The 61317-nt window shown below is 46.5% G+C and overlaps 1 protein-coding gene across 3 annotated transcripts; it reads left to right on the top strand.

Moving 5' to 3' along the window:
• Positions 1-14669: 14669 nt before the first annotated feature.
• On the top strand, positions 14670-50916 carry MBD3 (methyl-CpG binding domain protein 3). 3 transcript variants are annotated; one of them, XM_074939303.1, is made up of 7 exons: positions 14670-14800; positions 30107-30266; positions 30562-30699; positions 34867-34957; positions 35541-35718; positions 48669-48860; positions 50297-50916. In XM_074939303.1, exons 1-6 carry the CDS (start codon positions 14745-14747, stop codon positions 48853-48855), a joined length of 810 nt encoding a protein of 269 aa, XP_074795404.1. In that variant the 5' UTR covers positions 14670-14744; the 3' UTR covers positions 48856-48860; positions 50297-50916. The 3 variants fall into 3 exon arrangements, with proteins under 3 accessions (XP_074795404.1, XP_074795403.1, XP_074795405.1); XM_074939302.1 differs by lacking the exon at positions 14670-14800 and adding an exon at positions 15559-15933; XM_074939304.1 differs by lacking the exon at positions 14670-14800 and adding an exon at positions 15561-15837.
• Positions 50917-61317: the final 10401 nt, after the last annotated feature.

The following is a 61317-nucleotide window of genomic DNA, read 5'->3' as shown; positions in this document are numbered from 1 at the left end:
GGACCCTTACTGAATGGGGGAGGCAACCTAGTGACAGATGATGTGGAAAAAGCTGAAGTACTCAATGCTTTTTTTGGCGTGGTCTTCACAGACAAGATCAGCTCCCAGACTGCTGCACTGGGCAACACAGTATGGTGAGGAGGTGAGCAGCCCTCAGTGGTGAAAGAACAGGTTAAGGACTTTTTAGAAAAGCTGGACATGCACAAGTCCATGGGTCCAGATCTAATGCATCCGAGGGTGCTGAGGGAGTTGGCTGATGTGATTGCAGAGCCATTGGCCATTATCTTTGCCCTGGTCTACACTAGGACTTTAGGTCGAATTTAGCAGCGTTAAATCCATGTAAACCTGCACCCGTCCACACGATGAAGCCCTTTATTTCAACTTAAAGGGCTCTTAAAATCGATTTCCTTACTCCACCCCTGACAAGTGGATTAGCGCTTAAATCGGCCTTGCCAGGTTGAATTTGGGGTACTGTGGACACAATTTGACAGTATTGGCCTCCGGGAGCTATCCCAGAGTGCTCCATTGTGACCGCTCTGGACAGCACTCTCAACTCAGATGCACTGGCCAGGTAGACAGGAAAAGAACCGCGAACTTTTGAACCTCATTTCCTGTTTGGCCAGCGTGGCAAGCTGCAGGTGACCATGCAGAGCTCATCAGCAGAGGTGACCATGATGGAGTCCCAGAATCGCAAAAGAGCTCCAGCATGGACTGAACGGGAGGTACGGGATCTGATGGCTGTATGGGGAGAGGAATCCGTGCTATCAGAACTCCTTTCCAGTTTTTGAAATGCCAAAACCTTTGTCAAAATCTCCCAGGGTATGAAGGACAGAGGCCATAACAGGGACCCGAAGCAGTGCCACGTGAAACTTAAGGAGCTGAGGCAAGCCTACCAGAAAACCAGAGAGGCGAACGGCCGCTCTGGGTCAGAGCCCCAAACATGCCGCTTCTATGATGAGCTGCAAGCCATTTTAGGGGGTTCAGCCACCACTACCCCAGCCGTGTTGTTTGACTCCTTCAACGGAGATGGAGGCAACACGGAAGCAGGTTTTGGGGACGAAGAAGAAGATGATGATGATGATGATGAGGTTGTAGATAGCTCACAGCAAGCAAGCGGAGAAACCGGTTTTCCCGACAGCCAGGAACTGTTTCTCACCCTGGACCTGGAGCCAGTACCCCCCGAACCCACCCAAGGCTGCCTCCTGGACCCAGCAGGCGGAGAAGGGACCTCCTGTGAGTGTACCTTTTAAAATACTATACATGGTTTAAAAGCAAGCATGTGAAAGGATTACTTTGCCCTGGCATTCGCAGCTCTCCTGGACCTACTCCCAAAGCCTTTGCAAAAGGTTTCTGGGGAGGGCAGACTTATTGCGTCCTTCATGGTAGGACACTTTACCACTCCAGGCCAGTAACACGTACTCTGAAATCATTGAACAAGAAAGCTTTGCAGTGTATGTTTGCTGGCGTTCAAACAACATCCGTTCTTTATCTCTCTGTGTTATCCTCAGGAGAGTGAGAGATCATTCATGGTCACCTGGTTGAAATAGGGTGCTTTTCTTCAGGGGACACTCAGAGGAGCCCTTTCCTGCTGGGCTGTTTGCCTGCGGCTGAACAGAAATGTTCCCCGCTGTTAGCCACGGGGAGGGGGGAGGGTTGAGGGGGTAGCCACGCGGTGGGGGGAGGCAAATGCGACCTTGTAACGAAAGCACATGTGCTATGTATGTAATGTTAACAGCAAGGTTTACCCTGAAAGAGTGTAGCCAGTGTTTTATAAAATGTGTCTTTTTAAATACCGCTGTCCCTTTTTTTTCTCCACCAGCTGCATGCGTTTCAATGATCACAGGATCTTCTCCTTCCCAGAGGCTAGTGAAGATTAGAAAGAAAAAAAAAACGCACTCGTGATTAAATGTTCTCTGAGCTCATGCTGTCCTCCCACACTGACAGAGCACAGACGAATGCGTGGAGGCAAATAATGTCAGACTGCAGGAAAGCACAAAATGACCAGGAGGAGAGGTGGCGGGCTGAAGAGAGTAAGTGGCGGGCTGAAGAGAGTAAGTGGCGGGCTGAAGAGAGGGCTGAAGCTCAAATGTGGCGGCAGCGTGATGAGAGGAGGCAGGATTCAATGCTGAGGCTGCTGCAGGATCAAACCAGTAAGCTCCAGTGTATGGTTGAGCTGCAGCAAAGGTAGCTGGAGCGCAGACTGCCACTACAGCCCCTGTGTAACCAACCGCTCTCCTCCCCAAGTTCCATAGCCTCCACACCCAGATGCCCAAGAACGCGGTGGGGGGGACACCGGCCAACCAGCCACTCCGCCACAGAGGATTGCCCAAAAAAAAGAAGGCTGGCATTCAATAAATTTTAAAGTTGTAAACTTTTAAAGTGCTGTGTGGCATTTTCCTTCCCTCCTCCACCACCCCTCCTGGGCTACCTTGGTAGTCATCCCCCTATTTGTGTGATGAATGAATAAAGAATGCATGAATGTGAAGCAACAATGACTTTATTGCCTCTGCAAGCGGTGATCGAAGGGAGGAGGGGAGGGTGGTTAGCTTGCAGGGAAGTAGAGTGAACCAAGGGGCGGGGGGTTTCATCAAGGAGAAACAAAGAGAACTTTCACACCGTAGCCTGGCCAGTCATGAAACTGGTTTTCAAAGCTTCTCTGATGCGTACCGCGCCCTCCTCTGCTCTTCTAACCGCCCTGGTGTCTGGCTGCGCGTAACCAGCAGCCAGGCGATTTGCCTCAACCTCCCACCCCGCCATAAACGTCTCCCCCTTACTCTCACAGATATTGTGGAGCACACAGCAAGCAGTAAGAACAGTGGGAATACTGGTTTTGCTGAAGTCTAAGCGAGTCAGTAAACTGCGCCAGCGCGCCTTTAAACGTCCAAATGCACATTCTACCACCATTCTGCACTTGCTCAGCCTGTAGTTGAACAGCTCCTGACTACTGTCCAGGCTGCCTGTGTACAGCTTCATGAGCCATGGCATTAAGGGGTAGGCTGGGTCCCTAAGGATAACTATAGGCATTTCAACATCCCCAACAGTTATTTTCTGGTCTGGGAATAAAGTCCCTTCCTGCAGCTTTTGAAACAGACCAGAGTTCCTGAAGATGCGAGCGTCATGTACCTTTCCCGGCCATCCCACGTTGATGTTGGTGACATGTCCCTTGTGATCCACCAGAGCTTGCAGCACTATTGAAAAGTACCCCTTGATGTTTATGTACTCGCAGGCTTGGTGCTTCGGTGCCAAGATAGGGATATGGGTTCCGTCTATGGCCCCACCACAGTTAGGGAATCCCATTGCAGCAAAGCCATCCACTATGACCTGCACATTTCCCAGGGTCACTACCCTTGATATCAGCAGATCTTTGATTGCGTGGGCTACTTGCATCACAGCAGCCCCCACAGTAGATTTGCCCACTCCAAATTGATTCCCAACTGACCGGTAGCTGTCGGGCGTTGCAAGCTTCCACAGGGCTATCGCCACTCGCTTCTCAACTGTGAGGGCTGCTCTCATCTTGGTATTCATGCGCTTCAGGGCAGGGGAAAGCAAGTCACAAAGTTTCATGAAAGCGCCCTTATGCATGCGAAAGTTTCGCAGCCACTGGGAATCGTCCCAGACCTGCAACACTATGCGGTCCCACCAGTCTGTGCTTGTTTCCCGAGCCCAGAATCGGTGTTCCACAGCATGAGCCTGCCCCATTAGCACCATTATGCATGCATTGGCAGGGCCCATGCTTTCAGAGAAATCTGTGTCCATGTCCTGATCACTCACGCGACCACGCTGACGTCGCCTACTCGCCCGGTATCGCTCTGCCAGGTTCTGGTGCTGCATATACTGCTGGATAATGCGTGTGGTGTTTAATGTGCTCCTAATTGCCAAAGTGAGCTGAGCGGCCTCCATGCTTGCCTTGGTATGGCGTCCGCACAGAAAAAAGGCGCGGAACGATTGTCTGCCATTGCTCTGACGGAGGGAGGGGCGACTGACGACATGGCTTACAGGGAATTAAAATCAACAAAGGGGGTGGCTTTACATCAAGGAGTATTTCAGGCAGGACTTCACGGAGGGTTCCAATAAAGAAATGGTGCACCTAAGTTATTGTTCTTATTGGAACAAGGAGGTTAGCCTGGCTTCTGATTGATACATGGCTAGATTTACCTCGCTGCACCTTCTCTGTGAGTGACTGCAGTGTGACCTGGAGGAATGAGTCCCCTAGACGGGGGAGGGGGGGAAGCAAATGAGTACAAAACAAATCTGGTCTATTTCTTGTTTTGATCCACTCCATCTATCTTTTACATCTTTGGCTGGCAGCAGACTGTGCAGAAGGACTGCATGCCATCCACATCTCATGGCTGCCCCGCAGAAGATGATGCAATAGGACTGCTAGCAATCCGTATCGCCTGCCTGCTCACCATAAGACGGTTCAATAGGACTGACTGCAGGACTAAAGAGAATGACCTGGTCAAGTCACTCCAAATTTAGTCCTTGCGCCCATGTCTGCCCACGCGCTCCCAGCCGACGTGGCCAGGAGCACTTCGGACATGACGATGACGGCTACCAGTCCTATTGCACCGTCTGCTGCCAGAAGGCAATGGGTTGCTGCTACTGTGTAGCAATGCAGTACCGCGTCTGCCAGCACCCAGGAGACATACGGTGACAGTGAGCTGAGCGGGCTCCATGCTTGCCGTTGTATGGCGTCTGCACAGGTAACTCTGGAAAAAAGGCACGAAACGATTGTCTGCCCTTGCTTTCACGGAGGGAGGGAAGGAGGGAACGGGGGCCTGACGATATGTACCCAGAACCACCCGCGACAATGTTTTAGCCCCATCAGGCATTGGGATCTCAACCCAGAATTCCAATGGGCAGCGGAGACTGCGGGAACTGTGGGATAGCTACTCTCAGTGCAGCGCTCCGGAAGTCGACTCTAGCCTCGGTACTGCGGAAGCACTCCGCCGAGTTAATGCACTTAATGCACTTAGAGCATTTTCTTTGGGGACACACACACTTGAATATATAAAACCGATTTCTAAAAAACCGACTTCTATAAATTCGACCTAATTTTGTAGTGTAGACATACCCTTTGAAAATTTGTGGCGATCAGGGGAGGTCCTGGACAATTGGAAAAAGGCAAATATAGTGCCCATCTTTAAAAAAGGGAAGAAGGAGCATCTGGGGAACTGCAGACTTCATCTCAGTCCCTGGCAAAATCATGGAGCAGGTCCTCAAGGAATCCATTTTGAAGCACTTGGAGGAGAGGAAGGTGATCAGGAACAGTCCGCATGGATTCACCAAGGGCAAGTCACGCCTGAACAACCTGATTGCCTTCTATGACGAGATAACTGGCTCTGTGGATGAGGGGAAAGCGGTGGACGTGTTGTTCCTTGACTTTAGCAAAGCTTTTGACACGGTCTCCCACAGTATTCTTGCCAGCAAGTTAAAGAAGTATGGGCTGGATGAATGGACTATAAGGTGGATAGAAAGCTGGCTAGATTGTCGGGCTCAACGGGTAGCGATCAACGACTCAATGTCTAGTTGGCAGCCGGTATCAAGAGGAGTGCCCCAGGTGTCGGTCATGGGGCTAGTTGTGTTCAACATCTTTATTAATGATCTGGATGATGGGTTGAATTGCACCCTCAGCAAGTTCGCAGATGACACTAAGATGGGAGGAGGGGTAGATACGCTGGAGGGTAGGGATGGGGTCCAGAGTGACCTAGACAAATGGAGGATTGGGCGAAAAGAAATCTGATGGGGTTCAACAAGGACACTGCACTTTGGAAGTAAGAAACTTATGCACTGCTACAGGCTGGGGACCGACTGGCTAAGAAGCAGTTCTGAAGAAAAGGACCTGGGGATTACAGGGGACGAGAAGCTGGATATGAGTCAGCAGTGTGCCCTTGTTGCCAAGAAGACCAATGGCAAATTGGGCTGTATTAGGAGCATTGCCAGCAGATCGAGGGAAGTGATTATTCCCCTCTATTTGGCACTGGTGGGGCCACACCTGGAGTATTGTGTCCAGTTTTGGTCAACCCACTACAGAAGGGATGTGGACAAATTGGAGAGAGTCCAGTGGAGGGCAACAAAAATGATTAGGGGGCTGGGGCACATGACAGATGAGGAGAGGCGGCGGGAACTGGGATTATTTAGTCTACAGAAGAGAAGAGTGAGGGGGGATTTAATAGCAGGCCTCCCCTGAAGGAGGGCTCTAAAGAGGATGGAGCTCGGCTGTTCTCAATGGTGGCAGATGACAGAACAAGAAGCAATGGTCTCGAGTTGCAGTGGGGGAGGTCTATGTTAGATATTAGGAAACACTATTTTACTAGGAGGGTGGTGAAGCACTGCAATGGGTTACCTAGAGAGGTGGTGGAATCTTCATAATCTCCCTAGAATCATAGAATATCAGGGTTGGAAGGGACCTGAGGAGGTCATCTAGTCCAACCCCCTGCTCAAAGCAGGACCAATCCCCAACTAAATCATCCCAGCCAGAGCGTTGTCAAGCCTGACCTTAAAAATCTCTAAGGAAGGCGATTCCACCATCTCCCTAGGTAACCCATTTCAGTGCTTCACCACCCTCCTGGTGAAAAAGTTTTTCCTAATATCCAACCTAAACCTCCCCCTTTGCAACTTGAAACCATTACTCCTTGTTCTGTCATCTGGTACCGCTGAGAACAGTCTAGATCCATCCTCTTTGAAACCCCCTTTCAGGTTGTTGAAAACAACTATCAAATCCCCCCTCGTTCTTCTCTTTTGCAGACTAAATAATCCCAGTTCCCTCAGCCTCTCCTCATAAGTCATGTGCTCCAGCCCCCTAATCATTTTTGTTGCCCTCCACTGGACTCTTTCCAATTTTTCCACAGCCTTCTTGTAGTGTGGGGCCCAAAACTGGACACATGGCTCCAGATGAGGCCTCAACAATGCCGAATAGAGGAGAATGATCACGTCCCTCTATCTACTGGCAATGCTCCTACTTATACAGCCCAAAATGCTGTTAGCCTTCTTGGCAACAAGGGCACACTGTTGACTCATATCCAGCTTCTCGTCCACTGTAACCCCTAGGTCCTTTTCTGCGGAACTGATGCCCAGCCATTCAGTCCCCAGTCTGTGGCAGTGCATGGGATTCTTCCATCCTAACTGCAGGACTCTGCACTTGTCCTTATTGAACCTCATCAGATTTCTTTTGCCCCAATACTCTAATTTGTCTAGGTCCCTCTGTAGCCTATCCCTATCCTCCAGCGTATCTACCTCTCCTCCCAGTTTAGTGTCATCTGCAAACTTGCTGAGAGTGCAATCCACGCTGTCCTCCGGATCATTAATGAAGATATTGAACAAAACCAACCCTTGGGGCACTTCGCTTGATACCGGCTGCCAAGTAGACATGGAGCCATTGATCACTACACGTAGAGCCTGATGATCTAGCCAGCTTTCTATCCACCTTATAGTCCATTCATCCAGCCCATACTACTTTAACTTGCTGGCAAGAATACTGTGGGAGACCATATCAAAACTTTGCTAAAGTCAACGAATAAATAACATATCCATTGCTTTCCCCTTGTCCACAGAGCCAGTTATCTCGTCATAGAAGGCAATTAGGTTAGTCAGGCATGACTTGCCCTTGGTGAATCCATGCTGACTGTTCCTGATCACTTTCCTCTCCTCAAAGTGCTTCAAAATGGATTCCTTGAGGACCTGCTCCATTATTTTTCCAGGGACTGAGGTGAGGCTGACCAGCCTGTAGTTCCCCAGATGCTCCTCCTTCCCTTTTTTAAAGATGGGTGCACTACATTAGCCTGTTTCCAGTCGTCCTGGACCTCCCCTGATCTCCATGAGTTTTCAAAGGTAATGGCCAATGGCTCTGCAATCACATCAGCACCTTTTTTAGCACCCTCGGATGCAGTGCATCCAGCCCCATGGACTTGTGCTCGTCCAGCTTTTCTAAATAATCCTGAACCACTTCTTTCTCCACAGAGGGCTGGTCACCTTCTCCCCATGCTGTGCTGCCCAGTGCAGTAGTCTGGGAGCTGACCTTGTTCGTGAAGACAGAGGCAAAAAAAGCATTGAGTACATTAGCTTTTTCCACATCCTCTGTCACTAGGTTGCCTCCCCCATTCAGTAAGGGGCCCACACTTTCCTTGACCACCTTCTTGTTGCCAACATACCTGTAGAAATCCTTCTTGTTACTCTTAACATCTCTTGCCCTAGCTGCAACTCCAGTTGTGTTTTGGCCTTCCTGATTTCACTCCTGCATGCTCAAGCAATATGTTATACTCCTCCCTGGTCACTTGTCCAAGCTTCCCCTTCTTGTAAGCTTCTTTTTTGTGTTTTAAGATCAGCAAGGATTTCACTGTTAAGCAAAGGTTTTGCTGCCATATTTACTATTCTTTTTACACATTGGGATGGTTTGTTCCTGTAACCTCAATAAGGATTCTTTAAAATACACCATCCTTAGAGGTTTTTAAGACCTGGCTTGACAAAGCCCTGGCTGGGATGATTTAATTGGGGTTTCAGTCTACAGGTGCTCCCTGTGCAGTACCTGTTCTTTTGACAAAGGACTGACAATTCCTGAAGCCCAGTCTACAGAAAAGCCACCTCTTGAAAGATGCCAGTTTCTGAAGAGAAGCTGGGATAGTATGATGTGGATGGGATGAGGTCAGTGAGGACTATAGAAAGAAAAGTATCTTCCAGTATCAAATGCCATAGAATTTAGGCACTTTGAATGGCAGGTAGACGTTGGATTTGTTTATCTTTGGCTGTACAGAAACACAAGTGGCTGAGCATAACATTTCCAATGATGGCTGCATATCTCAAATTAGCATTTATGAGTTGGCAAAAACTAATTATTTACATTTTTGCTACTCTTCAGGCACCAGGTGCAAACCTTTTTTAAAGTTCTTCCAGTAATTACTGGCTACATGGCATAGCCAGTCTTTCCAAATTGACTTTCTTAGTGCCCTTTCTTTAAAATATCTAATCCATATGTCAAGTATAATCGTATACAACCAAAGTGCTGAGAGACCATGGTCTGATAGGAAAATAAAAATCCTAACCCTTGCAAACTTGAAATACTCCACCAGGGGGCATATTCAGTGTTCGACTGATGCTAGCTGGACTATAACCAAAAGGCTAAAAAGATGTAAAACTCTACTAAAAACTATGAAGGTGGGAGGGGGAAGATATGCAGCTCCGTTTTTTAAAAATTGTATATCTTTAAAATAGCTTTTTTAAAAAGGTCTTGGAATGTACCCAATGAAATCCTCGCTCTTCTTTGCATGAGTGTTCCTGCACATTCCACTCTTGGAGCACATGCACCCAAGACTGGATTCTCTTTGGCTGGCAGCGTCCATTGAGGCTGTGCCTGTGCCCTTGATCCCCTTCTTTCCCTCTCCCCCACAACTCATGGCATAAAGGGTAAAATGAGCCCAAATGCCTCTTTGTTCCTTTTTACTGCCCATAGCTGTGAGATGGAGCCTCTAGCACTGTGCACTGTCCAATTAATCTTAGATGTAGAATTTATTAGTTTAGTTACGTTTCTTTTTGCCCATTGCTGGCAGTTAGCAGAGGGCACAAGACTCAGTCAGGGCTCTGTCAATGAAGGGCCATAAGTCAGAGATGAGCCTTGCCTCTATCTCAGTACAGATACCTAAGGCAGCACCTGCTAAGTATCCGCCTCTTGGCACCAATCTCAGCACCAAGTTCCTCAATTCCCAGTACCTATCCATCAGCCACATCTTTGGCAGTGACAGTATCCATCACACAGTACCAACTGCTTCTTTACCTGAGACATCAGTCCAACCTCTCTGGCACCAAAGTACTGCTCAGGGCTGAATGATACGTTGGTGGGGCTGATACCGGCGTTGCCATTACTAGAGAGGCTCAAGTAAGTCTTTACAAAACTCCCTACTGAAGTGCCTCTGGCTGGCTAAGGAAGTGACCCCTATACCAATCTTTCTGGTGCACAGGTGGAGTGTTCCTGACACATCTGCCCCTCCTTGGAGGAGGTATATTCCTTCTCATCCCCTGAACATAGCAGGGAATTATTCCCTACCTGTCCTTCATCACCCCCTAGGTAGCTCAGCAGGAGTCAGGGAGGAATTGATGAGAGCTAGGAAGAGATCAGGTCCTTATAAGGGTCACCCCCACCTGGCATCTCCTGATGTGCCCTCCATTGCATTACCCATAGACGGGCCATACTGGTCCCGCTGGGGATGTTCAGAAAGCCAGCATCCTCCACTGTATCTAGAGTCATGTCTTTCTCACCAAAGAGGCGAATTCAGCCTCCACAGATAACTTGTCTCCATCTGTAGCTGCTGCAGAGGCAAGAAGAGGAGAGTGAAAAAGGGGCATTCTCCTGAGCAGGAGCATCAGATCTAGGCTCCAATATCCTCTTCTTCCCCTGATGAGGCGGTCAACGCACTTTCAGCAGCATTGGCAGATGAATTCAAACTCCTCCAAGACTTGATAAACCAGATGGCTGAACCCTGGACGTTTCTGTGGAGATTATAGCAGAGAAGCAACATTAACTCTTGGATATACCCCACTCTGTAACTCCAAGAAAAGAAGGTTGGCCATGTTGACCATTTATGGTCTGTTGGAACTCACCAATAAATCTGGCACATGCCTTCTCAATCTGCTATCCAAGAAAGCGGACAGAAAACATCAGGTCCTCGTGATCGTGTGACTCGCATTTCAAAGTGCTGCCGCGGGAGCACTCCTGCAACAGCGCTTTGAAATTTCTAGTGTAGCCATGCCCTAAGCTAAGAGTAACCCTGTGGACCTCATCCCAATTTCCTGCCCAAAGTGGTTTCAAAATTCCACATAAAGCAGTCCATTCACCTCCTGGTTTTCTTTCCTAAGGCTCTCTACCCCTGCTGAAGTGAAACTTCATACACTAATTGCTGTGAGAATGTTGACTTTTTATTTGGATAGAACAAACCCATTCAGGGACACACCTAGACTATGTGATGTATTTTTCAGACAGAGTCAAAGAGCAACTTATATCCACTCAGATCTTATCTGAGTGGGAATCAGACTGCATAAGAATTTGCTACAAGTTAGCCAGGAAAAGCCCCTGGCCATAGCAGAATTCATTCCAAACTAGGGCAGTGGTTTTCAACCTTTTTTCATTTGCGGACCCCTAAAAAGTTTCGAATGGAGGTGCAGACCCCTTTGGATGACAGGTTGAAAACCACTGCACTAAATTGATTGCATCCATCAAATTTCAGTAGGGCTATCCTGAAATCACTCTTCACGTAGAACTCTTCATTCCCACCTCCAAGCAAACAGACACCAAGAGTGAAATCTGTGTGGACAGTCACATGGAGAAGAAAGAAGAGTTAACTTACCCTACAGTAACTATGGTTCTCCATGTGTTACCAACACAGATTCCATGACCCACTCTCCTTCCCCACTAATGTGGAGTCCTATTCCTAAGGGATTCTATATTGGCAAAAGAACTGAGAGGCAGTTGGGCCCGCTCTACGCTTTATGCCCTTGAGAGAGGGGAACAAGAGCATCTATGATGCAGACATGGCCTCAGTGCCCCAGTGGACTAACCAAAAAGAATCTGCTTTTGAGCACATAGGGCGTATTCACACCAATAGTGGAATCTGTATGAACAACACATCTCAAAGAACCACAGTTACTGTAGGGTAAGTAACCATTCTTTATTCATCACGATGGGAAAGTTACTGCTAGAGCTGGTAACAGTATTTTTGTGGAAACGTGTTTGGACAAAATGACTTTTCACCCAAAACAAACATTTTTGCAGAAAATACTTATTTTGGTCAAAATGTTCTGGTTTTTTTTTTGTGTGTGTGTCAACAAATGTTTTTCAGTAAAAGTTTCAAGTTTTTGTTTGTTTGTTTGGTTTTATTTTTTTAACCAAAGACCTGAAGATATTTTTATTGTAAATTTCCTGTAAAAAGAACTGGCATTTTTTGATCAGCTCTAGTTACTACACATATCTTCCAATCCACTCATGCAAGCTTTCTGGAAATAATTGTAGAGCAAGACATTTCATAAGTACCTACAAAAAGAAACCAGTGCTACATACAAAACTTTTTTTTTTTAAAAGCTCCTCTAGAGAGTGAATGCCTTTAGAAAAAACAGAGAGCTCTATGCTGCATTAATTAGAAGCAGAGTAGTCATAGATCTTAAAAGATAATAATCTCTCCCACCAAGAAGAAACAAATACATATATTAATCAACTATCCCCCAGAACATAAGTTGTTAGCCTCTACAGTAGTTTTGAACTCCTGCACATAGGCTGGACAACCTGAGCTCAACATGCTTGGGATACTGGATTTTTCCTGCCCTTTGGACTTGCACATAATATATGCTACTCATATCCTTCCTTGATCTCCTGCTGCTTGCCATATAAGGTAAGTGGAAACCAGTAAGAGAGCCATATCTTTTTTTTTTTTTTAAAGTAATATGAGTAAAACTACCAAAAGCCTCCAGACCAGCTGTTCTACAGAGATAGGTAGAGGAAGTAATGAATGTTTAAATAGGACTGTGGTCAGAAGGATCTGAGTGACAGTTGGGGATATATTTCAGAGTAGCAGCTGTGTTAGTCTGTATTCGCAAAAAGAAAAGGAGTACCAGTGGCACCTTAGAGACTAACCAATTTATTTGAGCATAAGCTTTCGTGAGCTACAGCATCCGATGAAGTGAGCTGTAGCTCACGAAAGCTTATGCTCAAATAAATTGATTAGTCTCTAAGGTGCCACTAGTACTCCTTTTCTAGTTGGGGATATACCCACCATGGGGCTGGGAAGGCCTGAGGACACAGGCAAAGTATCTGAACAGCCCAATAGATGTGCCTATTCAAAAAGTTCTGAGCTGGTGCACCCAATGTGTGCACATGCCAACAGTGAGGATCCATGCAGGCAAGTACTGAAACTATTTTTGGAGCTGACCACTGATTTATCAGGTGAAAGGGGGATTCACTGTCACACATGCAGCCTACAACCATCAACAAAGAGATAAGAACATAAGAACGGCCATACTGGGTCAGACCAAAGATCCATCAAGCCCAGTATCCTGTCCTCTGACAGTAGCCAATGGCAGGTGCCCCAAAGGGAATGAACAGACAGGTTATCATAGAGTGATCCATGCCTTGTCATCCAATCCCAGCTTCTGGCAAACAGAGGCTAGGGACACCATTCCTGCCCATCCTGGCTAATAGCCATTGATGGACCTATCTTCCATGAATCTATCTAGCTCCCTTTTGAACCCTGTTATATTGGCCTTCACAACACCCTCTGGCAAGGAGTTCCAGAGGTTGACAGTGCGTTGCGTGAAAAGATACTTTCTTGTGTTTGTTTTAAACCTGCTACCTACTAATTTCATTTGGTGGCCCCTTGTTCTTGTATTATGAGGAGTAAATAACACTTCATTTACTTTCTCTATACCACTCATGATTTTATTGACCTCTATCATATCCCCCCTTAGTTGCCTCTTTCCCAAGCTGAAAAGTCCCAGTCTTATTAATTTCTCCCCATACGAAAGCCGTACGATACCCCTAATAATTTTTGTTGCCCTTTTCTGAACCTTTTCCAATTCCAATATATCTTTTTTGAGATGGGATGACCACACCTGCACGCAGTATTCAAGGTGTGGGTGGACCATGGATTTATTATCTACCCTTTCTTGATGATTCCCAACATTCTATTCGTTTTTTGGACTGCCGCTGCACATTGAGTGGATGATTTCAGAGAACTATCCACAATGACTCCAAGATCTCTTTCTTGAGTGGTAACAGCTAATTTAGACCCCATCATTGTATATGTATAGTTGGGATTATGTTTTCCAATGTGCACTACTTTGCATTTATCAACATTAAATTTAATCTGCCATTTTGTTGCCCAGTCACCCAGTTTTGTGAGATCCTTTTGTAGCTCTTTGCAGTCTGCCTGGGACTTATCTATCTTGAGTAGTTTTGTATCATCTGCAAATTTTGCCACCTGTTTACCCCTTTTTCCAGATTGTTTATGAATATGTTAAATAGGACTGGGCCCAGTACAGATCCCTGGGACAAAAACGACCAGAAAAACCCTGTTCCTAGAAAATAGCCTCTAACGACCAGCCCTGTGCAAACCAAACCAGGCCTGTTCCTCCTCTGCTTCTGTACTTCAGGGGTGGCCAAAGTAGGGGCTAAATGGCCTACAATACTCCCCTTTGCTCCAAGCAAAGGCAACAAGTTCCTCAACGAGACACGCCACCGTCTCCAGGCAGAAGCGACAGGTGCCTGGGCGAGATGCTCTCCCGGCAGAGGAGAGAGGTCCCTGGGCAAGGTATGCCCCCCCCCCGTCTCCAGGCAGTGGTGACAGGACCCCGTCTCTGGGCAGAGGCAAGGGGTCCCCAGGGGAGATGCCGATCTGCCTCTGGGCAGAGGCGATGGGTCCTCGGGAGAGACACCCACACACCTACAGGCGGAGGCGACGGGTCCCCTGCCGAGATGCCCACCCGTCCCCGGGCAGCGGCGACGGGCCCCCGGGTGCGACACCCACCCATCACCGGCTCCCCGCGGGCCTCAGCCCAGTCCCCCTGGGGCCGCCTGTTCGGGGCCCCCGCGTGGGGCGGGCGCGCCCAGGGCCGGGCCCGCAGGGGGCAGCGAGCCGGGCGCGGCGCGGCGCGGCGCGGGGCCGAGCCTGCAGGGGGCGCCAGCGGGCGGGGAGGAAGGGGCCCCTGCCCCCTGGCCGCGCGGGGAGCTGGGCTCGCCCTCACTCCGGCCAGGGGCGGGCGGAGGGAAGATGCCCAGGGCGGATCTGCCGGGACACAGAGGCGGCCAGGGGCGGCCGGCTCTGGGGTAAGGGGGCGCGGGGCCGTGCTGCACCGGGGGGTCAGGGGTCAGTGGGGGGCGGATGTGGGGACCGTATGGGGCGGAGGTCCCGGGGGAGACTGGCGCTGGGGGATGACGGGGTGGGGGTCACTGAGGGAGGTGGGGGCCCTGCGGGGGGCACCGGGGGAGATGGGGTCGCTGCCGAGGCAGGGGGCCCTGTGGAGGGCTTTGGGTGGGGGCTATGTGAGGGGTAGGGGCTGACGTGTGGGTCACTGGTCTGTGGGGCTGGGGGAGGTCTGGGCCTCTCCCCCCCCCGCAGGTCACCCGCCCCCTCCTCTCAGGAGGGGACTATATAGCTGAACAGCGCGCGCTGCACGCGGTCTCTCTGGGCGGAGGGATACAGGGTGGTCTGTCTCCCCCTCCCCAGCTTGGCGCCGAGGGGGCGGAGCAACGGCCACCGCGCGCCGAGCTGTCGGGAGGGGGAGTAACGGCCGCCGCGCGCGCCGCTCAGGCAGGGGGTAGTAGCCCCAGCGACTCTCGGGGGGAGGGAAGGAGAGTGGAACAGCCGAGGCGAGACAGGAGCAGTGAGAGGTTGCGGCTCCGGTGGAGGGGGGAGCGAAAAGAGAGAGGAACAGCGACAGCCGCGTTCAGGAGGTGGCAGGGGGGCGGGGGGAGTAAGGGCCGCGGCGCCGCTTGGGGGTGGTGGTGAACAGAGAGCGGAACAGCTGCGTCTCGGTTGGTAGGGGGAGGAGGTAAGCACAGAAGAACAGCCTGTGGCGGAGGGGGCGACGCTGTGGTGAGCGGGAGACTGGAACAGCCACCAGAACCGTCACCTCTCGCGGGCGGGGGGCGGACCCAGCAGCCGGCGCCGTCGCGGCGGGGGAAGGAGTGAGTAGCCGAAGCAGGGAAGAGCCGGCGCTGCCCGCGGCGGGAGGAGTGCACGGCGGCCGGGAACAGCCGGTGGAACTAGCCTGGGAGCCGGCGGCGGCGGCTGCTCAGTGATCGCGGCGGAGCGAGGAGGGAGCGAGCGCAGGCCGAGCCCCGGCGGAGATGGAGCGGAAGAGGTGGGAGTGCTCAGCCCTCCCGCAGGGATGGAAAAGGGAAGAAGTGACCAGAAAGTCGGGGCTCTCAGCCGGCAAGAGTGATGTCTATTACTATAGGTGAATGTGCCATGGGGGGGCCATGGGGTGCCGGGGGCCGCCCGCCCTGCCGCAGCCATGCGTTACGCTAGGTGACTGTGCTATGGGGGCCGGGAGCTGCCTCCGATCTCTGTTGCAATAAGTGAAGGTACAGTAGGTGGTCTGGGGGGAACCCCTGCCCTGTCAGATGTCTCTTATATAGGTGCTGTTGGGCCTGAGGGGTACAGGGAGCCTGTCCTCTCTGGTCCACCAATATTTATTACTATAGGTGAATGTACTATTGGGGGGCTGGGGGGACCATGGGGTGGGAAGCATCTGCCCTACCCAGCGATGTCTGTCACTATAAGTCAGCGTGCGGTGGGGTTGGGCACCCACCCTACCACATTGTTATAGGTAGCAGATGGCACATTCTTCTGTAGTAGTAGACACCAGTGTGGCTGGGTGAGCAGCCCCCCAATAGCCTCCTTCTGCACTGGTGTCTGTTACCTTAGGTGAATGTGCCTCAGGGGGCCATGGGGTCCAGAGTAATAGCTTGCTATAAATGCATGTGCTGTTAGAGCCCACTGAGTTGGGAGAGTAGGGGGAAGAAAGGCTGACCTACTAATGTCTGTCTCTGTAGGTAACTCTGCCGTGGAGGTGGATGTTGCAGGAAGAATATGGGACCTTAAGGCAATGCTGATAGTGTTATCAGTTGCTATATGTGAATATGCTGTAGAGTGGTTGCAGGGTGAGCCATTGTGTCCGGGGAGGGGCTACCTGCCCTGTCACAGTGATACCTATTTCTGTAGGCAAGCCTGTTATGAGATCGGGGGCAGCGGGTGGTCAGGAATCATTTGCCCTGCTTCTGTGATGTCTGTTACTAAAGATGAATGTGCTGTAGAGTCCTGGGGGGAGGCCTCAACCTGCTATGTTAGCATGAAATCTGTTACCATCAGTGACTGTGCTGTTGGGGGAAGCATGTGGTATGGATGAGCTGCCCACTTTGCCAGAATCATGTATATTAATGTAGTTGTATGTGTTACATTTCTGTAGGTGGGACATAGTGCCCACAGGGAATTCACAAGGGGCAGTACCACTGCACCCAGGACCTGCCAAACCTGCCATGATGATGATATCTTATAGTTGAAGTAGAATAGCTGTGGGGGACAGGGAGGGTGTTGAGCAGAGGAGTGCAGCATGAGTTCACCTATTGCACTGAGCTGGCAGATAGGGATTTTGACCCTGAAGAGTAAAGAGATGTACACCGTCAACTTCTGCAAAATCATAGGTTTCAGTTCTAAAATCTAACAGTTATGGCTATGAAGAGACCTTTCAGACTTGGACTGAGTATAAATCAATGCAATGTCATCTTCCTGAGTATATAGATTGGATGCATAGAAGGGCTGACATTTTCAATGAAGTGAGCTGTAGCTCACGAAAGCTTATGCTCAAATAAATTTGTTAGTCTCTAAGGTGCCACAAGTACTCTTTTTTTTTTTTTTTTTTTTTTTTTTTTTTGTGAATACAGACGAACATGGCTGCTTCTCTGAAGCCCTTCTATTGTTGCTCATAGTTTCTGCAGGAGAAAGAAAAGACCTCTTTTTAGCAGTTTGAGTCCGCTGCTCAAAATGTGTGAGATATACCTACTAGTTCAGGAGCCTGAGGGCTGGGCCTACAAAATTAAGGGCACCTTCCATTTGTCTACAGTGAATTTTCCAGATATGTCAATTTGCAAAAGATAGAAGGTATAATACAGCTTTTATGCAATAACTAAACTTTTAGTTACTGTTGCATTCTGCATTACTAAGACCAGGTCTATACTTCAAATTTAGGTCAACCCAGCTGTGTTTCTTAGGGTTGTGGAAAAAATCACACTGCTGACCTAACTCCCGGTGTAGACTTAGCTACTGCCTCTCAGAGAGTTGGATTAATTACAGCGATGGAAAAACCCCTTCCACCATTGTAGGAAGTATCTATATTATGGTGCTACAGCTGCAGCACTGTAGTGCCTATAGTGAGAGAGAGCCCTGGGGCTTGTCTGAAGAATTCTTCCTTTGACCTAGTGCTGCATACATGGGGGCTTAGGTCCGCTTAACTCTGTTGCTCAGGGGTGTGGATTTTTCACAGCTGTTGGCTTGAGCAACATAAGAATGGCCATACTAGGTTAGACCAATGGTCCATCCAGCCCAGTATCCTGTTTTCCAACAGTGGGCAATGCCTGGTACTTCAGAGGGAATGAACAGAACAGACAGTCATCAAATGACCCATCCCCTGTCATCCACTCACAGCTTCTGGCAAACAGAGGCTAGGGACATTCAGAGCATGACGTTGCATCACTGCCTATCCTGGCTAATAGTCATTGGTCCTGGCTAATAGTCAGTTCCTGCAGGAACTTACCTAGTTCTTTTTTGAACTCTGTTCTAGTTTTAGCCTTCACGACATCCCCTCACAAAGAGTTCCACAGGTTGACCCTGCAGTGTGTGAAGAAGTACTTTCTTTTGTTAATTTCATTGGTTGACTCCTAGTTCTTGTGTGTTGTGAAGGAGTAAATAACATTTCCATATTCACTTTCTCCACAAGATTTTATAGACCTCTATCATATTCCCCCTTAGTCGTCCCTTTTCCAGCCTGAAAAGTCCCAGGCTTTTTAATTTCTTTTCATGTAGAAGCTGATCCATAATCTTAATCAATTTTGTTGCCTTCTCTGTACCTTTTCCAATTCCAGTATGTCTTTTTTGAGATGGGGTGACCAGATCTGCATGCAGTGTACAAGATGTGGGCATATCATGGATTTATATAGAGGCATTATGATATTTTCTGTCTTAATATCTACCCCTTTCCTGATGGTTTCTAACATTCCGTTAGCTTTTTTGACTGCCACTGTAAATTGAGTAGCTGGGTCAATATTCATTTTCTAATGTAGACCAGCCCACAGTGTGGAAAAAATACTCATGTCACTTTTAACACCTCTGCATTTTTTGACATTTGTTTAGCTGACCATTTGTGTGTTCAGTTACATATTGTATATGTATAATTCCAGTAATTTGTTCATGGAAGTTAGATATTGTGCACCAAAATGATTGGAATACAAGCCCTTTGTGCCATCATTAGACTTAAGAATTAACACTCATCTGAGTTGAATGGTGGTGGCAGTTAGTACTTCTCTGAAGTGCTCTTCAGGATAAGAGGATTGTACAGTAGTTCTGTGTTTGGAAGGTTTTCTCTGTAATTACAAGTTAGAAATTAACTCTTTATGTAAAAGTTTCCCTTTTGCGGAGAGTGAATGTGTTTGTATAGGGAGAGAGGGGGGCATTCCACTGTCCAGGGTCTGCCTGCGATTGGGTGTCTGACATTACTAGTCAGAGTCTGGTTGGAGATTAGGCTCTCCCCTAAGCATGGTTCATGGATGGAATTCTAGCAGCAACCTCCCACTTCCCAGCAGCTGGTTGTGTGGGGGCTGGGTTTCTCACCAGGGTGTGGCTTGTGACAGAGTAGTGACTTCAGAACTAAAAACTGAGAGAGCAGCTGTGTCCGCTTTTGTAAGAGCTGTTTTTGGGCCTAAATGGAGCAGAATAATATTGAGGGCAGGGAATGGTTCACCTGCAAATGGTTTCAGGCACTGCCTGAAATTATAAAAGTCTCACTTTGGAGAGAGAGTGATCAGTTCTCTCATGAGAGAGATTCCTCAGAAGCATTTTCTTTTAGGAGTTTTGTCTAGAAAGGCATTCCCCAAACAACTCTGTATCAGTCAACCCCATAACATTCATTTATTTGTGAGTTTCTTGCCCCCACAGTGCATCAACCAACATACATAAAAAATCAACCCAATCTGGGAGGGAATATAGTTTTGGTAAAATTCTTCTGAGAAATACCTCTCTAGGTAAAACTGCTGGTAGCCCTTCGCTCCCAAAGTGAGGCTCTTATAATGCCTCACGTGAACCATGCTTTCCAGTTATTCCGCTGTAAATGGGTCTCACAGGAGCTCTTATAAAAGTGGACTTGGCTTCTTTAGTTCACTACCCTGCTACAGGTCTGTCCCTCATCTTTTTTTATTTATCTGTAGGCTAATGGGTGTATGGTAACTTGTTAAAGTCTGGGTGAATGTGCCCTATGGGTTATTTGAGTGCAGGGGGTTCAAGCTACATGAAGTCATTGGTCAGAATGAGGCCTATTACTAAGGAGCAGGGAGCACCACTGCCTGGATCTGCTGGCAAGAGTGTGTTAACAGTTTTACGATATGCGACTGTAGGAGCTTGGCCATATAGGGGGCGCCAGTGCACTGAGCAGAAGAGAAATGCCATAGTATGGGAGTTGAGCTAGGAGTAGAGTGCTGAGTAGGAATACTGAACTGAGCTAGGAGCAGTGTGCAGTTAAAGAGGGGAAACCCGAGGGAGCATTAGGCACGTGAGGAATTGTAGAAGAGGCAGGTGGGGGACACGTAACCGTTGTACCCAGTTGTCTTTGTAGCCGGTGGTGATATTTATTACTGTAGTCGAATGTGGTGTTAGGGACAGGGGAAGCTGGAGAATTGGGGTCACCCAGTACCCACTGCAATTTATGGGTCATGTTGTCCAAATGAAATATGCCTTCAGAGGTGGGGTGTGCTGGAAGGCAGAGATATAGAGGAGTACTTAGCAGCCACTTCAGCTAGCAAGAGTGATGCCTACTACAAGGGATGACAGGTTTCAGAGTAACAGCCGTGTTAGTCTGTATTCGCAAAAAGAAAAGGAGTACTTGTGGCACCTTAGAGACTAACCAATTTATTTGAGCATGAGCTTTCGTGAACTACAGCTCACTTCATCGGATGCATCTGATGAAGTGAGCTGTAGCTCACGAAAGCTCATGCTCAGATAAATTGGTTAGTCTCTAAGGTGCCACAAGTACTCCTTTTCTTTTTACTAGGGATGAATGTGCTAGGGAGGTGGCATGGGGGCATACAACACCTGTTCTGGTGAGCTGAGTGCTCAGAACGTTGTGTTCACAGACATACAACTGCTGCAAGAGAAAACAACTTTGATTGTATTACTAAAGAACTTGAATGCACAGTCTGAGGATGACAAGTTGTAATGCAGCAAGTGCAAGAGGAGGAAAGAAGCATTTTATGTACTGTAACAAGTGCGGTGTGTAAAAAAATTTTTTATGGCTTTCTGTTTCTCAGATGGGGTGGGGGAGGTTGAGGCTTTAGACAGCTGCATGTGGTCACAGTTTGCACCCAGGTTCCTGTCTCCCATTTCCTTAAAAGTAGGCAAGATCTGGTTGTTGTTTTTTTTTTCTCCTCCCCCCTCTGTCCTTTGCATTTCAATCAAGTTCTGTGAATCTCTGTTTGGTACTGTATATGCTTAAAGGGGAAAGGAGGAGGGGAGGAAACTTGCTTAACAGGAGAGGTGGAAGGGAATGGGAATGAGTTTGAGCTTGCAGTCAGTTCTCTTCTTAAGAATGTAATGAGAATGAAACAAAGGATGAGCTGCACATATAGAGCAGGCACCTGGCAGTTGCTGACCCTTGAATAGGCTGTGATGCATTCATTGTAATCTGCACCCAGAAAGTCTGTGAATAGCTAATGAGACTTTCTGTTTCTGGGAAAATGCTTCCCTTTTTCTGTTTTTGTTAGTGCTGAGGCAAGCCATGAAAGCAGATAATGTGATATACCTTTTGATGGTCAAGCATAAAAAATCATTTGTCCCTTTGCAATTCCTTTCTTTTTAGTAGTTAGTAAAGTGCCAAGAAGCCCATCTACAAATTAATTATCACGGTGATATAGCAAGTTGCTTGCTGATAGTGTAACTTTTTCAGGAAGAGATATTTCCAAATTTCTAAAACTTCATATCAAAACGTGTATAATTGTTGCCCCTTTGTTTGGGATGCTTCCAATTCGTTTAGTTTCAAAAACATTAATGCTTGGCGAATCTTGAAATTTTTGGTGAGCTGCAAAGCGGGGAGGGGAAAACTATGGAATTTATAAAGAAAAAAATTTGTGTGTCTTCAAAGCAGCCAAAAAAAGGCATAAACACAGAATTACCACTCCTGAGTCTCATGCCTCCAGAGCAAGTCAAGTGGAAAACTCCACTAGTGCTTAGGTTTTTTTGACCCTCTGAGGTACCTGTAGGCTGTCTCAAGGGCTGTGTCCTACTGAGCATGCTCCAGCTACAACAATCTCTGAGGCCCCAGAACCCTCCACCAGTTACTTTCTGATTGTGGTTAGTGAATGAGCTTCTCACTGGCTTCTAACTGTTACAGCGTTGGCTCTGATCTTTCAGTGCTCTTCAAGCAAGACACTAGGTACAGTATCCCTTTTTTGTTTTCAAGGCATATACTTAGAATAAAATAGTTTTTTTTCAGCACTTAGATGCCTTTTTAGCACTTTGGACCAAGCCCAATATCTTCACCTCTGGGGATTTGGTGAGAGGCATCTTCAGAACTGTAGTAGGATGCTTTTGTAGGCTACTTTCAGTTGTGAGTAGAAATTGCTTCACTGTTCAGGTTTCTACTTAGAATGAGTTAGAGCAGGTGTTAGGGATTGTGTCCTTGGCACAGGATATTGTTCAATACATCTGATGCATACTTGATTCTTTGGAGTCTCAGCCAGCCCCATAATACATGCAGTCAGCTCTCTGGCTAACTTTGGTATTTTTGTTCCTCTCATGTCTCGCATCTCTCTAGCAGTAGCTTCTGATGGATAACACCAAATGAAGTGGCAGGTTCCAGCGCAGGTGGTGCCAATTAGTGCCCCAGCTAAAAGTTCAGATGAGAGACTGTCAAGGTCTATTCTGGCTGGTGCAGGCACAAAGTCTAATTTCAAACAGTACAAGGCCTTCAGTGCTAAAATCTGTTATGGAACACCCCTTTGTAAGACGGGAAGATTACTTTTTCAGACATTCTCAGCCTTTACTCTTCAAGCATGTTGGGATCAAGAAAACAAGCTGAAACTCCTTCCAGAGAAGTCAGTGTGCCTGCAAGCAAGACCACTGGATCTGAGTCTTTTGGTTCAAACTGGGCCTTCTGTAAGATTTGTGATATCTTTGGCTTGTGAACACTTGCCCCTATTGCTGAGAGCTCTGATAAAAGCAGGGGGTTATGCTGCTGACTCTTCCATCTTTATTTTGGAGACTGGCAGGCAGGAGAAAAAAAGACTGGCTTATTTTCAATCTCATCAGTCAGATCCTTAAGATGGTAAGAGACACAGAGAGAGGAATTCAGGGTGGCTGACATTAGATTTCATGAGGATATTTCACTTAAATTGCCTTGATTCTACCTGTGCTCGACACCAGAAGGGATGTTCACTATTCTGACATGGTCTTTCTTCAGTGTTTTCTTGCTTTGCATCTCACAATTGAGAGCATTTGGATTCATGGGGCGAATGACTCTGCTTCCCCTGCCAGAGATTCTCCACAGGTTGAGTATTATCTGTTTTGACTTCACTGATGACAGCAAAGACTCTGTTCCAAGAGTTTTTGGGGTCAGCCTTGTTCCATCTGGACTGGGACAAAGGACACCCCTTTTATTCTTGTTTTCATAAGTCTTTTGTGAGACTTCTAGACTGGTCATATTGGCTTTCTCACTCATGCTGGCCCTAGCTTTCCAGGATTTTCAGGGGATAGATCTGTTTATTCCATCTTGTTCTCTGTGGGATCTCTTTTTACTCATTGCCTTTTCTAGAGTCTGTGGGCTTTGACTAGTTCAGGGGTGGACAAATGTTTTGGCCTGAGGGCCACATCAGGGCTCTGAAACTATATGGAGGGCCGGGTAGGGAAGGCTGTGCCTCCCCAAACAGCCTGGCCTCCGCCCTCTCCCACTTCTCACCCCCTGACTGCCCCCTTCAGAACTCCTGACCCATCCAACTCCCCCCCTCCCCCCAGCTCCTTGTCCCCTGACCGCTCACTCCCAGGACCCCACGCCTATCCAACCGCCTCCTGCTCTCTGTCCCCTGACTGCCCCCCCAGGACTTTCTGCCCCTTATCCAACGCCTCCGCTCCCTGCCCCCTTACCATGCCACTCAGAGCACCAGGACTGGCAGCCGCACCGCCCCGCTGGAGCCAGCTGCACCGCTGCGCATTCTAGAGCACTGGGGCAGTCCGGTGGCTCTTGCAGCCGCACTGCCCGGCAGGAGTTTGCAGTCCCGCCACCCAGAGTGCTGGCAGCATGGAGAGCTGAGGCTGCGGGGGAGGGGGAACAGCAGGGGAGGGGCCGGGGGCTAGCCTCCCCGGCCAGGAGCTCAAGGGCTGAGCAGGAGGGTCCCACGGGCCAGATGTTTGCGCACCTCTGGACTAGTTGATCTGTTGTTGCTCATGACTGAGGTTTATTTCTTCAGCTCCTTCTTCCTTGCACCATTTAAGGGAGTTAATTTCTCCACTGAGAAGGGGTTTTTTCCATTTTGGTTGCCCTGAAAGAAGACCCTTGAGAGGATGATTTTGATAAATAGAAGGTGTCTTTCCAATATGAAGATGACTCCGCTTAGAGATCATTTTACTCCTGCATTGCTGGATTCCTACATCATTTGATCCTGACAAATATAGATTTTCAAGAGATGCTTAGCCATTTAGTAGAAACCTTGGAGATCCCAAATTCTGTTAGTTAAAATCTCAAATTAGCAAAAAAGTTTGAGCCTTTTTGACAGTTTATAGTTGAGACAAAAAAAGTAATAATGTTAGTGATTAAAAAAAAAAAACTTAAGGTTTGTGATTTAGACCATCTTCTGTTCCTCCTAGAATTAGAAAAACAGATAACTTGCTGTATGTCTCAAGTGGATTTATGAGTCTTTGCCGCCTCCATTACTGGACTCTTAGTTTCTGTAGCATCCACCAGCTATAAGTCAGCATAGTATCTAAGGTAGGTAGCTTTGGGATTAAGAATTACCATGCTCTCCTAACAGACTTTTTTTTTAATATGGGTCAAACTGTCATCAATTGCCAACTAGTCCAATTGATTTCTTCTCGGGACTATGACTCTTTGCGTGCTGTATTACAGATAATAGCTTCAGTTACCATTTGTTGGCATGCCTGGCTTAAAATATTTTGCTAGTTGCATTGGAAAAAAGATTGGAGATTTTGCATCATATTGGGTAATGGATGATCTCTGGGTATAGTGGCATTATGCAATTAGAAGTGGACTTCCAAACTTCTTGCCTATATGATAGCTGCGTTCATGGTTGCTATCTTGAGAAGGGAAGTCTATGGAAAGGAACTCCACACTTACAAAGCTTGATGTCTCCATGAAGAGTAGATGCAAATGAGTGTTCTGAAGATGAGAATGGTCATGTACACGTGCAGGACTTTCAGAGATATGGGATTCCAAAAGATGGTCTTGGTAACTTGAGTCAGCTTGTTCCACAAAAATAAGGAGGCACTGGGTCATGACAGATATGGAAGTGTGAGGTTCTGTTCCTGTTCCACAAGATATTCATATTCTACTTGGTAGGGAAAGAGAACATGATCATAGATTGAATAAGTCTGTTACAGATCCTCCTGAATAGATGAGAGAGCAGCAGACCTGAACTTCATACATTCAGGGGCACCAGAGGTAGGTAGCTGTCTTCACACACTGCTGAACAAGAAGCTACCTGTTTTCATACCACTAGGAAAAGGGGTGTTAACCAGAATGGTTTCTCAATCAATGGATTGTGCCTTTTCACCAGTCTGTCTCGTGGAAATGGTCCTGACAAAGTTCAAGGGACTAAAGTTTGATGCTCCTAATAGTCCCAGACAGGATGGCTTTCAACCCCGGATTCTGCAGAAATTGGTGCTAGTCATGTTCATCAACTGTCAACTGAGTGTTTCATCTGGACAGACTGTCAGTGCGTAGTCTATGGGACATGAGAAAGTCAAGTATGCTCATCAGTGCCTTGGAGTCTTGTGCACTGCGTCTAGCACTCAAGGCCATTCTTCTTCTTGTAGTGGTTCAATTTCAAATGGACAAAAGTGCCTCAGGTTCTCCAGGAAAGCTGGGGTGTCATCTGATACAAAGGGAATTGTATAACCTCCACTGAAACCTGTTCTGCAAATGCCAACTTAGATTTTAGTGAAAGTGGAATAATTCCAGAAATAACAGAAGAACGTGAAGAACTTTCAAGCGCTGAAGGTTTGGTCCAAATAGATCCAGGATTGAGTATACTGCCAGGCTATGAGAGAAGATAAGCTTGATACCTGGATACTATGACTGAGAGATTTGTTTCTAGCACTGCTGATCTTTTTATTTAATAGAAATATGTGCATGAAAAAGTTACCTGGCCTTTATAAACTGTAAATGTGCATGCTAGCATATTAGCTTTGTTGCATTGAGTCTGAGCAATGTGGGGTTTGGATGATACTAGGCATGTAAATGGGCTGAAGATGTAAATTTCCCATATATGAGCCATAGTATGCAGTTGGTGACTCCGTATGTGGGATTGTCCTCCACCTGGCTAGAGGGGTGTCATAAATATAAAGGGAAGGGTAAACACCTTTAAATCCCTCCTGGCCAGAGGAAAAACCCTTTCGCCTGTAAAGGGTTAAGAAGCTGGGATAACCTTGCTGGCACCTGACCAAAGTGACTAATGAGGAGACAAGATACTTTCAAAGATGGAGGAGGGGAGAAACAAAGGTTCTCTCGGTCTGTGTGTTGCTTTTGTCGGGACCAGAGCAGGAATACAGGTCAGAACTTGTCAAAGTTCCTTCCCCACTCTGAACTCTAGGGTACAGATGTGGGGACCTACATGAAAAACCCCCTAAACTTATTTTTACCAGCTTAGGTTAAAACTTCCCAAGGTACAAACTATTTTACCTTTTGCCCCTGGACTTTATTGCTGCCATCACCAAGCGTCTAACAAATATATAACAGGGAAAGAGCCATCTTGGAAACGTCTTTCCCCCCAAAATCCTCCCAAACCCTACACCCGCTTTCCTGGGGAAGGCTTGATAAAAATCCTCACCAATTTGCATAGGTGAACACAGACCCAAACCCTTGGATCTTAAGAACAATGAAAAAGCAATCAAGTTCTTAAAAGAAGAATTTTAATTGAAGAAAAAGTAAAAGAATCACCTCTGTAAAATCAGGATGGTAAATACCTTAAAGGATAATCGGATTCAAAACACAGAGAATCCCTCTAGGCAAAACCTTAAGTTGCAAAAAGACACAAAAACAGGAATATACATTCCATTCAGCACAACTTATTTTACCAGCCATTTAAACAAAACAGAATCTAATGCATATCTAACTAGATTGCTTATTAGCCCTTTACAGGAGTTCTGACCTGCATTCCTGCTCTGGTCCCAGCAAAAACAACCGAGAGAGCCTTTGTTTCTCCCCCCCCTCCAGCTTTGAAAGTATCTTGTCTCCTCATTGGTCATTTTGGTCAGGTGCCAGCGAGGTTATCCTAGCTTCTTAACCCTTTACAGGTGAAAGGGTTTTTCCTCTGGCCAGGAGGGATTTAAAGGTGTTTACCCTTCCCTTTATATTTATGACAAGGGGAAACTAAGGTTTTGATTGCTACTGATGATAAGGATGCTAGGGAATAAATGAGAGAAGTCTACTGAATGATGAGCTGTATGTATTTTTGTAATGGACAATGCTACATGGAAATGACTTTCTTTTGCAAACTTCTTGTTTCTCACAATTTCGCATTGGTATAGCTCTATTGACTTCAGTGGGTTTACTTCTGATTTTCACCATTGTAATTGAGGAGAATCCAGCCCATTATTTAGTAACTTATTACAACCATAAGTTTGTTTTATATAAAAAACAAGAAAGCAATTGGGCCAATGGATGCTCACTTGCTTGACTGTGGTCCATCACATAAAATCAGACATGTAAAAGTGCATCTTTAATGCAGTGTCTTTCAAAGTTTTGATTTGTTCTGTTGTTAATTAAAATGAAAGGGTTTTTTTACTTTGTTTCCGTTTACAGATTAACTACTTATTTTCTTGCCTCCTAACCTGTTGCATAATACCTTATTGTGAAGTTAAGAATCAAACTGAAATCAGAAGTTTATTATTTAAAACTGTGTCACAAAGAGGGGGAAAAAAGAAAGGTGCTGTGAAGATCATGCTGCTGTTCTAATATAACAGTCTCATGAGAACTGACGCTTGGAAGTCGACATACTTTTGCATGAACTAGTGGGTAATGAGTTGGGAGCAGAATGTTCAAGATCAGGTTTGGTCCTGGTATAATTTGGGTGCCTTCCATAAACCTGAATTGAATTTGGCCCTTGATGTGTAGAACAGGTTAACATGTTCTTCCCCTCTCTCTTCCACAGTAACTGTAAGAGGGAGAAGATTAGCCTACTAGGCCATAGGGTTTCTTCAGGTATGTTAGCAACAAGAAGAAAGTCAAGGAAAGTGTGGGCCCCTTACTGAATGAGGGAGGCAACCTAGTGACAGAGGATGTGGAAAAAGCTAATGTACTCAATGCTTTTTTGCCTCTGTCTTCACAAACAAGGTCAGCTCCCTTGGGCAGCACAGCATGGGGAGGAGGTGACCAGCCCTCTGTGGAGAAAGAAGTGGTTCGGGACTATTTAGAAAAGCTGGACGAGCACAAGTCCATGGGGCCGGATGTGCTGCATCCGAGAGTGCTAAAGGAGTTGGCGGATGTGATTGCAGAGCCATTGGCCATTATATTTGAAAACTCATGGCGATCGGGAGAGGTCCCGGACGACTGGAAAAAGGCTAATGTAATGCCCATCTTTAAAAAAGGGAAGGAGGAGGATCCTGGGAACTACAGGCTGGTCAGCCTCACCTCAGTCCCTGGAAAAATCATGGAGCATGTCCTCAAGGAATCAATTCTGAAGCACTTAGAGGAGAGGAAAGTGATTAGGAACAGTCAGCATGGATTCACCAAGGGCAAGTCATGCCTGGCTAATCTAATTGTCTTCTATGACGAGATAACTGGCTCTGTGGATGAGGGGAAAGCGGTGGACGTGTTGTTCCTTGACTTTAGCAAAGCTTTTGACACGGTCTCCCACAGTATTCTTGCCAGCAAGTTAAAGTAGTATGGGCTGGATGAATGGACTATAAGGTGGATAGAAAGTTGGCTAGATTGTCGGGCTCAACGGGTAGTGATCAATGGCTCCATGTCTAGTTGGCAGCCGGTATCAAGTGGAGTGCCCCAAGGGTCGGTCCTGGGGCCGGTTTTGTTCAATATCTTCATAACTGATCTGGAGGATGGTGTGGATTGCACCCTCAGCAAGTTTGCAGATGACACTAAACTGGGAGGAGAGGTAGATACGCTGGCGGGTAGGGATAGGCTACAGAGGGCCCTAGACAAATTAGAGGATTGGGCCAAAAGAAATCTGATGAGGTTCAATAAGGACAAGTGCAGAGTCCGTCACTTAGGACGGAAGAATCCCATGCACTGCTACAGACTAGGGACCGAATGGCTCGGCAGCAGTTCTGCGGAAAAGGACCTAGGGGTTACAGTGGACGAGAAGCTGGGTATGAGTCGACAATGTGCCCTTGTTGCCAAGAAGGCCAATGGCATTTTGGGCTGTATAAGTAGGGGCATTGCCAGCAGATCAAGGGACGTGATCGTTCCCCTCTATTTGACACTGGTGAGGCCTCATCTGGAGTATTGTGTCCAGTTTTGGGCCCCACACTACAAGAAGGATGTGGAAAAATTGGAAAGAGTCCAACAGAGGGCAACAAAAATGATTAGGGACTGGAACACATGACTTATGAGGAGAGGCTGAGGGAACTGGGATTGTTTAGTCTGCGGAAGAGAAGAATGAGGGGGGATTTGATAGCTGCTTTCACTAACCTGAAAGGGGGTTCCAAAGAGGATGGATCTAGACTGTTCTCAGTGGTAGCTGATGACAGAACAAGGAGTAATGGTCTCAAGTTGCAGTGGGGGAGGTTTAGGTTGGATATTAGGAAAAACTTTTTCACCAGGAGGGTGGTGAAACACTGGAATGCGTTACCTAGGGAGGTGGTGGAATCTCCTTCCTTAAATATTTTTAAGGTCAGGCTTGACAAAGCCCTCGCTGGGATGATTTAGTTGGGGATTGGTCCTGCTTTGAGCAGGGGGTTGGACTAGATGACCTCCTGAGGTTCCTTCAACCCACATATTCTATGATATCCATATAGAGTGAATGAGTGAGGAGGGGATTATTCTTGGATGCCCAGTATCCTCTTTTCCTGCCACAAAGGGAATAATAACCAAGCGCCTTTTTTTGGTAGTGAAACTAACATTGGTATCAGCCAGAGCCCAGGAAGTTTAATTTCTCTCTCTGTTCCCTCTGTATTTTTCTCAGCCCAAGTGGGAAGAAGTTCCGAAGCAAGCCTCAGCTGGCCCGTTACCTGGGGAGCTCCATGGACTTGAGCACTTTCGACTTTCGCACAGGCAAAATGCTGATGAGTAAGATGAATAAGAACAGGCAGAGGATGCGCTATGACTGTTCTAACCAAGCCAAAGTAAGAATAAGTTACAGTGGAAGGTTTCTTCTCTCCATCTCTTTGAGTTTTTGGTGTATTACTGTTGGTTTTGAGGTACTGTTTTGAGAACATCACACATGGATTTAGCCTTTGAATTAATGCTTGTATGTGGGAGTTGTATGAGACAGAAGTCATGATATCTGGGTATGAGACGTACTTGTAGGTAGATCTGGTCTAATTAAAACTGATTCACAAATATTTTCATTAATAAGAGTGTTGAGTTTGACTTTGCTGTGGCAAAAAATGTGTTTTTCTTTTTGTTTTGAATCTTTAGGGTAAACCTGACTTAAATACTGCACTCCCTGTCAGACAGACAGCCTCAATCTTCAAGCAGCCTGTCACTAAGATCACAAATCATCCCAGCAACAAAGTGAAGAGTGATCCCCAGAAAGCTGTGGACCAGCCCCGCCAGGTGAGGTTTGCAGTGTGGCAGCTACTTTCCCAGAGCTAAGAAAGCTTCATGCGTGTTAATCATTGAGGAGCATAAATATAACCCTCCTATATAACAGTGGGTAAATGTATACTGGCACTTTTTTTGTATTTGAAATGCTGGCAGGGACTTCGGTGTCATGGAATCTGTTACAAGTTGGTTACTTCCTAGCCCTGTTAAAAGCATTCCATTATATAGTGTAGACATGATTTTAACTGTGTTTTATAACTGGGCTGGAGCCTTTGTCAGATCTCTAGCTTCATCATGGTTAAAGTGGTCTGGTGGTCTGCCCTACATATTGGAACAATGTTCATAACCAGTTTTAGGGACAACTGTATTGTAATTAGATCCTGTGTCATGTATTTTATAGTATAGATAGGACCAAAATTCTGAAGGCTCACACTCTTCTAGTACAAAACCACTATCTGATGTCTGTTACACATGGCAGAAATTACAGCCACCTTTGCCTTCTTCCCCCTCTTGCGCCTCCCCCTCCCGCCCCCGCGCGCCTCCCTTAGTGACTTTGGTGTCTCAGGACCATTTAACTCCCCTAAGTTTAGAAATTCAGTCATCACCTAGAATACTTGGTCATCACCTGAATGCCAGTATTAACAGCCAAATCCAAGTCGTCGTTTCACTTACGATACAATGTATTTGCAAACTAGAGGAGACATACAAAGGAACTTAATCTCATCTAGCCGAGACTACAAAAAAGTGTGTGTAGAGGAGGGCATTATGTAGTTATAGAGGTGGGTACTGGTAAAATAAATCTTATTTGCTAGAAACAGTCTCTGTCAGGCAGTCTCATTTTGTTCCTGTTCCCTGGAATTGGCAGCCTGTCCCCTCAGCAGAGCTTCATTGAGTCCTTTGCTGTAGAAAGTCCATCTGTTTAGTTCTCTAGAAACTAGGTGTTCAGTGTCATTAGCAAGTTCAGACACTGCCAATTGTCAGTACACGTTACATACAACTCCAAAAGTGGGTATATTACACCATATGGCATTCAAAAGGGTAATCAATCAAAATTATTTATTTTTCAAATTTCCTTCTGCACAGTTGAGGAATTTCAAAATCTTTTCTATTCAACCTCATAAGTATCATCTTGAAGTAAGAATTATGATGCATTTAAAAGGAATTCTGCCCTCAGTGGGTGTTTTTAAATAAGATGATGGGTGTGCTTTCCATATCCACGCTGTTGACTCTAACAGTACTTACACTGGTCTGTTTCTTATCTACTTCATTTCTCTTTGCATTTTTATAAGAGCATTGTCCAGAAGACGCACAAAGGTGGTTTTGAGACTACCTGCATTTGTCCGATTTACTATCTCGTACCCAACTAAACATGAGTGCTGGTGCAAGCGCATTATCACTGTGGATCTTTCTGTTCATAGAATCATAGAATCATAGAATATCAGGGTTGGAAGGGACCCCAGAAGGTCATCTAGTCCAACCCCCTGCTCGAAGCAGGACCAATTCCCAGTTAAATCATCCCAGCCAGGGCTTTGTCAAGCCTGACCTTAAAAACCTCTAAGGAAGGAGATTCTACCACCTCCCTAGGTAACGCATTCCAGTGTTTCACCACCCTCTTAGTGAAAAAGTTTTTCGTAATATCCAATCTAAACCTCCCCCATTGCAACTTGAGACCATTACTCCTCGTTCTGTCATCTGCTACCATTGAGAACAGTCTAGAGCCATCCTCTTTGGAACCCCCTTTCAGGTAGTTGAAAGCAGCTATCAAATCCCCCCTCATTCTTCTCTTCTGCAGACTAAACAATCCCAGCTCCCTCAGCCTCTCTTCATAAATCATGTGCTCTAGACCCCTAATCATTTTTGTTGCCCTTCGCTGGACTCTCTCCAATTTATCCACATCCTTCTTGTAGTGTGGGGCCCAAAACTGGACACAGTACTCCAGATGAGGCCTCACCAGTGTCGAATAGAGGGGAACGATCACGTCCCTCGATCTGCTCGCTATGCCCCTACTTATACATCCCAAAATGCCATTGGCCTTCTTGGCAACAAGGGCACACTGTTGACTCATATCCAGCTTCTCGTCCACTGTCACCCCTAGGTCCTTTTCCGCAGAACTGCTGCCTAGCCATTCGGTCCCTAGTCTGTAGCGGTGCATTGGATTCTTCCATCCTAAGTGCAGGACCCTGCACTTATCCTTATTGAACCTCATCAGATTTCTTTTGGCCCAATCCTCCAATTTGTCTAGGTCCTTCTGTATCCTATCCCTCCCCTCCAGCGTATCTATCACTCCTCCCAGTTTAGTATCATCTGCAAATTTGCTGAGAGTGCAATCCACACCATCCTCCAGATCATTTATGAAGATATTGAACAAAACCGACCCCTGGGGCACTCCACTTGACACCGGCTGCCAACTAGACATGGAGCCATTTATCACTACCCGTTGAGCCCGACAATCTAGCCAGCTTTCTACCCACCTTATAGTACATTCATCTAGCCCATACTTCCTTAACTTGCTGACAAGAATACTGTGGGAGACAGTGTCAAAAGCTTTGCTAAAGTCAAGAAACAATACATCCACTGCTTTCCCTTCATCCACAGAACCAGTAATCTCATCATAAAAGGCGATTAGATTAGTCAGGCATGACCTTCCCTTGGTGAATCCATGCTGACTGTTCCTGATCACTTTCCTCTCATGTAAGTGCTTCAGGATTGATTCTTTGAGGACCTGCTCCATGATTTTTCCAGGGACTGAGGTGAGGCTGACTGGCCTGTAGTTCCCAGGATCCTCCTTCTTCCCTTTTTTAAAGATTGGCACTACATTAGCCTTTTTCCAGTCATCCGGGACTTCCCCCGTTCGCCACGAGTTTTCAAAGATAATGGCCAAGGGCTCTGCAATCACAGCCGCCAATTCCTTCAGCACTCTCGGATGTAACTCGTCCGGCCCCATGGACTTGTGCACGTCCAGCTTTTCTAAATAGTCCCTAACCACCTCTGTCTCCACAGAGGGCTGGCCATCTCTTCCCCATTCTGTGATGCCCACTCTCTACCTTATTCATCTCTAGCCCTCTGCTCTACTACATATCCAGCAATCCTTCCTACTGCTAAATCAAAGTTTCCTAATGTTTGACCCACAGCATTTTCTCCATTCTAGCTTTGTTCAGGCTACCTTAAGTCTTCATTCTAATTTTGGAAGTAATGCCCAGGCCTCTTAAGTATCTGGCTTTATAACCCTTTGACTTGAAAATTGTGGACTAGAAATTGCCTCCTGTGATTTGCTCTGCTACTTAGAAGCTGAGAGCATTATTGTGAAAGGCCAAGGAGAAGTAATTTAGACTGTGTCACACTTTGGGTCATCTTGTGGTATGAGGTGGGCGGAAGACTTGTGGATTTGTATGGTCCTTGGCTGGCTACATGCCATGTTGTAGTTCCCTAAAGCCTAGATGAAATAGCTGTTCTGCAGCAAAAAGCAAGGGTTGTCAGGCAAATTGCTATAGTCCTGTAGATATCCACTGATAGATGTCTCTGGACTGTGATTTGAACATGGACCCAGCTGTAATATTGCCTCTTCTTACCAGATAGATTGGGCGATGGCTTCTGTAATTGAAAAGCTTCGTTCCAAAAGCAGTTAACTTTTGCTGATGTATCTGTTGATTAAACTATTATAGTCATTTTATTTAATCTTTACCCTGGCTTTGACTTGAATTGCTCTACGCTCTTTCTTTAAGAGTAACCTCTGAAGCAAAGCTGGGGAACAATTCTCTGGAATCTGCTAAAGAGCAGATTGATGAGTAAGCCAAAGGAATACTTACCAAAAAATACTGCCCCATACCATTTGCAATTAAATGAGGTGATGCCAGTATTAGTTACTATCCTAGTGGTGCAGAAGAAAAGAAGATTGGAAATACCCGAATTGAGGCAAGGGGGCAACTTTTTTTAAAGCCAGTAAATCAATACAGAAATATTGAGGAGGTTCTTCCAACCGTGGAGCTGTTTTGTTGATTAACTGATGGTAATGCAAACTGTTCCCTCCTTGCAGATACATCTGAGCCCCTTTTATAATATTGCCAGACATATCTGCTCCAGTTCTCTGCTCCATAGCGTGCCATGGCAGGCAGGTGTTTTGCTGTGTTGTCAAGTGTGTTTCTGTGTTTTACATGAATGAATAAATGTTTTCTTTGTTAGCTCTTCTGGGAGAAGAAACTAAGTGGACTGAATGCCTTTGACATTGCAGAAGAGCTGGTGAAAACAATGGACCTTCCAAAGGGTTTACAAGGTAATTAGATCATGCTTTTAACTATAGGCCTAACACTGTTGTATTAGCTATGTTTTGAAGGTACTGTGGGCTTAACCCACTTGCTGTCAGGTGTTTTGCACTTTGTGGACAACTCCCAACTTCAGAAACAACTGGTTATGACTGGGGTCAGGCTTAAATTCAGTTTACTTAGCCCTGAGGGGCATTGAGGGACATTAGGAGAAAGTGACATGTCACTCAACAGCATCTCTTGTACTCAAGTTAATTAAGGAGCTCTTTTGATAGGTCCCAAAGGAAGTTTCAGCCAGCCATCCTTGTGGGAGGATAGCTGTAATGGAGTGATAGTCCTCCAGGCTTAGACTGGGATGTGTAGGACACCTGGGAAAAAGAAGAAAATGAGTGTACCATTTTAAAATATAAAGGAATTGCTATGCCATTGGGTCAGCAGGATCTGTTTAATGTGGGATGCGTAGAACAAATGTGCTGACTTTTAAAGTATCAGTACACAGCTCTGCAACTTATAAAATAAAGAATGCAGCAGCTTGTATTATTTTTAGTTATTGCTGTTAAGTTGGTGGAAAGTACAGAATTTTTCTCTCTTTAGGGGTTGGACCTGGTTGCACAGATGAAACCCTTCTGTCTGCTATAGCTAGTGCCTTGCACACTAGCACTATGCCCATCACTGGACAGCTCTCTGCAGCTGTGGAGAAGAACCCTGGAGTTTGGCTAAACACCTCACAGCCTCTCTGCAAAGCATTTATGGTGACGGATGAAGATATTAGGTATTAACAAGAAATTTCACTGGTTCTTTGCTTTTGGAATGGTTTTTGGGCGTAAAACAGTTAATGCCCTTTTTATCAAAGCTAAGCTTATACCTGATAGATGAGTATGGTTCAATGGGTTTCTTTGATTGCTCTAAACTAGTGTGTCAAATTATTAACTTGATTTCACAGGAGATGAAAGAAAAGAACATTAGCTCTGACTATTGTGTTGGACTAGGTTAGTTTTACCTCTTGCATCTTTTGAGGAAAGAAATACTTTGTCACCCTGGTAGAGGACAACACTGCAGATTTTGCTCTTCTGAAGGCACCTATTACTTTTAATCGCCAAAGAACAGGCCCAAGGAAGCTTTGAGCAGAGCCATCAGTTCACTAAATTTCATGCTCCCTGATAATCATGTTGTGTGAAAGTGGTATATGCTATATTAAGTCTTGACCAAAACAATGACTTTGAACTCCAGCTTCATTATTACTCAAAATGCTTCCCTGTTTGCATGGCACTAGCAATATTTACTGCAATACTGTAGATTTATAGCAGATCTTCAAGGCAGCAGCTGCCTCTGGTGGGGAGGGGTGTGCATGTGCGCAAATTATCCTTTTTGTATTTCTGCAGAACAATATTTTCATTGGAGGAAGATTTTTCTCAAAATTTAAAAAACCTGCAGTTGCTTGCTTGCTTGTTTTCTTTTCTTGACTTTTTGTATAAATGTAACAGTGTCTCCGAAGGAGTCACCTTCAGTTATTGAAGGGACCTCTGATTCTAAAAGCTTTGACTGCTTAAGCTAAAGGACTAGGTCCATTAGCTCAAAAATAGTAGTAGACACACAAACTGTTTGTTGTTATTTAGCTACTAGAGGGGGATAAAGAGCCCCATTAGCATGTTAGTGTGCGTAACACAAGCCCTGGTAGGATGAATTTGGATCTTTTCTCATTGGATCAGAAAAGTGTGACTCCCTCCAGAACTCCTTCAAAGGCAGATCTTTCAGTTTCAGAAACTGAAAGCCTGTATTAGAGAAGGAAACAGTTCAAATTAACATAGAGCTAGGTGAAATCCCATTTGTCTGAAAATACCATCTCTTAGGGTTCTCACTCATAGGCCGTAGCTCCTTATTATGAGACTGATGATAACTAGCAGGACTTTCCTAGCCCTTAAGATTTCTGACCTTTCTGTGCAACAGTGATAGAGTAGGTTTCAGAGTAGCAGCCGTGTTAGTCTGTATTCGCAAAAAGAAAAGGAGTACTTGTGGCACCTTAGAGACTAACCAGTTTATCTGAGCATAAGCTTTCGTGAGCTACAGCTCGCTTCATCGGATGCATAAAGTGGAAAAAACCACTTTTCCACTTTATGCATCCGATGAAGCGAGCTGTAGCTCACGAAAGCTTATGCTCAGATAAATTGGTTAGTCTCTAAGGTGCAACAAATACTCCTTTTCTTTTTAGTAGTAGAGTAGAAGGTGATGCAGTCCCCCTGGCGGTGAGAATTATCTGTCCTGGGAATTCTCATCCAATAGAGAATGGCTCTGTTTCGAACTAGCTGAAGAAAAGGTGTGGGGAACTCCTTGCACATTTGCTCAGTCTCAAAGGCAGAAAAAAAAATAATTACACCCTCTCAGAGCAGAGGTCCCCAAAATGTGGGGCATGGAGGAATGTTCGGAGGGAGGCACAGCTGGGGGCCGGGGCCTAGTCCAGTCCCCATGGGGGCAAGGAGGCTTGGTTCCTGGCCCTGCCCCCCCACCCCCTCATGCCTGGGGGCAGGCACAAACAGGGGTAAGGGGGGGCATGAGGTAAGAAGTGTAGGGACTACTGTCCCAGAGGAACGTTTCTGGCTGTGTCTTCCACCCTCTCCATAGAAGATTGGTGTTGGAAGAGGGCCATGTCCAGTAGAAAGCTTCTTTTTACCTGTAGTGCTGCACCCCAGATTCCTGAGCTACAGCATTGAAGTTCATTTGGACGGAGGCTACAGCCCTTTGCGTTGTAGACTACCAGGCTTGCATGGCAAAAGCTCAGGTGGAGCTGTGGAAGAACACCTCCGCTCTGGACAATTCTCTTACTCGAAAAAAATGCCATGAGATAAAAAAGCTAGTTCTTCTTCGAGTGATTGCTCATGTGTATTCCACAGTAGATGTGCGTGCTCGCCACTTGCACCGGTGCCGTAAGTTTTTCCCCTAGCAGTACTCGTAGGGGGAGCACTGATTCAGCTCCGGGTACCGCGACTTTCGTGCATGGTGACCCTTTGGTGTCTTCCACTAGCTGGCACCGCTCCCCATCTGCGGGACACAAGAAGCCGAGGAAAGGCCCGTCGTCGCAGTGGCATCAAGAGAAAGTAGGGGCAGAGGCTAGACCCATGTTAGGCAGCTCTCGTTCCCCCAGCCCCTAGGCCTCCCGCTCATGTTGAGCAGAGTAGCCCAGCTGTGTCTGGTCAGGTCTGTCCAGATGCCTTAGACGCCGGAGGTCTTGCAAGTGGCTTGAGACGTCATAACCATGCCGGTACTGGGGCGCCGCCGGTGTTGGGCTCCCTGCAATCACCCCCAGCTCAGCGCAGGTCTTGGTCAGGAGACCACTTCCGACCCCCCCTTTCCGCCCAGCGATCATTTGGGACACAGTCCTCATGCATCACTGTCGACGCCCGCTAGACTGTCTGGTTGGGTGCCGTCCGAACGGGGCTCCCAGCACCGCTCCACACTGTGGAGAGATTACCGATGTCACAGAGATAGGCGTTGCGGACGGTCACCAAGTCGTCGGGGCTACCGCAGTCGGTCATGGCACGGGCACCGTCGCCGCTCCCAGTCAGACTCCTGCTCTCGCCCCCCGCAGCTCGAGGTGTAGATCGCTGGCACCGCGCCATCGAAGGTCCACGCATTGGAGCAGATAGTGGAGCAGCAGCTATGAGCAATACTGATCCACTGCTTCGGGGTTGCAGTCCCGTGGATGCTGTCACTCCAGGCACCGCTGTTCCTCCCGCAATAGCGCCAGGACACTTGTCAGCCCAACCTCTGCTTGCAGCCACCCCCCTCCTTGGGTCAGCCTAGTTAAGCCAACCCCTCTGGTGCCACCGGTGCTGCAGCAAGGGCAGTGGCACGGGGCCCCGTGGCAAGGACAGTGGGCACTGTGGCCTCCGATGCAGCCCCAGGTGGGGGCTCGCTCGATAACTGGAGCTTCAGAGGCACCATTGGCCTCGCTCTCTAGGCCCCCGGGAGCTAAATCGCTGGGACATACGTCCCCAGCGCCTCGCCCGGAGTCCGACCAAGGGTTGGACTCACCGGTGCTGGCAGACACGCAGAGCTCCGTGCCGGCCTCCTCCCCTGCTCCAGGTGACACAGTTGCGGCCCCTCTGACCTGCAGGAGGACTTCAGAGCACACCAGGAGCTCCTGAAAAGGGTAACATCGAGCCTTAACCGCCAAGCAGAGGAGATGGAGGGGCCCTTGGACTCCCTTTTTAATGTCCTGTCCTCCCTGGTGCTGGGCAGGGTGGCTTTGCCCCTCCACGAGGGGGTGGCAAACATTTTTGAATGCCTTGTGGCAAACGCCGGCTTCCCTGGCCCCCCAGAAGGCAGAGCGCAAATATTTTGTACCCGCCAAAGGGCATGAATACCTTTATACCCACTCTGTGCCCAAGTCCCTGGTGGTCGAATCTGTCAACCACAGAGAAAGACAGGGTCAACCAGCTCCCACACCCAAAAAGAAAGATTCAAGGAGACTGGACTCTTTCAGTAGGAAGCTGTATTCATCTTCAAGCTTCCAGCTGCGGGTGGCTAACGACCAAGCTCTCCTGAGCAGATACGAATTTAACTTGTGGGGCTCACTGCCAAAATTCGAGGTCTCCCTTCCGGAGCAAGACAAGAAAGAATTCAAGTCGTGGCTGGAGGAGGGTGCAGCTGCTGCCAAAGCTGTCCTCCAGGAGGCATTGGATGTGGCGGACACGGCTACTCGATCCATGGCCTCGGCAGTATCCATGCGGAGGGCATCACAGCTCCTGCTGTCCGGGCTATCCACGGAGTACCAGTCAATTTTGCAGGATCTCCTGTTTGATGGCAAGGCCCTGTTCGCAGAGCAAACAGACGCCAGGCTGCATGGCATGAAGGATTCCCACATGACCTTGCAGAACCTGGGCCTTTATATACTTCCGGCCAAGTTCAAGCCGCAGCAGGCCCCTGCCCAGGCTTCTGAGCCTAGATATGAGCCCGCGTATAACAGGTCTAAGGACCGGAAGGGGCGCCCTCAACGGCGGTCACGTCCTTCCCCGCAACCTGGGCCCTTTAAGGGCACGCAGGTGGGAAAAAGGCGTTTTTGATGGGGCGCCAGGGGGTACCCGGGCAACTCCCGAGGGGACTCCCCCTTCAATAAAGCTTCCTTTCCGCAATCGCTTGTGTGCTTTCCTCTCGGAATGGTCGTGACTAACCTCGGACCAGTGGGTCTGCAACACCATCTCTCGGGGCTACATGCTGCAGTTTGTCTCGCCTCTGCCCAACCACCCCCCCATCCCTCGCTGGTCTGGGGGACCCATCACATGTAGACCTGTCAGAGCAGGAAGTGGGCTGGCTCCTCAGTCTGGGAGCTGTGGAAATGGTACCCAGGGAGTTCAAGGGCAAGGGGTTTTACTCTCATTATTTCCTTATCCCCAAGGCGAAAGGGGGTCTCAGGCCTATCCTGGATCTGCGGGACCTGAACCAGTTCATGGTCAAGCTCAAGTTCCACATGGTCTCCCTGGCCTCTATCATACCCTTCCTGGACCCCGGGGATGGGGATTGGTACGCGGCCCTGGACCTGCAGGACGTGTATTTCCGTATTCATATGTTCAACGGACACAGGCGCTTCCTCTGGTTCCTAGTGGGGCAGAACCACTGTCAGTTCACGGTCCTCCCATTTGGCCTATTCACTGCCCCCAAGATGTTCACGAAGTGTATGTCAGTGGTGGCGGCATACCTCAGGCGCCGGGGTGGGGGGGTCCAGATCTTCCCCTACCTGGTCGACTGGCTGGTCAAGGGCAGCTCCTTGTCGCAGGTGCAGGACCACATGGCTCTCTTTTTGTCCACTTGTGCCAACCTGGGTCTGTTGGTAAACAAGGCCAAGTCAACATTAGTTCCAGTCCAGCCCATAGAGTTCATCGGGGCACTCCTGGACGCCTCGATGGCCACGGCCTCCCTCCCGCCGGGCAGGTTAGAGACCCTGAAAGGGCTAATTGCCTTGGTCTCGAAATTCCCTGTGACAACGGCCAGGGCGTGCCTACAGTTCCTGGGTCACATGTCGGTGTGCACGTACATAGTACGCCACGCCAGACTCCGGATGAGGCGTCCTCCAACTTTGGTTGGCCTCACAGTTCTCCCAGGCCCAGGACAGTATGGACAATGTCCTCACCATGCCCGACCCGGTGATCGCCTCCCTACGGTGGTGGTCCTCCCCAAGCAACATGCTCCAAGGGGTCCCCTTCCGGGACTCGGCCCCGTCACTGGAGCTAGTGTCTGACGTGTTGGACCTGGGTTGGGGGGCCCATATGGGGACAGTTCAGACCCAAGTGCTGTGGTCAACCACGGAGTTGTCCCTCCACATAAACGTTGGGGAGCTTAGGGCAGTACGCCTGGCGTGTGTGGCTTTCCTCTCGCACTTACAGGGCAAGATAATCAGGGTCCTCACGGACAACACGGCCTCGATGTTTTACATCAACAGGCAAGGCGGGACCCGGTCCTCAGCCCTCTGCCAAGAAGCCCTCAGTCTGTGGGACTTCTGTATAGCCCATGACATCTCCCTGAGGGCCTTCCATCTGCCGGGAGCCCGCAACATGCGGGCCAATCGTTTGAGCAGGGATTTCTCCTCCCAGCACGAGTGATCTCTCCACTCGGAGGTGGCTCACCAGACCTTCCGAGCGTGGGGAATTTCCCAGGTGGACCTGTTTGCGACGAGGCAGAACAGGCGTTGCCCCCGGTTCTGCTCCGGGGCGGGGTTGGGACGGGGTGCTATCTCAGATGCCTTCCTCCTGCTGTGGTCAGTTCAGCTTCTCTGTGCCTTCCCCCCGTTCCCCCTCATCAGCAAGGTCCTAGAGAAGGTGAAGTTAGACAAGGTGCGGGACCCTCATGAGCCTAGTGGTGGCCCCACCACAGCTGTTGCCTTTCTGCCCGGACTTGCTCTCCCAGAACTGAGGCAGTCTCCTCCACCCCAATTTAGAGATTCCCCACCTCACGGCGTGGCTGCTCAGTGGCTAGGGTAGTTCGGAAGGGGTCCAACACATCCTCCTGGAAAGTCGTTGGCCATCCAGACGCCGAGCCTATTTGACAAAGTGGTCCAGGTTCTTCAGGTGGGCTGTCGAGCAGGGTGTTTCCCCAATGGCTGCCCTGATTCAGCTTATCCTGGATTACCTCCTCCACCTTAGGACCCAGGGCCTAGAACTCCTCGGTCAGGGTGCACCTGGCGGCCATATCGGCCTTCCATCTGCCGGTGCAGGGTCGTACGGTGTTCTCCCATCCTTTGACTGGACGGTTCCTCAAGGGATTGGACCGTCTTTTCCCATATGCTAGGCCCCCTGTCCCACAGTGGGATCTGAACTTGATGTTGTCCCGTCTCACGGGACCCCCTTTCGAACCTCTGGCCATGTGCTCCTGGTCTCATCTGTCATGGAAAGTGGCCTTCCTGGTTGCCATCGTGTTGGCCAGGTGGGTATTGGAGCTCAGGGCTCTGACCTCTGGACCCCCGTACACAGTTTTTCACAAGGATAAGGTCCAGCTCCCCCCACACCCCACGTTCCTCTGCCCTAAGATGGTCTCTGCCTTTCACATGGGCTAGGACATCTTCCTGCCTGTCCTCTGCCCCAAGCCTCACACATCCAATGAGGAACGCCTCCCCCGCACGCTCGATGTGCGTAGGGCGCTGACTTTCTACCTGGAATGGACTAAGCCATTCAGGAAGTCTTCACATCTGTTTATTGCTTCGGCTGAGCTCATGAAGGGGCAGTCGATCTCCATCCAGCGCCCCTCTTGCTGGATCACCTCATGCATCTGCACCTGTTACAATCTGGCAGGAGTTCCCCCTCCACCGATTGTGAAGGCACACTCAACACAGGCACAGGCCTCGTCAGCTGCCTTCGTGGCCCACGTCCCAATTCAGGACATCTGTAGGGCCGCTGCCTGGTCCTCTGTTCGCACATTCACCTCACACTATGCGATTGTCTCCCAAACCAGGGACAACGCCGGATTCGGTAGGGCTGTACTCCGTCCCAGGAATCTGTGAACTCCTACCCACCTCCAACAGATACAGCTTGGAATCACCTACTGTGGAATACACATGAGCAATCACTCAAAGAAGAAAAGACAGTTAGTTACTTTTTTCCGAAACTGGCGTTCTTTGAGATGGGTTGCTCATGTCTATTCCACATCCCACCCTCCTTCCCCTCTGTCGGAGTTGTCCGGCAAGAAGGAACCGAGGGTGGGGGGGGCGCACAGCTCCCCTTATACCGCGCCATGGAGGTGCCACTCCAGGGGGCACAGCAGTGCTCCCCCTACGGGTACTGCTAGGGGAAAAACTTCCGGCACCGGTGCACGTGGCAAGCACACACACCTACTGTGGAATAGACATGAGCAACACATCTCGAACACCAGTTATGGAAAAAGTTAACTGTCTTTTCATAAGGGTTTAGAAGGGTTAGATATTATGTTTGAGTGACTTTGGGGAAGGGTCTTTTGGAGTGGGCTGCTGCCTCAGATTATAGGATGACTGTATGCTTGCTTGGTTGTGGACAATCGGTTTCTGTAGAAGGTCCTTTGAAAGTTTGAAAACCTGACCTACACAAGAGACTGACTTGTTTGGTGAGCAGATGGAGGCTACTTTGCAGAGGGCAAAGAGGACAAGGACCACTTGATATTTTCTTGGGCCTGTCTCACACCTCAGATCCTTTATAGGAAAGAATGGAAAGGGTCTACCTCAAAAACCATCTTTCATGTAAGTTTAATGGAATAGCCCTCTGCCTCAGTATCAGAAGTTGAAGGGTCTTCAGTCCCCTTTTAGCGTGCTCTAAAAATGGAAGGATTTTTGCAAGGTTCCAGAGTGTTTAGCAAGTCTGCTATTGCCAGCAGACTGCCAGGAATTTCCTGCCAGAGGCAGAGTGGGAGCTATTTTACCATCTAAGGTCATTAGTCACATTAGGTGTACAGATCCTGAACATTGTTGCTTGGGACCACGAGATCAGGCTTTCAGAAAACACTCCATTGCCCATTACAAAAATTGTCTCAAGCTGTTCAATATCTGGAAGAGCTGCTGTAGGAAAGCCAGTTCCTCCTGGCAGAGAGTCATCGAGCCTGTTCTAGTGGACAAAAGAGAGAGAAGGATATATTCTAGATGTTGATAGTCAAAAAGGTAGCTGGGCTCAGCCCTATCCTATATCTTGGGGAACACTCAGGGGGCCATTATGCCTCTTCTAGAGGGAGTTGAGGGTGGTCTTCTAGCACTAAGGACCATCAGAGATTTGAGTTATAAATAAAAAGTGATTCTGGTGCAATCAGGCTACCATGTTTTACATCCACCAGCAGGGAAGTTCTGGGTCATGCCTCCTTGGTCAGTAAGCTCTTCATGTGAGAGAGCAGGTTGTATTCCACAAGATGTTCCTAGTTATGTACTTGATAAGGAAGGAGAACACAATTGCAGGCTAATTGATTCCTGGTATTTTCCTCCAGTGGAACACTGAAGCTGGATCTCTTTTCCACTTAGATAAAAAGCCTTCTCTGTATGGCACCAAGAGAAAATTCTATCAGCAAGGGATAATTTCTCCAACCACTGAGGAAGGAAAGTTGCTTCTCTTTGGCTGGACAATAGAACAGCAATGTATTACTCTAGCATATCAGGGAGAGAGTACCTAGCTTGGATAGAGAGAGGTCCCATCTTGTACATTTGCAGAGCTGCCACCTAGTCTTTGGTACACACTTTTTCCCAGCACTATGCTCTTGTGCATGCTTCTAGAGCCAAAGTAGCCTTTAGTAATGCTCTTCTGTGGTCCCTATTGAATTATTCTCCTTAGCATCATTCTCGTTCATTGGGGTACTGCTTGGGAACTTCCTGACATGGAACATCCACAGGGACAATAACTCAAATGAGAGGTTACTCATCTTGTACAGTAACTGGAGTTTTTGAGGAGTTTTGTCCCGATGGATGCTCTGCTGTCTGCCATCCTTCCCCTCTGCTCCAGAGTCATTCTCTCTCGACTTCATGGTTGAGAAGGAACTAGAGCAGCAACAGGTCTGACCTTCCCTATGTACCCTTCTGCTGGAGCACAAGGATGTGTAGGGTGTAACCGTGGACCTGCAAATACTGCTGACAGAATCTCCAATCCGGAGCGCACAGGTGCATACACATCCTGATGCAGAGCACCCATAGGAACAAAACATCTCCAAATTCTCCAGTTACTGTACAAGATAAGTTAAACTCTCCTTTCTATATTGTTGGCATTGGCTTTGCTATTTCTACTTGTTGCAACTTTGCAGTCCTTTTTTTCTTTTGGGGACATGTCTCAAGCTTCTTGCTCTCATAGAATGGTATCTGCAGAAAAGAGAAAATTACTTGCCTTGTAATTCTGTTTCGTTGATATAGGATTCTCATTCATCTGCCTGTCTCCTCAGAATTTGGAGGTTACTTTTCTTTTGAGGTGCCTTTCTCTGGAGTGCATTTTTGATCTGATGTTTTCTTGTTCATTCCAATGAGCTGACTGCAACATTCTGAGGGCAGCATTTATACTCTGAAGGGCTGGAGCATGCTGACTAGTAGGGACTAGTAGTGATGCTGATTTCCGGGAAACTACAGGCCAGTCAGCCTCACCTCAGTCCCTGGAAAAATCATGGAGCAGGTCCACAAGGAATCAATTCTGAAGCACTTAAAGGAGAGGAAAGTGATCAGGAACAGTCAGCATGGATTCACCAAGGGCAAGTCATGCCTGACTAACCTAATTGCCTTCTACGATAAGGTAATTGGCTCTGTGGATGAGGGGAAAGCAGTGGATGTGTTATTCCTTGACTGTAGCAAAGCTTTTGATACGGTCTCCCATAGTATTCTTGCCCGCAAGTTATAGTAGTATGGGCTGGATGAATGGACTATAAGGTGGATAGAAAGCTGGCTAGATTGTTGGGCTCAAAGGGTAGTGATCAATGGCTCCCTGTCTAGTTGGCAGCCGGTATCAAGCGGAGTGTCCTAGGGGTCGGTCCTGGGGCCGGTTTTGTTCAATATCTTCATTTATGATCTGGAGGATGGCGTGGATTGCACCCTCAGCAAGTTTGCAGATTACAGTAAACTGGGAGGAGAGGTAGATACGCTGCAAGGTAGAGATAGGATACAGAGGGACCTAGACAAATTAGAGGATTGGGCCAAAAGAAATCTGATGAGGTTCAACAAAGAAAGTGCAGAGTCCTGCACTTAGGACGGAAGAATCCCTTGCACTGCTACAGACTAGGGACCGAGAGGCTAGGCAGCAGTTCTGCGGAAAAGGACCTAGGGGTTACAGTGGACGAGAAGCTGGATATGAGTCAACAGTGTGCCCTTGTTGCCAAGAAGGCTAGCGGCATTTTGGGCTGTATAAGTAGGAGCATTGCCAGCAGATCGAGGGACGTGATCGTTCCCTTCTATTCAGCATTGTTGAGGCCTCATCTGGAGTCATGTGTCCAGTTTTGGGCTCTACACTACAAGAACGCTATGGAAAAATTGGAAAGAGTCCAGTGGAAGGCAACAAAAATGATTACGGGGCTGGAGCACATGACTTATGAGGAGAGGCTGAGGGAACTGGGATTATTTAGTCTGCAGAAGAGAAGAATGAGGGGGGATTTGTTAGCTGCTTTCAATAACCTGAAAGGGGGTTCCAAAGAGGATGGATCTAGACTGTTCTCAGTGGTAGCAGATGACAGAACAAGGAGTAAAGGTCTCAAGTTGCAGAGGGGGAGGTTTAGATTGGATATTAGGAAAAACTTTTTCACTAGGAGGATGGTGAAGCACTGGAATGGGTTACCTAGGGAGGTGGTGGAATCTCCTTCCTTTGAGGTTTTTAAGGTCAGGCTTGACAAAGCCCTGGCTGGGATGATTTAGTTGGGGATTGGTCCTGCTTTGAGCAGGGGGTTGGACTAGATGACCTCCTGAGGTCCCTTCCAACCCTGATATTCTATGATTCTATGAATGGTTTGTACTATTCTGATGACTTAGAGTCAAAAATCTTTAATAGGGAAGTTCTGCCAGGTTCAGGCCTAAGGGACTAAAAACCAGGAGTGAGAGATCCTACAAGATCTTTGTAAGATAAATAGTCATCCTTTGTTTGGCAACCTGGACAGTGACAGATGTGATTTAAGTGAGTGAAATGTAATTCTTCTCTACATCTGAAGCTTCTGACCTGTACTTAAATGCTGGCTGCAGTGACTGACCAGTATGTCTGACTGGCCTCTTGTTTCCTTGTAAGTTGCACTGAAAAGCAGAAGAAATTGCTTTTTTCCCCTCTATGCCCTGCTGTTAAATTCCTCTTCTGGCCATCCTCAGCTGTTCACTCCATACACTTTGGTTTGTACTAATGTCCATTATATGTATGGCTACAAAAACAGTGAGACAAGCACCTTTTTATTCAAAAAGTTGGAGGATTAAATTGTCTTTATCTAAGACACTTTTAAAATAAACTGTCCCTAGGCTGGCTGGCTGCTCTCCTCTTGCCCAGTAGAGGAAAGTCTAACTTGTACAAGCCTGTTGTGTGCTGAAAAGTCAAGGAAACATTGGATTCTGGGTCTGATTTCCATTTGCAAGGATACCTCAGATTCATTATGCTGAGCTCTGGCATTGTCCTGCTGCCTCTTCTCTGATATTTGTGCATAATAAATCCATATCCTTTCTGAGGAATGGCTCTGGATTAAGGCTTTTGTGTACAGGGAAGGGTATGTGTGTCAAGTGTATGTTGCCTTAGGTCTGATGAGCCAAAGAGTTGAAACCCTTTGGGTGTCTACTTCGTTGTTTGCTGTGTTGTAAAATGAAGATACCAAATACCTCAGCTGTTGTATTTTTGCAAAGTAAGGCAGTTACAGAATATAAATTGTGATAATACACTTGGAATATAATCAGTCCAGTCCTCTTCTTTCAAAAGTCACTGTCCGTTATTACTGCTTCTTCCCCTATCTCTCATATATCCTCAGAAGGCCTTAACATCCTTTTCTGTCTGGTAAACTTCTGTGCTTCTCTTCATCTCATACATGCAGGGAAGTAATTAACGTGGCACATCCAGTTCACATTTTATGCACCTGCATCTTCCATTGGCACGAGGTTGGGAATAGTTAACTGCTGGTGCACCACACAAATAAAAAGTTTACTGACCCACTGTTTATCTGCAATGAACTAAATTGGGTGATGTTTTCCAGCAAACATCTTAAGGCTGGTCCGATTTCTGCCTTCAACCTGTTTAGTGTCCTAATTGTATTCCAACCTCTAACTTGAGAAGTTCAGCTGCCAAGTGATTATGCATTTAGTGTGCATTTCTGCTGCAGATTTACAAGAGAATATTTGTCTTTCTCGTGTGTGTGTGTGTGTGTGTGTGTGTGTGTGTACACATAAATAAAAAAAATAAACACAGAAACCTGTTACAAGTACATTGTTCGGGTTGCAAAATCAAGCACACAAAAATTAGCAAATGCCAGAATTAAAGTTACCTTTGAAACCTTAATTTGAACCTCTTGTGCATATGGATTATGCTCAGGCAAACACTTGTTATGCCAAATTTCAGCCCAAATGTTTGCCAACTGAAAACAGGGTCATATTATGGGAAGTGTTAGACAGACTTGGTGTTGCTACCAGCTTCACCTATAATATATGTAAACATGATGTGATATTTTAAAATACTTTTTTTTTTTTTTTTGTAGCATCCCACATCACCTTGTCCAGCCTCACAGCTGAGGGGTTTGCACTCCTTCCCTTGAACTTCGCAGCTGTGAAAAGTAATAAAAGTATTCGTTCTTTCCTGGCAGGAAGCAGGAGGAGCTTGTACAGCAGGTGCGGAAGAGGCTGGAGGAAGCACTGATGGCTGACATGCTCGCCCATGTGGAGGAAATAGCAAGGGATGGGGAAGCTCCTTCAGAGAAGGAAGCAGGTGATGAAGAAGGGGAGGAGGAAGAGGAGGAACAAGACCATGACCAGGAAATGGAGAATGTATAGTCCAGGTAATGGTAACTCTGAACTATTACCTCCTTTCTCACCTTTCAGTTTAAATTGAATAACACTGTAGTGAGGAAGAAAATGTATCCAAAAGGAATCTTAAAATTGGCACTAACATCCTTCTCCAGTATGCACATTAAAGGGGATAGTAGCTTCTTTGGATCTTTGAGCTGTTTCGCTTTTAAACCTTATCTCACAGGCTCAATTCTACACAGATGGTGACAGTGACCTGAAAGTTTGGGGGGGGGGGGGGGGGATTGATGTTAATGTGAAAGTAATTTTGGGGGGCTTAATTCTAAATTGACAGGAATCTCTGTCATAACTGAGATTAAAATTGAGATTAACCCCCTTTGGACATTCTTAGCAGAGAAGCTAGGTGGTCCCTCTAGGCCAGGAGTGAGATACTTTGGTGGAGACATTATATATGGAGTGAGCTTGCATTGTTACTGACTATTCTGTACCTATTCTTTGGATCAAATAGAGGATTTTGTTCTCCCGGATTGTCACTTGGTACTTATCACGTGCTTAGTACACAACCAAGATATTTGGGTGCATTTTGAAGGAAGACTATTTATTCCATACTCAGCTATTTTAACTAATATTAATTTAAAAAATATCAAGCAGTGGTTTTATCTTCAACTCTTCATGTAGTGCCAACCCAAGATACTTCATGGGTCTTCATTTAGTGTGTGATATGTACTGCAGTACCCAAACACAATAAGCCATGTTATGGAAGGAAAGCTAACGTTATTTGTGTTCTCTTGATGTATTGCTTAGTTACAACCCTAGCCAGGAGCCATATGTACCATCAGTTAAATTTATGCACTGAGACAAAAACAGCACTCAACGACTATTTAATGTTTGATCATTTTAAGTTATATTCCAGGAAAAACAACCAGTAATCTGTCACTGCAATGAGATAGCCAGTATCCTCGCGGCTTTGTTACTTAGACTGTAGACTTGTGAGCTTCTTAGGCAAGAAATAAAAATGTAGAGGAAGACGAGCCTTAAAATTAACAAGAGAAAAAAGAAACTACCCCCCTTGGAGGCAGTGACAACTGCATTTCAGTGCCGTGTAGGATCAGGAGTGACCTTTGTTTTTTCCATACAGGGAGGCTAATCATTATGATGGGATTTGTGTGGCCTATGGAAGATGCTGTCTTATATTTGGGCTCCCTCCTCTTCCTTGTGTTGCCACTTGGATTAACTGTAGCCTTATTTGAGCACTCCGTACCTTTCGGTCCTTTCTGGTGAAACAGTCCAGCAACAGCAGCCAGCCAGATAAGATAACAGACTACCATGGTGAAAAGCTGAGGCCAAAGAGGCAGTTGTGTTGAAGATCTAGATGAGACCTCACTCTGATTCTTAGAGACCACTTGCTACAAAAACGTAAAAGTCCCTGATGATTTACCAAATGTTTCTCTCTGCTTCTTTCTTCCAGGGAGTTCCATCTAAGAATTCCTAGTCTAAACCCTATCAGCAGGGTCAGCACAACTATTTACAAAGCCAAGAGTGTCTGCAGACTAAATTGCACCAACCATCCAACTGTACCTTTTTTGAGCATGTTCGATGTCCACTTCAGGAAAAAGTTGAGAAGCTGATTGCTCATTAATTGCTGGGTGTTCTTGAAGATGAACTTAACTAAACTGTACTTCCCCCTCCTTTTTCTAAAGGGTCAGGGGAATACAAAAGTGTGAAGGGGAATAAAGGAATGCAAAAGTGGGGGGAGAGCTAAAACTTGAAACCAGATTCCCTCTCTTATTCATGGGTCAATGATACAATGGGGTCAAATTTTTCAGACTTTTCTATCTTAGTACCTTTTAACAGTGACCTAGAGAAACCATTTTTTTCTCTCACCTGACACACAAGGAGGACAAGAGATGCTCTTTCACTCCTTGGCCACTTTGCTGTAGGCTACCTGTTTGTACCAGACTGTATGTTGTAGATTGTCATTCTGTATGTGAATTCAGGTCACTGAATTTCATTTTTCTCTCAAGATCAGATAGGATTTGATGAGTAGTCCTAAGAGATGAGAAGTTGGTGCCTCTTCCACTTCAGGCTGTGATGAGCTCGGAAAGTTACACTCTGTGAATCAATTTTGTATCCATGACAACCTGGTTCTATAACTAGTTCCAACACCACATTGAATGCTTTAGTTGCCAATACTTGGCAGTGAAGCCTGTGTGTCTCCAGACATAGCTCATTAGGTGTTTCAGAGCTAAGTATATCATTGTGTAGTATGAATATTCAACTTTTGGTGTAAGTCTGGTTGGAGACACCTTTGCAGCTAAAAATAGAAGGTTCAGTATGACTCATTTCTGGCCAACAATGAGGAAAATTTCCTCCTCTTTTCTGGTGCCAAGCACTCCAATCTCTGTTTTAGTATGTGTGGAGTGAAGGGAGTCCATTCCCATAGATTTGTCTATACATCTGCACGTGAAAGCAGTAATGTTCTGACCTCTTTTAAAACAAGAAAGGCAAAAATTTTTGACTTTTCTATAATATCTAAAAATGAACCTAATGCTTTTTATTGAGCATTGACTCTTTCTTACTTGCATGTGCAGTGGAGTGACCAGCATTCTTTGTCCAACAGTGAAATGATGTGAAACCTGCCTTAATGTGTTCATAAGTTTTTTGGCTTCACCATGGGTACCTTGAATTATTCTTCAGTCTCTTATTGTGCAAATAGTGGGGGAAACTAGTGATGGATGAAAATTAATCATCCAGGAGGGGTGGAGTGAGGAGATTGAAGAAAATATCCACTTGATTGCAAATTCCTTTTGTCTTTGGGTATCCATGCATAATTCATGCCTGGAAGTGTCCACTGAGAATATATAAAAGATGGATTCAAATATTGCACCTCTAACCAGTTGTGAGAGTTGCTGGTATCCCAAAATTTGGGACAGAAGTAGCTCCCCAGAGCCTCTGTCGTATAGGAATGTTTAGCAATAACAGTGAGGACCCAGGGGCATTTCCTGGAAAGTAATGACCTCCTTTGGGTGTAGTTCTACTCAAGCCACTGGGTTGGTTGAGAAATCTCCCATGTCAAAGTGACTGATGCTATATTAACCCTTTCCTTTAAAAAAAAAAAAAAATTCCACGGGATTGTTGCTCATTTGGAGTACTACAAGAAAGCTGGATTTGTATTTTACTGCTGCTGTACTAGGCATTGCTTTGGCAATGGTACAGCTGCCAGTTAGAATTATTTTCATTTTTAAACAGTCTGTTATGGTAATTATTCTGTAAACCTGTCCTCCTGTAATTCATTGTGTTCAATTAAATGTTTCTTGCAGAAAGTAGAACTTTTTCTAGTCTGTGTCAGCCCGTTTTGAGTATCTGTGCTGTGCCATTGCAAGCTGTCCTTTTAAGGAGAAGCTCTTGCACTGCGTTTTGAGATAATTTTTTTGGGACCTGAAGGAGGGATATGCCATGTAAAAAACTGATCCTTACTGCAGTGTACTCCCATGCCTTCATTGTGGATGAGAGACTAGCAAAGTATCCTAAGAGCTTCGTTAGCTATCTACTCCTCTATCTGCCTACTTCCCTCACCTCTGACACTCTAACCCAGTGGTTCTCAGCCTATTTTTCAACTATTATGGGCCGCGTATGCAGCTCTCTTATGTGTTATGTGGCCTGATCCACACAATATATATACTATCTATATGGCCCTGAGGATGTCACATGGGCCACAGCTCTGTGCTGACTGGGCCTCAGGTTGAGAGCCACTGCTGTAACCCATACTAGATTCTTGTTCCTTTAGACCTCATTACTCTCGTTCTGCATTGGATGAAAGGCGGGTGGGTAGGAAGTTGCAGTGAAAATATTTAATTTTCTTGAAATTCTGGTACCATCTAGTGATTACCATATTCTTCTCTGTAGCATCAATATAAAGCTTTTCCTTACGTGTATATGGTGTGAGGGTTGGGAGGAGATTCAAGAAAGCAATATAACTATCCCAAATCAAGTGAAACCACTGGGAGGACCATTTCTTCTCTTCCCCCCCGCCCCATGACCCATCTCCTGTTGGTGCTCTGTTCTTTCCCTTCCATTTTTTATAAATGTATTTAATTTGGGGTTGATGAATCTTCTGTTTTTAAAAGCACCAACAGTGGCCAAAGATCCTCCTCGTGCTCCAACAACCTTAAATAATTTTACCTTTTTACCAGGACAGGTAGGTAAATACAAGACTACTTTTTCTGCTGTATCCATGCAGCGACATCTGAATTAGTTCGTCTGGTCACAGGGCTCCACTGTGGGAATGATTGGTGTGTACACACTGGGTCCCCATTGGCAGGGTGGGGAAAGCTGCTGGTGCTTCATTAGTGTCTTGTTAATTGGTAGAGTAAATAATAGATGAATGAAATCATGGCAAAACTCATTAACTTTTCCTAGTGCCTGGCAATACCTGTGCACACCAGTGGTACACCACCATTGGCAAGAGCATGCTCTGATCCAGGAGCAAGTGCGGCCTCTTTGGGGAAGAATCACAGATGAAGGTGTATGTCTCTTTAAACTAGAAAACTTAGTGCAGCTTCCATGGGCCCCAAGCATTCTTTTTAAAAAACAAACCCCCACAAATTCCAGGGCCAAGTAGCCTTAAGTATACTCTACGCTCAGATTTTTGTACGGGTGGAACAATTTTGTTTAGGTGTGTAGTTTGTTTTTCCACTGGACTAACTATACCAGTACAACCCTCATACCAGTATAGCTTATTCCATCTCCTGTACAGCAGTAAGCTATACCAATAGAAGCACTCCTATACTGGAATTACTGCATCCTCTGTAGGGGAGTTGTGCCATTTTAACCATATCATTGTAGTTAAAGTGGTAAACTTGTGTGTGTAGACAAGGGCTAAAACTCCTATTGTTACTATATGGCTTTCAAATGATAGCTATAGATCACCTGACTTCATGAAAATAGTCTTAATACCCTTAAAGCTATAGCTTCAGAGTAGTCCATAGTGTGCTGGGAAAACTAGTAATGCTTGGGCGCTATACTGCTTTGAGAACAAGAGTTCTCAAAGTGCAGGAGAGCCCAGAGGGGTGGGGATGAATTAACTTCTGTGAATGTGGTTAAAAAAAAAAAAAAATCCAGATAATTGTATTAAAACATTTACAGCTGTGTATTTTTACATAGTAGCCATCTCTTTAAAGTTATGTTTGATAAGACTACTGACCTCCTAGACATACATGGTCCACTTATGCAATATGAGGCCAGTGGCTGGCTGATGCTGAAAGGGACTGCTATATTGCATCATGCTCCTATCAGTTTACTTAGAAAAACAAAACACAAAAAATGACAGCCTGCTAATCATGTAAGGCTCTGACTGGAGGAAAGGGAAAGAGGATGAGAAGTGTTAGTGCTGGAATGTCTTAGACTTGTATGTAATTTTACGATATGTTAAAAGATCTTAAAAAGCAGTTCTGCTTTCCAAAATGACTGTAAAAATGGTCTGTTAGCTAACAGTTCTAACTTTATCCTGTGCATTCAGTGTCAGATCTGCTGACTTTATGATCTTATTTTTTCTCATTACTGCTTTCTGCTCCTTTTGGCCCTGCAAAGCCAACAAAGTTATGGGAAGAATTGATAGGGGAAGTAGAACTGGGTGGTAACCTGGGCAGCAATGATGATGAGATGGTCCAGTTCAGGATCCTGACAAAAGGAAGAAAGGAGAGCAGCAGAATACAGACCCTGGACTTCAGAAAAGCAGACTCTGACGCACTCAGGAAACTGATGGGCAGGATCCTCTGGGAGCCTAATATGAGGGGGAAAGGAGTCCAAGAGAGTTGGCTGTATTTTAAAGAAGCCTTATTCAGGGCGCAGGAACAAACTATCCTGATGTGCAGAAAGAATAGCAAATATGGCAGGAGACCCACTTGGCTTAACAGAGAAATCTTCGGTGAGCTTAAACACAAAAAGGGAGCTTACAAGAAGTGGAAACTTGGACAGCTGACTAGAAGAGTATAAAAATATTGCTTCAGCATGCAGGGGTGTAATCGGGAAGGCCAAAGCACAATTAGAGTTGCAGCTAGCGAGGGATGTGAAGGGTAACAAGAAGGGTTTCTACAGGTATGTTAGCAACAAGGTGGTGGTCAGGGAAAGTGTGGGACCCTTACTTGAATGGGGGAGGCAACCTAGTGACAGATGATGTGGAAAAAGCTGAAGTACTCAATGCTTTTTTGCCTCGGTCTTCACAGACCAGGTCAGCTCCCAGACTGCTGCACTGGGCAGCACAGTATGGGGAGGAGGTGAGCAGCCCTCAGGGGTGAAAGAACAGGTTAAAGACGATTTAGAAAAACTGGACATGCATAAGTTCATGGGGCTGGATGCAATGCATCTGAGAGTGCTGAGGGAGTTGGCTGATGTGATTGGAGAGCCATTGGCCAATCTCTTTGAAAACTCGTAGAGATCGTGGGAGGTCCCGGACGATTGGAAAAAGGCAAATACAGCGTCCATCTTTATATTTTAAAAAGCGGGGGGGGGGGGCGGGGGGGATGAGAATCTGGGGAACTACAGACTGTTCAGCCTCATCTCAGTCCCTGGAAAAATCATGGAGCAGGTCCTCAAGGAATCCATTCTGAAGCACTTGGAGGAGAGGAAAGTGATCAGGAACAGTCAGCACGGATTCACCAAGGGCAAGTCATGTCTGACTAACCTAACTGCCTTCTATGATGAGATAACTGGCTCTGTGGATATGGGGAAAGCGGTGGACGTGATACACCTTGACTTTAGCAAAACTTTTGATACGGTCTCCCACAGTATTCTTGCCAGCAAGTTAAAGAAGTAGGGATTGGATGAATGGACTATAAAGTGGATAGAAAGCTGGCTAGATTATTGGGCTCAACGGGTAGTGATCAACAGCTCGATGTCTAGTTGGCCGCCGGTATCAAGCAGAGTGCCCCCGGGGTTGGTCCCGGGGCCGACTTTGTTCAACATCTTCATTAATGATCTAGATGATGGGATGGATTGCACCATCAGCAAGTTCGCGAATGACACTAAGCTGGGAGTAGAAATAGATATACTAAAGGGTAGGGATAGGGTCCAGCGTGACCAAGACAAATTGGAGGATTGGACCAAAAGAAATCTGATGAGATTCAACAAGGACAAGTGCAGAGTCCTGCACTAAGGAAGGAAGAATCCCATGCACCGCTATAGACTAGGGACCGACTAGCTAAGTGGCAGTTTGGCAGAAAAGGACCTGGGGATTACACTGGATGAGAACCTGGATATGAGTCAACAGTGTGCCCTTGTTGCCAAGAAGGCTAACGCCATATTGGGCTGCATTAGTAGGAGCATTGCCAGCAGATCGAGGGAAGTATTTATTCCCCTCTATTCGGCACTGGTAAGGCCACATCTGGAGTATTGTGTCCATTTTGGGCCCCCCACTACAGAAAAGATGTGGACAAATTGGAGAGATTCCAGCGGAGGGCAACAAAAATTTAGGCGGCTGGGGCACATGACTGATGAGGAGAGGCTGAAGGAACTGGGGTTATTTAGTCTGCAGAAAAGAAGAGTGAGGGAGGATTTGATAGCAGCCTTCAGCTCCCGAAAGGGGGGTTCCAAAGAGGATGGAGCTCGGCTGTTCTCAGAGGTGGCAGATGACAGAACAAGGAGCAATGATCTCAATTCGCAGTGGGGGAGTTCTAAACTATTTCACTAGGAGGGTGGTGAAGCACTGGAATGGGTCACCTAGGGAGGTGGTGGAATCTCCATCCTTAGAGGTTTTTAAGACCCCAGCTTGACAAAGCCCAGGCTGGGATGATTTAGTTGGGGCTGGTCCTGCTTTGAGCAGGGGGTTGGACTAGATGACCTTCTGAGGTCTCTTCCAAATTTAATCTTCTGTGATTCAGCTTCTCTTTCTGTTTGTGCATTTTAAGCAGAATTGTTTTTACTAAGTTCCAATCAGTGAAGTTAATGGGGTTGCACAGGTATCACTGGAGGCTGGATTTGGCCTGCAGAACTCTTGTAGGCCATGATGCTTGAGAATAAGTTAGCTTGACTCAGATCCCAGTTTTAACTTGCAGGTCTGAAAGCAACTGGGGGCAGTGGAGGAGTCTCCCTCCACACACACACCCCTTGTAAACTGAGCATACTTTGATATGACAAATGGACATTAATCGCATGGTTTGACTCATAAGCTCTTTAGAAGCACATTCAGAACTGTATTTGGAGCCTTTTGCTATACAGTTGTTTGTCTGTACACTCACATTCTACAGTCCAAATACAGGGACGTAGATTTGAAACTGTTTTTGAGTTTAACAGCTTGAGTTATTTTTGCTTCCCAAAGTAAAGTTGTATTTTGGAAATGCAAGGATTTCCATTTGAGCCAGGGCAAAATCTTGTGTAAGTTACCCCTCTCCAACATAAAGCCTGTGCAGCAGTGCTGGTTTATCAGCTGCTAGTTGAGATAATTTAGCTTCTGTACAGCCCTTAGAGAATGACCTACTGCCGCTTCTGAAGCCAAAGAAACTGTGAGTGGGGATATGAGTGAGCATAAATAAATTCTTCTCATTGTCTGAAAGTGCCTCTGAGATAACCGATCTTGTACAAGCTGACTTTTGCAATTTGATGGGGAGTGCAGGACAGGGGCAGCAAACTATGTCCAATCATTAAGTTAAAAATTTCCCTGGGTTAAATGCTAATCACATAGCACTGTTAAAGGAGCGCATATGCACCACCCAAAGCTACCTCTGAATGTTGTCAAAAACTAAACAGAGCAACTATCTTGGTCGGTTTGTGTCTCCTGAAGTGCTGCTCTGTCACCCTTGTTGCCAGTGGTAGTACCTGCAGAGCTATTCTGGTTTAATGATGATTTAATATAGAACTGCCAACTGCTAGGCTTTTACTGTCTCTTTCCAGTCCTGTACCCCCTTGTCTGTATCATCCCCAGAACTTGTCCTTTCCTTAATATTACTTCAGTAAACTTTAGTCATCCCTGTATCATTTCCTGTCTTGACTGTTTAAATTCATGCTTTCTAAATCAAAAGGTCTTCAAACGTTTTCATAGTGTCTAATTAAAATATGGTCCACAGTACGTCATAGACACCTTCCCTGCAATTCACCAGTGAATAAAACCACTCTGGCAACTACAGCAATTGTTTCTGTGGAAAAGCAATAGCTGGAAAGGATTTATTGCATGTTTTAGCTATCTGAACATCAGTGGCTATTAGCCAGAATGGGCTAATATGCAACACCATGCTCTGAGTTTGCCTAGCCTCTGTTTGCCAGAAGCTGGGAGTGGACATCAGGGGATGGATCAATTGATGTTCTGTTCATTCCTTCTGAAACACCCTGGCATTGGCCACTGTCGGAAGACAGGTTTCAGAGTAGCTACCGTGTTAGTCTGTATTCGCAAAAAGAACAGGAGGACTTGTGGCACCTTAGAGACTAACAAATTTATTTGATCATAAGCTTCCATGGACTACAGCCCACTTCATCGGATGCATAGAATGGAACATATAGTAAGAAGATATATCTAGATATACACACACACACAGAGAAGGTGGAAGTTGCCATACAAACTGTAAGAGGCTAATTAAGATGAGCTAATATCAGCAGGAGAAAAAAACTTTTGTAGTGATCATCAAGATGGCCCATTTAGACAGTTGACAAGAAGGTGAGAGGATACTTAACACGGGGAACTAGATTCAATATGTGTAATGACCCAGCCACTCCCACTCTCTATTCAAACCCAAGTTAATGGTATCTAGTTTGCATATTAATTCAGCTCAGCAGCTGTACTTTTTTATAATCTTAGCCCGGCAGAAGAGTCTGTCCTATCTTGGGGCCTCTCCTTTTTTCCCTCCAGGCCCACGAACATGATACAGTTCTGTGGTGACCTAGAATCCTACTTTTGAAGTCTCTGACTCAAAGAATATTTCCAACACACCGCTGAACAACATACTAACCCACAGAATCCTTTCCATCAACACTACAAAAAGAAGGATTCTGCGTGGACTCCTCCTGAAGGTCAAAACAACAGACTGGACTTCTACACAGATTGCTTCCATCGATGTGCACAGGCTGAAATTGTGGAAAAGCAGCATCACTTGCCCCATAACCTCAGCCGTGCTGAACACAACGCCATCAACAGCCTCAGGAACAACTCTGACATCATAATCAAAAAGGCTGACAAAGGAGGTGCTGTCGTCATCATGAATAAGTTGGAATATGAACAAGAGGCTGCTAGGCAGCTCTGTAACTCCACATTCTACAGGCCATTATCCTCTGATCCCACTGAGGATTACCAAAAGAAACTACACCATCTCCTCAAGAAACTCCCTGAAAAAGCACAGGAACAGATCTGTGCAAACACATGCCTAGAACCCCAACCAGGGGTATTCTATTTGCTACCCAAGATTAATAAACCTGGAAATCCTGGACGCCCCATCATCTCAGGCATTGGCACTCTAACGGCAGGATTGTCTGTCTGTGTGGATTTTCTCTTCAGGCCCTACGCTACCAGCACTCCCAGCTATTTTCGAGACAGCACTGACTTCCTGAGGAAACTACAATCCATCGGTGATCTTCCTGAAAACACCATCCTGGCCACTATGGATGTAGAAGCCCTCCACACCAACATTCCACACACAGATGGACTACAAGCTATCAGGAACAGTATCCCCAATAATGTCATGGCAAACCTGGTGGCTGACCTTTGTGACTTTGTCCTCACACACAACTGTTTCACATTTGGGGACAATATATACCTTCAAGTCAGTGGCACTGCTATGGGTACCCGCATGGCCCCACAGTATGCCAACATTTTTATGGCTTCCTTAGCTCTCGTCCCCTAATACCCCTGCTCTACTTGCACTACATTGATGACGACGTCATCATCATCATGGAAAAGAAGCCCTTGAGGAATTCCACCATGATTGCAACAATTTCCATCCTACCGTCAACCTCAGCCTAGACCAGTCCACACAAGCAGTCCATTTCCTGGGCACTACTGTGCTAATAAGTGATGGTCACATAAACACCACCCTATACTGGAAACCCACTGACCACTATACTTACCTACATGCCTCCAGCTTCCATCCAGGACACACCACACAATCCATTGTCTATAGCCAAGCTCTGCAATACAACCGCATTTGCTCCAATCCCTCAGACAGAGACAAACACCTACAAGATCTCTATCAAGCATTCTTAAAACTACTATACCCACCTGCTGAAGTGAAAAAACAGATTGACAGAGCCAGAAGAGTACCCAGAAGTCACCTACTACAGGACAGGCCCAACAAAGAAAATAACAGAACGCCACTAGCTGTCACCTTCAGCCCCCAACTAAAACCTCTCCAGCACACCATCAAAGATCTACAACCTATCCTTAAAAATGATTCCTCACTCTCACAGATCTTGGGAGACAGACCAGTCCTCGCTTAAAGACAGCTCCTCAACCTGAAGCAAATATTCTCCAGCAACCACACACCACACCACACAACAAAAACACTAACCCAGGAACCTATCCTTGCCACAAAGCCCGATGCCAACTCTGTCCACATATTTATTCAAGTGACACCATCATAGGACCTAATTACATTAGCCACGCCATCAGGGGCTCGTTCACCTGCACATCTACCAATGTGATCTATGCTATCATGTGCCAGCAATGCCCCTCTGCCATGTACATTGGCCAAACCAGACAGTCTCTACGCAAAAGAATAAATGGACACAAATCTGACATCAGCAATCATAACATTCAAAAACTGGTAGGAGAACACTTCAACCTCTCTGGTTACTCAGTAAAAGACTTAAGGGTGGCAATTTTGCAACAGAAAAGCTTCAAAAACAGTCTCCAATGAGAAACTGCTGAGCTTGAATTAATATGCAAACTAAATACCATTAACCTGTGTTTGAATAGCGACTGGGAGTGGCTGGGTCATTACACATATTGAATCTATTTCCCCATGTTAAGTATCCTCACGCCTTCTTGTCAACTGTCTAAATGGGCCATCTTGATTAGCACTAAAGTTTTTTTTTCTCCTGCTGATATTAGCTCATCTTAATTAATTAGCCTCTTCCAGTTTGTATGGCAACTTCCACCTTTTGTGTGTGTGTGTGTGTGTGTGTGTGTGTGTGTGTATATGTATGTATATGTGTGTATATATATTAAAAAAATCTTACTATATGTTCCATTCTATGCATCTGATGAAGTGAGCTGTAGCCCATGAAAGCTTATGCTCTAATAAATGTGTTAGTCTCTAAGGTGCCACAAGTACTCCTGTTTTTGTCAGACAGGATACTGGGTTAGATGGACCATTGGTCTGACCCAGTATGGCTGTTCTTATGTTCTTATGACATTATACAAGAGAAGCTGGAAACAGATGAGAGCCAGCACAATGCAACCAGACAGCTCTCTGGGCTACCGGTAATCCATGGACTACTTGTTAGGAACCGGGAGCTCCAGAATGCTGCAGTGACAGACACTTACTTTTAGGGAAGCCAGGCCATATTGGC

The sequence above is a fragment of the Natator depressus genome, chromosome 25, assembly GCF_965152275.1.
Source record: "Natator depressus isolate rNatDep1 chromosome 25, rNatDep2.hap1, whole genome shotgun sequence".
NCBI lineage: Eukaryota > Metazoa > Chordata > Testudines > Cheloniidae > Natator > Natator depressus.
This window is presented reverse-complemented; position numbering and strand designations above follow the sequence as displayed.

What these genes read in the sequence shown, in the direction of transcription:
- MBD3 (XM_074939302.1), top strand. Translation starts at nt 15,824, where the DNA reads ATGGAGCGGAAGAGGTGGGAGTGCTCAGCCCTCCCGCAGGGATGGAAA. An exon ending in CCTTCCAAAGGGTTTACAAG is followed by an intron (nt 34,958 to 35,540) that starts GTAATTAGATCA and finishes TTCTCTCTTTAG; the next exon opens with GGGTTGGACCTGGTTGCACA. An exon ending in GTGACGGATGAAGATATTAG is followed by an intron (nt 35,719 to 48,668) that starts GTATTAACAAGA and finishes CTTTCCTGGCAG; the next exon opens with GAAGCAGGAGGAGCTTGTAC.